Source organism: Lytechinus variegatus, chromosome 16, assembly GCF_018143015.1.
Source record: "Lytechinus variegatus isolate NC3 chromosome 16, Lvar_3.0, whole genome shotgun sequence".
NCBI classification, from domain to species: domain Eukaryota; kingdom Metazoa; phylum Echinodermata; class Echinoidea; order Temnopleuroida; family Toxopneustidae; genus Lytechinus; species Lytechinus variegatus.
The window spans coordinates 26,655,863-26,727,951 of NC_054755.1; the positions used below are offsets into that span (position 1 = coordinate 26,655,863).

The following is a 72,089-nucleotide window of genomic DNA, read 5'->3' on the forward strand; positions in this document are numbered from 1 at the left end:
GAACACAATATACCTCCACACTGCTAAATTTTGAGCATTTTAACAGTGTGAATAACTATTCACATCGTCGTCCATGTGAACACGCTGTTAACATGCAGTCACACTGTCGAGGTCTCCACAGCGTGAAAATATCCGCACACTCTTGAATTTGAGAATTTTAACAGTGTGAATAATATTTTCGCAAAGTCCACTATATGAGCACACTATGATCACATTGTGGTCTTTTCAGTAGAAATATTGTGGTGTAAATATTTGGTTTGTTATATCCTAAATGGAGAAGACAAAATTTAAAGGTAAATGAGTTAAATGGCCATTATTTTGAACAAGTTATTAGTACACGAATTGATTGAAGACGAAATGGGAAAGACCAAATGAGGCGGGGGGGGGGACCAAATATGGGCGTGGGAAGCATGGGTGCTGAAGCACCCAAAAAAAAATTTGGGGTGCTGTGTGAGTTATTCTCGATTGGCGACTGAAAAATGTGTAAAAATTGAAAACTGTAACCAAAATGACCTTCATTTTGGGGGTTGCAAGAAAATTTTTTGTAAATATTTTTTTGAAATTTTACAGGTGAAAGATCAATTTTAACGGTACCAAATCAGATTACACTGTTTCGATTATCAGATTAGCAATCAACAGCAAACTCGCTATTGATTTCGAATAGACTTGCAATAATCGAAAGTTTCTTACAATGCCCCCTAAAACAAACAAGCAAACTGAGAGAAACACAAAATAATGAATGCAAAGGTTTTGCTTGCTCATATTTTATTGGTATTTCAAAAAGACAAATTGTACAGTGCAGTAGTGGCTCTAAAGTTTGATAACTTGGCAGTTTCGATTCTCTTACTTAGAGTAGAAAAAATTGAAATGAATTCCTTTGTTAAAAATAATTCTGTTATGTTTTTCACAATAATCCTCTGAAAACCTGAAGCGTATAGTTGGTGACTTTCTATCCAATCTCAATGTTCCTTCAGCGAATGAAGTAAGTCTGTCTTTATTTACATTTTATGGTATAAAGCCAACAAATCCTGACATTTTAATATCCTATATCTTGATTTTATTCTGTATTCTGTGGTTTGATTCGAAGCGTTCTTTGGCCATTTCAAATGTCATTATTTTTGTTGGCTGAATATTAAAGTTTGGTTTACCAGTAACCCTTGGCCATAATAAAAATTGAATTAAATCAAATAAAGATTAATCGATGACCCAACGAATGTACAAGAATCTGAAATATTCATTTACACGATTATAGTAAACTTAGGTTTGTTCAATATTACGCTTAAGAATCTTTGTGCAAGGTGTAATATATAGGCTATCCTTAATCTAAAGTGATTTTCATTTACATCCCGAGGCATATTTACTGTGAAAATAAACCACATCATACTATTTGACTACCATGAATATATCTTTTTGAATGATTTATCTCTACATGTAGTGCGGAAAAAAATACAAAATGGGAATTTCACAATTGGATCTGTTCACTAAAATGCCAAATTGTTAGCATTACCAATCATTTAACATCTAGACCAATAACTGTTCGTCGCTCTTTCATATCCTAAGGTGTTTTGGCTTACACGATGATGACACTTTCAAGAACATAGAAAATGTATTGTACAATGCCCTTTATGACAATAAACAACCAAGAAGTCTTTGTCGAAAATTGGTGAATCAAAATAGCAGTTTATTCGTTGACTTTGGACTAATGACATATTTGTAATTCTCGTCATCTACGGAACATATAGGACGAAAATGCTGTCCTGGTTCACTAATTTTCGACTAAGACATTCCAACTGTTCACTGTAAAACTGTGGTGTTAAAGCTGACACCAGTTGGTGTTAATAGACGACCACACCCCGAGGTGTTAAAATTACACCCTAGAGATTGAACATAACACCAAACAGTGTAAATGTAACAACCAAAGGTGTTATAATAACACCTATAGGTGTAAAACGAACACAACCAATTTAACACCGGTGTAAAATTGCTGGTGTGGTCCTTTGTGTACTCCGGTTAACACCACAGTTTTTGCTGTGTTCCTTTTTTTTGGTGGTCATTAAAGATGGGCATTTTGAATATATTCACTGTGTTCTTGGATCCATCCCCTTGCAGTTGCGAAAGCACCTTGATTTACATGGTAAGAGACTGTCAGAGCTAACAACGGGGAGCTCTCAAAATACTCATTCAAAACCCATTCTTTTCTTAAGTAAATACTTCTTTTGTTAAATATTCTTTCGGGTTTTTATGAAAAAACCTTGATCATAATAGGTATATGCTTAGTGGATCATACTGATCCATAAACTATCGTTCCAGCATGACCCTTTTCAATTTAATGTTTCAATACACTGTATTAAGGTGAACATGATGCCTTATCGATTCCATAGAAATAGTACAGTGCAAAATAGATGATTAGATTGAAAGAAATAAATCATGCCTTTCTGAATATCTGTTTAAATTGGTTTTTAACACAATGGCATAAATTCGCAGCATATCTAGTTAGAAATGTGTTGTTTCTTATTTTCATTTTTTAATTGATTACATATTCACTTAGTTACAAGTACCTATTTTTCATTTCTACATTTATTGTTTGAGGCAAAGTGAAATAAAATTTTACACTGTTAGGATACTGCAACAAATAACAAGCAAGATTTAATTTAGATTTCCCTTTTTTATTATAGGAAATAAATCATGTACTTAAACAAAATAAAACCAAATAATCTTACATTAATCTCTTGAAGTGTCTGATGTACAATCCAGGGTTATAGTTCACTGTTATAGTCCAATATATATTCCAGGTAGGCTGGGAAGATTCCTTATTGATGATGGCGATGATGAAACTGATGTTGAAGTCCGATGAATAATAAAAGTCACTGTAACGAGTTGAAATGTCCGTGAAGACGATGTTGATGATGATTAACAGTCAATTTCAGCAATCCATGGGTTGAAGCGTGTTCATTGAACAGGTTGATGATGTTGATGATCTCGATGAGAACTGATAATTTCTCTCTCAAAATAACTGCAAACAGTTCATTGATGGTGGGCAAATAATTCCACACAATATAGATATTCCAGGGAGAAATAAACTGCTCTGATCTGATCTGGTGAAGTGATCTCATATGATGTGATCTCCTGCTCTCATATGATGTGATGATCCTTGGAAAATCTGCCAGCCTTAAATACTAATTACAAGTATTCTAGATCATTCTCAAATTTCAACTAATCTACAAGCTTCTAGAATTCACTCTTCTGGAAGCTTCTTTATTTCTAAAACATTCTTGAATGACCTCATTGAAATCAACATGTGTAAACAAAATACCTAAGCCTATTCATTTCCACTACCAATACAATTCTATTGTTTGGCTTTTCCCTATTCAACAATAAGAAGACATTCTGGAAAGTTCTTTACAATTCTTGGCTATCCTTAAAGGGAAATAACTAAGAGATGAATGTAATTGCTTTTAAAATTCTTTTACAATTATTCTTATATGTAACAACACACATATTACAAAAAAAATGAATCTTCACCAAGTTGCAGCGACTGAATATAAGAAAGAATCTCTTCAAAAATACCACACTTTTTTAAAATACATAATCGTATTCAATTTCACTTTGGTGTATTTACCCGCGCAATCATATTGAGGACGATGTCGGTATTTTCGTCGTTGCTCAGGTTGGTCATCTGATCATCATCACGTGATTCAAGAAAGGTCAAAGGTGAGTCGAGCACAATGAAGGCGTGTATGATTTTTCCACCACTATCCTGCAGGGAAAAAAACCGATTCTTTAAATTATCAATATCAATTTACTACTTGGTTAACAAGAATGGAATATACATATATACTCTTTTCTTTGTAATATAATACGAGTGAATAACTTTCATTATTACTACTATTATACTTTTTAAGGGTCTTGATACCGGGACCAAGAGGTGAAGCTTTTGTAATTCTGATGTACAAGAAACAAAACAAAACATGGATGTGTTCTGCGGCTTATCTTCAGACATAAACATAAATCACTTACTTGATCTTTATCATTGATTAAAAAGAGGAAAGGGGTGAATAAATCTACCAGGTTTATAAAGATGTATCAATATAAAGATGTAAGTTTGCATAAGTCTGTGCATTTTGTTTCCCCGATTGTGCAGATACTTTTGCACATGATTGGAATCAGCCAAAGACGCATAAAATGGGTATGCTACTACTAGTAATTTATCTTGAAATTACGTATGGGGACTTTCAGTCTTTTCGAATGTTCGAACATCCCCACAGGCCCTATTGATTTGATTTTAAAATGATTAAAACAAAGAGCAATCCGAAAGCTGAATGGAATTTACATTACACAATGAAAAAAATGTCTAGTAATCGATTGATAATACTTGACTGTTACATGTACAGAAAAAAACATTTTGGGGAAAAGAAATGATTAAAATATAACTGACTGTTTGGACGGCAATTCGGTTCATGTTGAGCGTGACATCATTCCACAGCCCGGATTCCTTCATTCTATCCACTGCCTTTGTGACATCACGTTGAATCACACTGGCTTCTAAGCGTCCTAAAGGGCGTCTGTTAAGTTTCATCCATTCCCCAAGCCGTTCTGGTGAAGGGTCGGGCAAGGACGTGAATGCAGATATGATTGAGGTGTCGTCAAAGATACTACCTTCTGTAAAAGAGCGATGAACCATTGAACATAGTATTAAGAGTAAGTAAGTTTGAGAGCAAATCCTGCATAAGAACTGGCTGAACAGTCGCACCAACGAAACCGAATCCAAACTGACAGATTATTATGCCAATCGAAATAACGTAACAGCTTTGGTCGGTTTGGAGTCCAGTTCGTCCGTGTGACCTACTGTAGCATAAGCTAGGTCGTGACCCGAAAGAATGGTGAGTTTTCGCAATTGCAACGGAGAATGATTCTACAACATAGTATATCTATTGAAAATGCCTGTCAAAACACAATGAACAGCTGAGAGGTCTTTGTCGAAAACAGGTGACAACCGGGAAAGCCCAGATCATTGTAAGTTTCGTCGCTGACGAGAAATTGCAACTTTGTCATTTTATCCAGTGTCACGGACGAAACTGCTGTTTTAATGCACCGATTCTCGACAAAGCCTGCTTTGTCATGAGAGGCTTATTGACAATAGATTCTCTACGTTCCAGAAAGCATCTGCGTCGTGTTGCGAAATCTCCCCAATGGTAAGAAGTGAACTTCTGTAGAGAGAAAGAGAAAAAGGAGAGGCGGGGAGAGAGAGAGAGAAAGAGAAAAAGAAAGAGAGGGGGAGAGAGACCGTACTTACCCATGGTCTTGTCTTCATATTTCATACTTCGACTGGCCGCGGACTTACGTCTCCTTTGGCGTATTGATGCGAGGGTGTAGAGGTATGGATTGAGGGATGAATTGACTGGGAGCACGAACACTGCTGTCCATGCATACACCTGTAAAGTAGATACACCAATCAGTTTTAAAGAGTGTCATATTTAATAACACTTTCGCATGTACTTTAAATATATAGACAAAAGACTGCCATATTGGATAACGCTGGCATTTTTACATCTATCAGTAAAAATACTGTCGTATTGAATATATCTCCCGAATATACCAGAAAAGTATACATACCCAAATCATTTAAAGACTGACATACTTAATAACAATAAAGCATATGCCTGTCAAGTATAATACACCAATCAGTTGTCATACTGAGTAACACTCCAGCATACACCCCTTGGCCCGTATTCTGAAGTATAACCGTATAACCTCAGGTTTAAAGTTGTGGTGTAAGTATGGATAGCCAATTGTTACATAAATCACTAACAGTAGATATACCATATTTTAGCTCATTTGGCTCTCACATCATTCATAATTGTCTAGGAAGTATAAATACTGTAGATGATTGTCTTCACCATCGATGAATCAGGAAAGAGCACAGTAAACATAAGAAACATACGACTTAATAAAAAAATTTGACACTTTTGGCTTCCCATAATTTTAGCACAGAGTTAGACCATGGTCTAAGTTAAACCTGACTTCAGAATACGGGCCCTTGTCAATAAATGGGTCTACCTAGTTTTGATGTATTGAAGATAACGTTCATTTTCATCATGTTATGTGTAGTATTGGGTTAGTCCCTAATCTTTTCTTCCCTCTGATGATCTGATCAGGGTTCCGTTTCATAAATACTTACTATAATAACAAATGCACAATCTCTATAACTGATTTATAATCAGCCAATCAGTTTGAATGATTTCAGTAGCTTTTAACTGCTATTTCAAATTTGTTATAACCAGTTTTGTGAAACAGGGCCCGGATCTACGGTCTACTTACCTGAGCAGAAATGGTCAAAGTTCCACTTGCGGACATTAAGCCCATGATGATGATCGGTAACCAACAGACCAGATCTGTACCAACAACCAGCGCCATCTTAGATGCCAACTTCAGGTTTTCAGCCAATCGCATATCCTCCTTTGACGTGTTCTTCTTCCCGGCTATACGCTGCTTTGACAGCTGGAATGTGCAATAGATGGCTATGTAACTTATGAGAGTCACCAGGAACGCGGCGAAGTTGAGACCGATGAACAAGGAGATGGAGTAATGCCATCCTGCAGGACGATCAACAGTCAACGGCAAAGCCAGACAGACTCCGGATTGACCATAGAACTGACCCTCGACGAACGACGGGATCAGAGTTGGGAGAATACCAAGAAAGGCAGCAGTTACCCAGATAACCAGTCCGACCACCCGGGCACCGCGGACTGAAAGGTGGAATTCGGGTTTGAAAGGCAGCACTACATGAAAACACCTATCCACGCTGATGACCATGATCAGAAACACCGAAGCCTCGCTGGAAACAACGGAAGTGATTCCAGCAAGCTTGCAGAGGACACTACTCTGCCAGTCATCAGCATGGGCAGCATATTCGCCTTGGTAGTAGACATCGGCTGACGCTATGGTAATCATGTAGAGACCCATCAAGAAGTCGGAGACGGCTAGGTTTGTGATCAGACTGGACTGAACTGTCGTATATCGCCCCCATCCGGAATTGACCAGTCTGTAGCCGATGACGAGGATGTTGCCAATGAAAGCACTGGTTCCCAGAATCCAGATGAAGATTCGAAGGATGCTGTTGGCCATGAGATCTTCGCAAGATGAAAACTGGTCACGCGGTGCATGGCAGTTGGGGGAGTCCCCTAATCCTGCCAGGCAGCACAGAAGGTATTTGTCAGCATACCTGCGTAAGTTACAAAAATATCAACTTCATCTTTCAACTTCATATGAACAATATTCATCTGTTTTCAGGATTTTTGATTGAAAGTCGAAGGTAAACATGGTAGAGGAACACCACAATGCATGGATAAATTTTTAAAAGAAATAATGCGATAAAATTGACAAAAATTCATTTGCACATCTTAACCCCTCATATTTCTAGTAGCTCAATTTCAGCCACTAAGCATATACTGTCAAAATAATAGTACGTAAACATTGTCTTCCCGACTTTTTTCTGCATTAAGCTAGAAAATATTTGGTGTGATCACAAATGAGACTACCAATAGAACTTTGGGTAGAATCTCCATCCAAACTAGGACAGAAAGAACATTTAGCAACAATTTAACTCCAAGTCGCATATTTTTTTTCTTAGACTACATAGATCATCTGGGACTACTTGTCGCGAGTTCGACAGTCCCATGTAAATTCTTAATATCACTTTTAATACTGTGTCATATATGCATTCATCTCCATATGATTTCAAACTAAGTCATGTTAAAGTGTTTAGACTTACAACGTCTCAATATTGTGCAAGCCAGAGAACGCACTCAAACTGGCGTCATCTGCTTCAAATATTAATGTGCTTCGAATGTCCCTGAAAAGAAGAAAATACATGGTTATAAGCTAATACAGTCATAAATATTTTATTTTTATTTATAAAGCGCATTTTGCCAGATGACGGATAGCCAATTTTGTATGACTTTACAGTTTTCATATATTGCACAGAATTACATTTTTGTAATGTGCATTCGTCTTTAACGCGTTCGCATATGTTTAAGCGTAGAGACATTTCCTGCTTTGTGGTAATTTACATGTACGCGCATTCCAAAGCTTTCACGCCTTGTCGATTTCTGAACAAGCAATCAAGGTTTTGTTTACAAACTACTGACGAACCAATCATTTTATTACAAGGTGTGGCTTGATCTAGAACTTTAACACTAGAAACATTTTCAGCCTTATGTCTTCCCGTGATCTTCAGGAGTCGACTTCGTGTTCGCACATAGGAGAAAGTCGCCCAACCTCGCGGTTTATTATACTTGAACCACATTCTTTGTATTATTTACTCGGATTCATTTTTTATCTTTGGATTTACACTTTTACGTTCCAAACTTTGGATTTTACGTCTGTGGACTTCCCTGTGGGACACTATATTTGTTTATTGTATACCAAAGATAATCTTCTTTTTTTTGCGGACGAAACAACGATACGAGTTTTATCTTATTGATGTGATCTGTGCTATAGCTTTGGACTTCACTTTTGCAGTGATAACCGGCAACATCCGCGGTTCAACTAGAGCTCTTGTTGCGATCCATCGCACCCTCACTGAACTCTTCCTTCGCTCGTTTAATAATCTGGTGGACATTTGCTCCAAACTTTCAACGAGCCTTTTATGAATTTTTGAACACAAGTTCTTATTTTGCATCATATCCGAAAATGGTGTTGGTGTTGATTCGCAAACTGAAACATAACTTACTTTTTAAACAACTTTCATGCCGATAGAAAAAAAATCAATTATATTTATCTTGAAAGTTAAAGACACACAGTCTCCGAGGGAAGAGAAGGCCTAATAATAATTTTGAAAATTGAGGACATATATCCGAATTTTCTTTGCAGTTGAAGACATTAGCACTTCACTAACACAAGCAATAAGAAAATTTACTTTACCTAACATTTTTGTACACGAATCATTTTTTCTACATGCAAAAATTAAGAACAAATCAATTTATGAATAACATTTTAAAGAAGGCATCTGCTATGGTTCCCACGCACACACACGTACACAAATTCAAAATCAATACAGTGACACAAACTTCATCTCTTAAATACACTGAAATATCGCGACCACCCACCCCCTCCGCACACACACGCATACAACGCACACACACATTCTCACTCCCTAACACAAAAACGCACAAATGGTCAACATTATAATCCAAAGCACATAACCAAGATCCTTTCCTTATAAAGCTTCAAGAACCAGCCTCATGTCCCACTACTATACACACACTCACATAATAACCCTCGCACACACTCTCTCACGTACATTCAAGTAACTATAACAAATTTTACACAACCCCTTCTACATTAATTTTGTGATAATAATGCTTAAAACTTTACAACTCTAGAAATCACATAATTTCTATATACCCCCTCCCCCGCAAACAACGCACACACACCCACACGTTCTCACTCCCGGACACATTCGCACATAGGCCTACTCACATTAATGACCAACATTTGAATGACAATCCAAAGCATATGACCAAGATCCTTTCCTTATAAAGCTTAAAGAACCAGTCTTAGTCAACGTGGAGCGTTGTGGCCCAGTAGATTATTAGTCTTCGGACTGTGAAACAGAGGGTCGTGGGTTCGAATCCCAGCCATAATTTCCTTCGGCAAGAAATTTGTCCATATTGTGCTGCAGGTGAGGTAAATGGGTACCTGGCAGGAATTTATTCCTTGAAATGCCACCGCGCTGTAAAAGGCTGCGGGCCGGGGCTAAAGCCAGGGTAATAATATCCGATGAAGCGCATAGGGACGCATTTGGCAGTGATATGCGCTATATAAGCATGTTGGTATTACTATCATTATTATGCCTCACCACCATACACACACACATAACACATACTCTCTCTCATGTACATTCAAGTAACTATAACAAATTTCAGGCAACCCTTCCTTACTTCTACAATGTCTGATATAAATGCTTACAACTCTAGAAGGCTTGAAAGATTATCAAAGGTTCCCATTTCAATCATCTGCAAAGGGTTGTTAGAGAGATTTCTGTAAAAAAAAGAGAGAATGGAGAATTTATTTAAAATTTGTTATTAACAAGAAAATTGGACGTATAATTTTTTAAATATTTTATTTAGGGTGTCTATGATTTATGGAAACTATTACAGAGCCAACAGTCATATTCGTTCTTATAAAATGACTACTTGTCTATATGTTAAAGCGCTAACCTTTGGTTTCACCAAAAGAGGAATTACGACCTTTTTGGAAATAAACGTTACATATCAAATTTGCCCGGATAAAGATGGCATATACATGTATTTCCATTACGAAAATCTGTTGCAATGTTTTCCTTGCTGTTTGTGTCATGGGATATCATTATAGATCAGAGTGACATCATTTGAATTTTACGCAGTGTTAAGTATATAGGTGAAAATCTCAAGTTTTTAAATTCGCATGATAAAGTAAAGTTAAATTAAAAAATACAAACACAATCACTAGCATGATTTAGCAGACAATCAAGTATGATTTAGAGTAAGATCGATGGAAACTTACAGAGTAACTAATCGTAACCCTCCAAATACTCCTTGGTGTAACGTATGAATGTTATTAAAAGCAAGATCCCTGACAATAAATAAAAACAGAATCAAAGTAAATGAAATTGAATGTTTTATTCCGGGGATATCGATGATATATAATTTTGACTAATATTTGATGTTGGTATCGTTCAATGAAGTATCATGATTGAAATTTGATTTGGTTAAGGCATGGTCACACCGACCGAGCGTTGTTGGAGCGGTCTTGGAACGGTAGGGAAAGAGGGCAGAATTTCGCTCACAAAATTGGGGAAAAAATCGAAAAAAAACAAAAAAAATAATCGAAATCGAAAATGGTGAACGGTAGCGAGCGGTGACGATTTTTTTCTCTCCTCTCCACGACCGCTCCAACAACGCTCGGGCGGTGTGACCATGCCTTTACCGCAATAGCAAATATAGAAATTTTACTTGCATTGAATCAAAAACATCAAATTTTTAATGGGAAATTGATATCAGTAACTTCGAATAAAATCCAGTTGGATAGATATTTGGTTTGGTTGATTTCAAACGAAAAGGTTGATTGTTGTAATGTTTTTGAGTTGTTGGAAATATTTTTAGTCAGTAGCTCGACATTAGGTAGGCCTAGTTTTTAGCTTCTACAATGAACGGCGAATACGTGAACATAGAAAATGTATTGTCAAATGGCCTACATGACAATGAGCAACCAAGACGATTTTGTCGAAAATTGGTGGATCAAAACAGCAGTCTCATCTTGTACTCTGGATTAACGACATATTTGAGATTTTTTGTCGGCTTCGAAACTTAGGACGAAACCAATGGTCCGATTTACCAATTTTCGACAAAGCCCTCGAGTTGTTCATTGTCATTTTACGGGGATTTTCAATATATTTACTGTGTTCTAAACTTCGTCATGCGTCGTAAAAGAGGGAAGTCCCTATTCTGCAATCCCGCCCCAAAAGTTTAAACAAAAGAGTGAACACTGCATAGCAAGTCAGTATTTGATTTGAATAGCAACTCCTTTAAACACTGTTGAGAGACCGAATAAGTGAAATACACTAGATTTTATTTGATTTACAAAATTAATATTCTCAGTCATTCAGATAGTCAGGGGGTTATAAGCACCAATATCAAGTAGCCAGATCAGGGGCCCGTTTCATAAAGGACTTGCAACTGTTGTAACTTTGCCATTATGGCAACTACCATGGTAACCTTGGTTTTGATTGGCTGCTGAGACCTGTTGCCATGGTAGTTGCCATTATGGCAAAGTTACAACAGTTGCAAGTCCTTTATGAAACGGGCCCCTGAATTGTTACAGGATTGCCCGTATAGTAGCTGGCATACTTACAGATACAAGACGTTTGAACTGTATGAAAATGATCCTTTTGCAATATCTGAAATTCTTGAATTTTTAAGAGATCTGTAAAAGGACAATAGGAAGGCATATGTGAAAAAATAGATGTTGGAAAACTGCATTGTTATGAATGATTTTTGTTCTTTATATGCACAAATTGACTAAGTATTTTATCTAATAAGCAAATACACTGGTCGCTTTCTGAATAATTTGACCGATAGATGTATTTTACATATTAAATAAAGTAGGAATTTCCTCGGGAAATGTAAACATTTTTGGATGGCGAAGAGAGTGAAATATTCTGGCTTAAACAAAAAATTATGATAGAATCTGACATAATGTTTAGATATTAATATTATTCATTCCTTTCTCCTTTTCCTCATGTGTTCCTGGTCGTGGAACTTTTGTGGGTCCAGTACCCTCGGTCCTCATTTAAACGGAAGTATAGTTATAAAATTGGTAGTGATATTTTCCATATTGATATTAATTAGTACTTTTGATATACTTACAGTTCAATAAGGAATGGTAACGAGGATGGTACGATCGTAGTACGTTCATCGGTCTTATTCACTTCCAAGGCAACCCGTGTATCACCACTTACACATGCGATCTCATTTTCACAACCAAGCGACCTAAATGAGTTCGAAAATTATGTCAATAAAAGAAAGGTGAATCAACAAGAACTTTTGTATTAAGGGTTGCAATATATGTCTCAAATGGCAAGTGGAAGAAAAAAGGTTTAGATAAAATGATCGTTTATCGATAAAAATATAATCATTTTAATGGTCACATTTTGAATCGTAAGAACTCATTTCAAGAAGATGAAATACAGGAATTTTCTTCTAAAACTGATATCCACCTTAGCCTAAATATAAAGTTGTTATAACTGTTTTTTTTATTTACTGGTAGTGACTTGCAAGTGCTAATCAACAGATTGTGAATATAACAACATGTGTGTAGACATTTCAAAAGAGAATTTACCGTCATAAGTAATGTCGATAGACTCAAAACAATAAAATAAAATCATTTTTGCCCCATTTACATGTACAATCAAACCTCTGCAGCCACCTGTCTAGCGTGGAAACCGGTCTTTATTGGCCACCAACTATTATAAAGGGGTCACTTTTTCTTTTATTTTCCTTAACTGGGTGGCCTTAATAGAAAAGTTTTATTGTATCTACATTATTAGAACAAATCAGTCAAATTGACTAGACCAGTAGTCAGCTGCGTGCAACTGATACGTCTTGTCACATTACTGACATATATTCTAGTCAGAAATAACTATCTTAGTAAAATACAACTAGAAAATAAAAATATGACTAGAATAACACTTGCACCCAGCCGACCCTATTAACTAGTCCTTTTTTAATGATTTGTTTTTAGAGTGTACTTTCTATACCCAAGTAAAACAGTCACACACGGCGAGATAAGCTTTAATATTATTTTCAATGTTATAACATTAGTCGGTTTGAGATTGGTCTCGTTGGTATGAATGTAGCATTGTCAAAAATAAGGGCACATGAGAGTAATTCAACCGCGCGCAAAGCATGCCGGACAGGCGTAAGTAAAGATCACATGACTTTATTGATTAAAATAATTCATTAAAAATAGATCAAATGTTTGTATATCAAAAGAAAAACGATAGACATAATGCTATGTTCATACTCTTTCATAATCAAGGCGTTTGGGAAGGCTAGACTGCATTTTTGTATTTCATTTTAATCATTATTACCCACAATGCAGTTCTGTTTTTTCTGGCGATGAACTGGCCGAAATTATGGTTAGTCTTATTTCAGGCCATTTAACTTTTGATTGAGCTGGTCAAGTACCTGATTAATATATCAAGTCTTAATGTACTGTTAATTGTGACTAATGTCAGTGAATTAAAGCAAAATCTATCGAGGGATTGATTTTTAATGATTTTTTGATGAGCTATGATATAACACGTGAGTGAATGGGGGTCTGTAATACTCATGTGTGCCCATAAGAATAATAGCCAACGAACGTAGAGGGCAGCAACACCGCGTTGACGCCCTCTACGTCCGTTGATAATAGCTCTTTACAGTTTTCGGAGGTTCCTCGGAAGGGATGTAAATTGTAATGTTCCGACATGGCAGGTAAATGAAAGACCAGTACATGAGCATCCTTTAGGGCATCCAGCTATGTGGTATAGAAAAAAGGTAAAGAATTTTTGTTCAAAATCAATAACTTAAATACAAGAAATGTGATATAAATATCAATGGTGGACGGATGATAATGATGATAGTAATCACGATTATTACGCCTATTATAGTATATGAAGCGAATTTTAAGCGGGTTATTTTCTTCTGTAGTAGCACTGCAATGATCCCATTTTGTCATTAAGGTAAAACTTAAACCTAAACAGCACATATTCTATAGAAATTTCGGTATGGACTTATGTCAGGTAAATTCATATGTAGGAATGAAAAATGAAATATTTTATCTATACTTACCACAGAATATTTCATCATCATGACCAGGACAGTGTATTACGTCATCACAGACATGATCAGGATTGATACATACTGTGCTACCATGGCAACGGTAAGAACCAGGTGGACATTCATATGAACCTAAATGCGAAATATGACAATATTCATTAAAATTATAGTTCATGCAGTTCTTAAGAGGATGAGGAAAAGAGATAAATATGTAATTTTCTACCTCCTCCCTTTCGTCAAGATATGGAATGATGGAATGTTTATGCAGTGATTATCTACACCCCCCCCCCCGAAAAAAAAACGACGGGAAAATCACAAATGTGAGGGGGTTATTATAGAAAAAGTTAGATATTTCACTCTTTCGAGGCCTCTGCACTAATAAATCTTGGTTCGATTAGTAATAACCCAATGAAGGTTATGGTAGGCTTAACCAGAAGGCAATGAAACTATATTGTTCTTTCCTTCCTTGGCGATCTGGATGGCAGTCTCTACATCGCCGAAAAAAAATCTTAGATGACATGAATAGTAATGATAATTATAAAGATGATGGTGAATACAAATGACAATAGTAGTTATAGTAATAGCAATAATGATAACAATGATGGTATTAATAAAAATAAAAATGATAATTATAGTAAAAACGGTAATAATAGATCATCATTATTATTGTTATTATTATAACAAAATAAATTCTACGAAATCAAGCATAATAACAATAATAATAACAGTGATAAAAGTAATGATGTTAATAATTTACAACGGCAACAATAATTTAGGCCATACCACAGTCTTGTTCATCAGACCCTGTTGGGCAATCCAGCTTCCCATCACACCGGTATCTTAGAGGAATACAATAAGAGTCTGGACACTTCATTGTCCAAGATGGACAAGTGTGATTCTCTAGGATATAAAAAACATACATAAACAAACATTTCTTTCCCTACGATCATGACGATAGGACTGAATCCACTAATATGAATAGGTTTACCCGTTACGACATTTTGTTAGGGGGAAAGGATTATTTGCTAAGGGGAATTCGAACAATAGGCTGAGATGTGAGAAAGCATTCTCCCTTACGTTTAACGTTAGGGAGAATGCTTTCTTGCATTATCTTTAAAGGTCAAGTCCACCTCAGAAAAATGTTGATTTGAATCAACATAGAAAAATCAGACGAGCATTATGCTGAAAATTTCATCTAAATCGGATGTAAAATAAAAAGGCATGACATTTCAATGGTTCGCTTATTTTCAACAAAATAGTTACATGAATGAGCCAGTTACATCCAAATGAGAGAGTCGATGATGTCATTCACTCACTATTTCTTTTGTTTTTTATTGTTTGAATTATACAATATTTCAATTTTTACGAATTTGATGATTAGGACCTCCTTGACTGAAGCACAAAATGTTAATATAATGGTATTCCACGTGTTCGGGGAGGAATGAAACTTCATTTCACATGACAATGACGAGAAAATCAAAATATTTCATATTTCCTATAATAAAATACAAAATAAACAGTGAGTGATGTCATCAGTCTCCTCATTTGCATACCGACCGAGATGTGCATATAACTGTTTTGTGAAATGAAGCGAAACTTTAAAATGTCATAACTTTCTTATTTTACATCCGATTTTGATGAAATTTTAAGTGTTATGCTTGATGAATTTTTTTTTATCAAGTTTTTGTTGGGGTGGACTTGTCCTTTAATGGAACAAGTGCTCTCAAACACATGTTGCCTTATTTAGTTATTTATTACTTTGGAGCTACAGATTCGTAGCTTTGTTTTATTGCTAGAGTAGCGATAAAACGAGAATAGAAAAGGAGTAAAAATAAATGATAATTGAGACAATCTTATAATTAAAGAATCCCCGCAAAAACGTGCGAGATCACGGGGATGAACATGTATGTATTCTTCATTCATTTATTATCAAACCAATGTTAAAACCCAGTTAGATACGGAAAACGGAGTCTCCGGAAAAGCTGCAAGAAATTCACAAAATACGGACTAGATAATCTCCAATTTCGCATTTAGGCTCTCCCCACCCCGCCACCCCCTAAACAAAATCAAATTTCTTACCACATTCTTTCAAATTTGTGACATCACGGCAATTATTGAGGAAACCAACTTCATCGAGTTCATACATACAGATGGAGGCCAATGGTGCGCATGCGCCATTATCACAAGTAAGTTCAGTCTCAGAGTCACAAGAAAAATCATTATTGAGGTAAGCTGAATAAAAGAATAAAGGGAAAATATACAAAATATTCATTGACAGAATTCACCTAAAATGCGTATACCAAAGCGTCGAAAACCCGTTTATGAATATATATCGAAGTGGATCACACATTCTCATGATCTTCTTTACATTATTGTAGAGTATTTTGAAAAGGCGTATGAACTATCATTCCTAGCATTTGATAATTCTCACTATTGCTGATTGGTCAAAAATCTCTATCTCTCTCTCTTTCTGTGACTCAGTTAATGTAATCCTAGAGATTTTAAACAAAATTCTGCGGCTTATAATACTTATGGAATATTACTATCATCACGATAAAAATACAAGTTTCTTAAAACAATTTGCTCATTGAACACATTGGACAAGAACACAATACAAAACTAAATATTTAAAAATCCTAACTCACCTTTCAGAAAGATAGAATGTACAAGTTTGTTTTATTTCGGGAAATCTGTTGGAAAGTAATTTTGCAGGAAATTTATTCAAGGTCGCCTTCATATACAAATTCTGATTATCATGCAAAATCCGTTTTGCCCCATCTTACCGCATCGATCTTCATCCTCTATTGTTTTTCCGATGCAATCGACCATTCCATCACATCTAACTTTGCTTGGAAACAAAGACCCATCAAAACATTGGAACGCTGATGATGAAAGCTCCAGAACTATGGCAAAAAGTAATGATAATCACAAATTGGTCAGGTTTTCTTAAAGGAACAATGAACAAAATTGTTTAAAAAACGACAAGAAAAAAATGACTTATAAGTTAGCTATTTGGTAAGTACAAGGAAATACAAATAGCTACGAAGATCATTAAAATACACAGAAACAGCGACAACACACGCACACACACACACACATAGAGAAAGAAAATGAGATCTCCCTGTTTTTAAACATTGTGGGGGACAGGCAAGATAAAGATTTTAAAAGTGGTAGGCCTATTGTATACAAGACTGGAAATGAGTAGTACAATTATTTGGGGTTTTTTCCAGTTTTTAGAAGAAAATCCATGGAATAAACACTTAAATAAAATACTGTTTTTCGATCGCCTTAGATGCTTAATTTTGTTTGAAAAACACAAGTATTCCCCGTCTTAATAACAGATAATGGCGTTCCTTGATTTTCATAGTTAAAGTCAAGTTTACTTTCTGGATAGGACAAGGAAATCGAACCTGTCAGGCTACTTAATAAAAGTTTTTCAAAGTTACTTACCACAGTCAACCTCGTCAGAAGAGTCGTAGCAATGAGGAACAAAATCACATCTCCGGAGAGAGTCTATGCATTGACCACTGTCACATTTAAACTCCGACTCCGAACACCTCGGATACACTGGATAAGGTACAAATCAACATTTACCTATCGCATTTGCAATGAAAGAATACTTTTTATCTATATTTATTCAGCTTTTATTTCAGGGCCCCGTTACATAAAAATTGACAATGTACAAACTTAGAAAAAAGGTGTGAATTTGAACGTTTTTGTTGCGTATTTGGAACCCTCGAGCAAACGAGTTGCCGAAAAGGTTCTTAACGTGGTCAAGAAACTCAAAACGTTTAAAGAACATGAAAACGTTCAAAAGTGGCTGTTTAAAGTAATTGAGATCCTCCTAGGGCAGCCAGCGCTTCTCAACCTTTTTTTACTCGAGAACAACTTTTACTCTCAGATTTTTGTCGAGCTCCACCTACCAATATTTAAGAAAACGTACATTTTGATGAAAACATCTTTCGTGAAATTTGAACACAAATGAGAAGCCCATTCGAAACAAACAGATTGGGAACTAATCTGCATTCGCAAATTAATGTCCGGTAAATGGGCGACAACTAACTACATGCACAAAATCCATGCACATGAGATTCACATCAAAGTTAGATCGGAACCATCATAGCGTGCATGTGCATGCTTTGCAACATGCATGATTCCTAATCGTGCTTTAATTGTTGGACCCACGTAGACTGATCGGACATAACATGTTCGGACAGTTCTGTGAAATATAATATAGTTCTTCCCATTATTTTTTCTCCTTCTGGAGCTTTTTGTGGCCCACCTGATAGAGCTTCGCGGCCCATCGGTTGAGATGCGCTGTTTCAGGGATCATTTGAAGCTTTCCAATACTGGACAAGTATAGAACCCTCTTTTATAAGATTGGACGGTAAAGTTACCATCTACAACGGGGACGGATTAAAGAACACATTGATGACGTCCGTCAAATGACAAAGACTTCTGGGAGGCCTTCATCGAACCGGCACAGCAGTTTTGTCCGAAGTTTCGTAGCTGACGAAAAATTGCAGATATTATCATTAGTGCAGAGTCTAGGACGAAACTGCTGTATTGATTTACCAATGTTCGACACAGACTTCTTGGTTGTGCTTTGTAATGAAGGCAATTTGACAATACATTTTCTATGTTCTTGAATCCGTCGTTCGTCGTGTAAGCAACAGTTCCCTAGCAACGTCTACACAACTGAATGAATCATAAAAGATCCGGTAAAAGTACAGTTTGCCTTTCCTTTAACAAACAGAAAGAAGTAACTTCAAAATAGAGAAGTGATAAGTTTTTAATGTCTCTATATTAATGGTAGAATGGTTTATGATATCACCAAATGTTCACAATCATTTCGAACAACAATTATGATGACAATAAAAGTGACAATCTAAATTTCATCTCCTTACCGCAATCAATTTCATCCGAATTATCCTCACAATCAGAAATGGTGTCACAGACAAACGAAATCGATATACATGAGTCATCGTTGCATTCATATTGGTTGTCATCGCAACCTGGTTAAAGACGAATAGAAAATGTTATGCGAAATAAAGAAAACATCAATATTCTATGTCTTTTTTGCTCGCTTGCAAATTTCATACCTCTATCTTCGCTACTTTGTTTGAGCGGCATCAGCAAATACATCGGACCACGTAAAATTTCAAACTATTAGAGGTTTTATTGTCCATCATTTTACCTGCAACCGTTTATAAGATCTTGATAGTTTAATCTAATTTAATGAAATAATCTAAATGACCAAGGCCACCCATACCTGAAAAGCAGTCATTTTCGTCGCTGAAGTCTTTGCAATCTTTGGCACCATCACATACAAAGACGTCACGTATGCACTCCCCTGAGCTACAATGGAATAGTCCGGGATCGCATTGTCCAATAGAATCTGAGTATCAGAAAGATGTAACATTTCAAACATTTCTTGAGTATTTTAGATACTAGGATGGTAGAAAAATGTAGATATTTGGATCTAGAAAAGTACCATGTAACAACTTCTGAAAATGAATAATGAGTATTACAGGGCAGGGAAAACAGACAAATAAACAGAAACCTCAAGAAGTCAATCAACAGAGAAGTAATAGAAGATGTATGTCACAAAGGATATCACATACTCAAGAAAATAAGGGACTTCCCTTTTTCGTTCATGGATGAATTAAAGGGTTGATCTGGTGTCCCATAAAAAAGTGAAATTGAAATTTACACAAAAATGGCCGAAAAGTCATTGAATGTTGTGCTTTTATTAAAAAAATATATATCCAGTTGTTTACAAAATGTACTACTTTTTACGATTAATTCTGTCCAAATGGTGTTTCATATCTTTATCCGAAAGATGCTGTAACCAATAATGCAAAAATCTAACATTTCTAGTAAAATTTCATACAACCCCACAATTCTTTTTCCGATATGATAATGTACTAAACTCATGTCTATTATACACGATAATACAACGTAATTTAGATATTATCGTGCTCGAAACATCGGTTTACCTGGTTTGTAGATATGAGCTGTTGAATTCCACTGCGAACCTTTAGAAATGAATACAAACAGAAAACGATGGATTGAATTGAGAAGCAAGTGTTGAGTATTAAATTTTAAGTGGTTAATTAATCTTAGTTTTTCCTTTTCAATGGAAAATCATATCGGAGCGATCATCCCTACCCCCATGCAGCGCCCCATGCGTTTTATGCATTCAATCTTTTATTTCAATGACTAAGTTTCTCAAGAAAAAATCTGATTGTCAATAGTTATAAACGTACATGGAAATTCCATAAAACAAATAGAAATATGCCTACATTTCCGAAACAGTTACGTTGGATCGTCCTGAAAAAAATGACTGTTTTTCTAATTCATATGACAAGTATTATTATGGTAAGAAATCATTATGTCTTGAGCAATACTTGAATTAGTAAAAACTGAAAAGAATAATCAATATGGCGACATGGAATTTTATGGTATTGCTTAACTAACAAAAAAGCAAAACTTACCAGTAGCTTGGGTTTTGCAAACAAACTGCCTCGTTTCAGGAGAAGCGCAGGCAACATCATGCCAAAGATCTGTCGAAAGATCCGTCGATGTGGCTGGATCAAAGACTAGCATTGTGCATGCTTCTAACATTCCACCGTCAGGTTGTTTTTCTCCTTCTTCATTGCTTTTGAAAGTAAAAAGATAATAGATTGGGCAATTTAGACTTGTCTAGAAAGTATGTATTTTTTCTTGTCCCCTCAATTCACAGACAGGTGACGAAACCTTTGTCTTGACTGATTACTATAGAGCAAACTTTGTCTAACCACGTGATTAACTTTTGGATCGCATGTTCAGTTAAAGTTCAGTTCAATTCAATTTGTTTCAATCATGAAATAGAAATGTAGATAAATATAAATTAACAAGAAACAAAATAAGATCTGATGATGAAATTGAAGACTAAAATGGAAGTTGCTAAACAGTCCCCTAAAATATGAAGAACATGACAAAGATGACGTGGTAGAACATGTTACATTACGATAGACCAGTTCGTAGTTACTTAAGGAACACTTGGTCAAATGACCTTTCATTTCTTTCATTATGATAGGCAGATTTCAAAGCAAGATATTACGTAAGCTTGCCTTACATAGCAGGATGAAGAAATTGAATAGACCAGGTGACTAGAATAGCACACCAATGAACACTTGATGAAGGTATTTGTTGCATTCCTACTTTGAATGCATATCATACCACGTCGCACATTGCGTATCTGTAAAATACCAGTCGTTCGTGGACGCATTGTTGTTTTTTGTGGATGTAAATGAAAACCACAATTCAAAAGAATATATGAATAATCAAGACATCAAAGTTGGTGCTTATCTTATTAGATTTTAAACCACCATGTCACTTTAGTACAAATGACCTTCCACTGATCATGCGTAGAATCTTTTGATCATGCACAGAAAGGAACTACGAACTGGCTTATACAAATATGCTCACAACCACATCCACACCCTCGGACATGATACATAAGTAGTTAAGTCTCATTAAATCTGTCTTCACTTATCAGAGGCATATCAAACGTATTTCCCATGGTGTTTTGAGCACATTGATATGCTGTATTTTATGTGTGTGTGTGTATTGTGTGTGTGTGTATTGCGTGGGAGGCAATGTGTGTGTGCATGGATACATGTATATATTTGCGTTTAATGAAGTATTATTCATAAAAGGTATAAATATGTTTCATTGTTTTTTTATATTATCGTGTATCTTTTGTTTTAAGGACTTGCTGAAAAACAGCCTTGTCGGCTGATAGCAAGTTCTTTTAACCGTATTGAAACAGAATGTCAGCATTATTACTATGTGAAATTAAAACAAAAGGACATTTAATGCCGAATAAAAAAAATCAATTTCTTTGGTATAATATATATTTATCCACGGGTTTAATTCATTTATTGCGTGTATGTATAGGTGTGTGGGTGTGTTTGCACTATACAGAGTAGGTGCGTGTGTGTGTGTAATATAGGCCCAAATAATGAAATGTAAGTGCTTATATCTGGTAACTATTTTCCTTAATGAGATTTTGATTTACGACAAGAACTTACTTTTGGGGAATATACCAATCAGTATAAGACATGGGTGTTCCATCAGTCCATTTGAATACCCCTCTTTGGTCCCTATATCCGAGGCCTTTAGTCAAAGATTAATAATGAAGAAAAATGTGATTATAAGTAAGATTGTAGGGCAAAATGTGTGTTTATGATAAGTCTATCGTATGGCACAATATAACACTTTTCGTACAAATTCGAACCAGTAAGATATACAATATAATACCCACTTTGAGGGCTATTGTTTAGTAAAAGAAGAAATGGTTTAGAGAACTGAAAATAACTGGCGAAATCCCTAGGTATTGTAAGAGAAAAGTGAGACATACAAACCTTATTCTTGAATTTACTACTGGCACAAGTTACTGTAATGGTAAATTTTTACGAAACAGAAAACTTAATATAATTCAAGGTCACAAAAAATGACTCACATGTTCTGTAGAAACATTGACTGCTTGCCCAGATTTGTATTTTTCAGATAATACTCAAACTTGCCTATGTACGTCTTTCTACCAGCCGTCTGCCACTGAGTTGAGATCATATAATGTAGCATCGTCATTTCATCCTTATCGTGAATACTGATCAAGTGTGCGCCCTCTACGGTTTCACATTCTGCCTCTGCCTCGTTCCATGTTATGACGTCAGAGCTGACAAAGAGCTTATAGCAGGATCGCCGGAAGTAGTCCCAACCCGCGTGACAAGTCTCATCTGAGATTATAATCGTAACAATGAGAACTGAATATCAACCACGTCATATTAACATTACCCTTTTATATCACTGGTCCCTACGATGTTACGCCGAAATGTAGGCTAGTCTTAATCAAGCATGCTCCAATATGGCTGGGATATAATTGGAACGTTTGGTTGAAATGTTTTCTGAAGTCCTTACAACATGCACAATGTTGTCAGCCATAAATAAACATACACCTGTAACTTTTATTGGACTCTCTCGTTTTTGTTCGAACACTATTTGATGTTTTATGGATACACAACTTTTCTTACCACAGAAAGATTGAAGAACTTGTTAAAAGACTTCTGCTGAAAACACATTTATTTTCCTTTTTAGGATGACACATCTATTCATAAAGTCTGTAAAGCTTAAACTGTGGTTACATTTTTACATCAAGACACATTAACACATAACATATACTTATATTTCATACCATGAATGCATTGGGTACTTACTGGTAAAATCAGATGCCGAGAACACATCAGGTATCAGATGCCCTGTATCATATTCTGCCAAGAATCCCGCGCCACCTTCAATCCCATCAGAGTGGAAAGAAAGACGCATCCTGTTTAAAGAAGACATGTAGTCGCCCGATGGTGGTGCCTGACTGCAGAAGCGCCCGATGATTGCCGAATTCGATGCGTCAGTGACAACCACAAAGTCCTCTTGGCACCGCTCATCGAGGGAAGCGACGTCGAATTCGATGAAACGGAGGATGATTTGAGACCAAGGCCGAGTACTGATCTCCCAGGAACGGTCGAGGTTCGGAGGGTACAGGTCGAAGTAGTTTGGTGAGAAGAAAAGACCAGTGCTCTGTGTGCATGAGTGGACAGTGTCGGCTTCTTTTCCCTTGCAGCCTGGTTTATCTGCAAGATAAAGAGCATAGTAGCAAGAGAGTGAGTTCTGACGACCCTGATCGTCTAAAAATGAGACCAAACCTTTCATTGATTTCCATATTCAAATTGTTGTATGACATCATTATTATGTCCAAATCATTTTGCCCCAAAAGTAATCATGAAATGGTCAAATGGTTTCTGCTTATAACTATATTTCAAGGGGTATACTGCATCTCGTCTAGACCATTGAACAATCGCCCATGATCTCTTCGCAAAACCTTAACAACCTGGGGCACTTCCGAACTTCACGACTCTCAATTTGACAGTTTCACCCAGACATCATTTGCTTTGATGATTCCGCGCCCTTTGGAATATTTTTTAACATATATATGACACCAATGGCTTACAGTGAAAGAAATATCGTTATCATTACAAACTTACCCACATATCCAAAAGAAGCAATGACATCTGATGTAGCGGTCAAGAGACCTGATAGAATCTTCAGGTTGAGATGAGACGAGGTGGAAATGTCAACTGGAGGAACCTGGGCGAGGTCAAAGTTTGTCGTTGATTGTGTTTCCGGGTCATGTAATATCAGAACCCCGTCTGAGATATTCTTGATATCCTTTACGTCCTATAGATATCATAAAAAATCACAATTAACTGTTATTTAAAAGAATGAATGCAATGCAAATTTATTTGGTTTGTTGATATACTGTCCATAAATAAATTATAGATTTTCTATACTTTTCAGCAGTGGCGCACCTAGAAAATCTCGTCTGACAACTATAACAAGGTTAGTGATCAAAGCCATCATCAACGTTTCAAAAACCAACAGTCCGAACATTCTTGATAGGCTGGGGGGAGATCGTCAAACTCTGTTAGGAAGCAGGAGGCACTCTACACGTGTCCCAGTGGAGTAAACTATCACTTTCATTTGCATCCTTAACAGCGCAACAAGTCCATGATGTGAACTTGTGAATTTTCCCGCCTTCTACCAAAATGCATTAATTTATTCGGTTGGTACTTACACCAAAGCCATCAAAGATGAAAGAAACATAAGCATCCTCTGGTGCAGTGATATTTGCCAGGCACTGTGCGCGGGGAGGAAGTGATATGGAGAGATTTCGAGTGAATTCCTGAGCACTCTTCGAGAGGGAACTCGACGAACAGCTCCCTTTGCCATGATTACCAAGATTACAATACGAAGTGGAACAGTCTGTGAATATGAATCAATTGATACATGTTGTTTCGTGTCCGATTGAAATACGAAAATCAGAATAAGAATAAAACTACGTTAGTGAATACACACTCCTCGTAAAAAAAAGGTGCGAATTGGAACAGTTTGTCCTGTATTTTGAAATCTCGAGAAAAGGGGCTCACAAAAAGGCTCTTTACGTGCTCAAGAACAGTACTGTCAAAAACCTTAATGGTTTAATGAATAACCTAAAAAATAAACTTAAAAATGGCTATTCAAGGTAATTTAGAAACTTTTAGAAGTTTAAAGGTTCCGAATATGAGACAAGCATAGAACCCTCTAAGAACCATCAATTAAGAAGAAAATTTGCAAAGATTGAGTGAAAATGGTTGAAATATCACGGTGAAACAGGAAACTTCTGGGGTCGGTAGCACAAAGCTTAGCAATCAACGATTGATTGCATTGCCTGCTGTATACAATCAATCGTGAAAGTCAAGAGTACGATTGATCGCCAACCTTTGTGTTACGGGACCTATGATGGTTTTATTGCCAAGAATGTATTGATGATAACCAGGATAATTATGTAAATATTAAAGATGATAAAATCAATAAAACACCCGATAAAGAGCCGATGTCAACCTAAATCTTTCATTCATGTAATCTCCTGAAAAAGAAAAAAAAACACATCCTTCTGACTTTATGATGAAAAGATCACTTCCTCCAGGGGACCGTTTCATACAGAGTCAAAACTACTGTCACTTTGCGATCATGGTTTCTACTGTAGAAACATTGTTTTTTTTTTAATAGCTGCTGGGCTCTTTTTCGTGGTAGTTTCGCCAACCTTAAAACAGTAACCATAATTGTAGCTCTTTATGAAACAGGCACCAGGTGGAAAGCTTACCTATGCTGGTACATCCGAGAAATTCGAATCGAAAGCATAAATCTCCTTCCCATTTCGTTGGAATGATCTTGTATTTTTTAGCACTTTCAGTCCATCTTGTCGAGACTTTACAGGCTGAAGAAAAACAGTCCGAAATATCCTATAGTAACCGAAAATAGTGAGATATTGAAAGGACGTTTTGTTTCAAATGTTCAAAAGTCAAATAAATTGGGAGAAAAAGGACATTTCATTTTCTTTCAGGCTTAAGGAACATTCGGGTTTACAAAGTACAAATTGTGAATGACATATATTTGAATGTTCGGGGTTTATATAATTATGATGGTATTCTGCTGGTATATGTTTCTTCTGGTTTTGTTTGTTTTATTTTTATTTTGCTTTTTTGTTTTTTGCTTTTGAATGTTCAATTGACAAAGCGTTCGTTTAAAACGGGAAATAGCAAAAGATCAGAAGGGAGATTACGATTACGCAATCTTTTTTTTCGATTCTTTCCTTTTGAACAACAGGGGAGCGTTTCCATGAAAGGACTTGTTGGACGTTTTATCCGACAAGTCCTGTTTTATCCGACAGTTACTACAGTAACAGTGCGTCTCAACCAATCAGAATCCAGGAGAGTTGTCAGATCTGACAACTTGTCGGACGAAAATATTGATGAAACGCCCCCCCAGGTCTTCACTACTACTGCATTCTTCATGTTTAAAGCTTATTTCACGTATACAGAACGCTATAGATGTCCAAGCTAGATGGTGTCACTTCACTAATTAGATTCGACCAATCTTACACTTTTAAGAGAAATCATTGTAAGAATGAATAGACCTGAAAGTCGTCTGCCTGCTGTATTGTATCATATACCTCTTTCCCACTGTCGTGCGATCCGTTACGAGTGCCACGATTCGCCTTCCGTAGCTGATTCTATGAATTTTTGAACCATTCAATTTTTTTTTCTGCGATCAGTACGCTTGCCACGACGGATCTGATACGATCACGACGATTATTACACGATTAAGATCCCGTTTCAATCGTGGGGGGAATCGTGAAAGTGAGACGAGGAATGACAATAAAACTGATTTGAATGAACCACCAAGATCATTGCAAAGCAGATTTTTGGCTACACAATAATAATGAGGCGCGATAGCTCAGTCGGTAGAGCGGGGGATTCGTATTCCGGTGACCCGGGTTCGATTCCTACTTGGTGCGCTAGTGCCCTTTGGTAAGGCATTAATCCTCAGTACCAGGTCCTTCGGAGGGGACCTTAAGCCGTCGGTCCTCTGGTTGCTTACTTACAAGCATTCATGCTTTCTTAGCAATCAGGTAAAAAAAAAAAAAATCACCAAATAATAGCCATCTATCTAGGAACAATTTATTCCTAGGCACATTGTTTTTATTATTACCCCGGCTTTAGCTCGAGCTGTCTTTCAGCGCTCGTGCATTTAAGGAATTAATCCTGTCGGGTATCCATTCACCTCACCTGGGTTGAGTGCAGCACAGTGTGGATTGCTGAAGGGAAGCATAGCTAGGATTTGAAAGCTGTTTGAAAGCTGTTTGAAAGCGAGAGTCAGAATCACCAGACCACGACGCGCCCACAAATAATATAATCTTAAACTTACAAAATCTGCCAAAATTGTGATATCGCCTTGGAAAGCCTCAACACTGAATGATATGATTCTAGATCCATTGCACTGTTGGATGATAGCATTACGGACCAAAACTTCTTCTTGGAAAATCACTACGATAAAGTTCTCATCGTCCTCGGATAATTGGCCTAGCCATTCATTTGGCGGGTAGTGATTTGATGGTTTCATTCTGACGTCGTCGCTCTGAACTCCTGATTGGTTGAAATGGTATGAGACCCAGATGTTGGAGGATGGTAGGTGTCCAGATGACACGCCCAAATCAAAATGGCAGTCTGTAAAAATTTCACAATATTGTTCGCAATTCGATTTTCAATAATAGTATATGTCAAATTGCATTTTATCATTCATGTATGTTAAATGGAATCCCATATTTAAAAACATAAATATCGCTATGAGTGTTGAGAGATATATTAGAAATGGTTTGATTTGTTTGGCCATTTTTCACTTTAAAACATATATTTGAAATTCAAACATGCTTTGTTGAAATACTTCAATATTTAGCGATTTTTTTCCTTTGATGAACGTAATTAAAGAAATGAGTGAAATATGATAGTCAGAATTACAGCGAAATGATTACGTAATTGACTTATATATAGCACCCTGTAGTTTCTTTACTTGAATCATTGGAATTTTGAAAATAATTATTTTGCCCCAAATATTCATTTTAGAAAAATAAAGCAATGTCAGAAATTTTTCGTTTCTTTATCAGTCTCTTTTTTTTTTATTTGAATTCCGAAGTATTGTTTAGATCAGATGCTGTATAATTTGTTTTAAAAAGAATAACGGTGACTCTACTCACTATATAAAGGTTTTAAAGTCTATTAGATTTTATTAGTTCAGACATTACTCTTCTGCATTAAGTAGATTTTCTTTTTAGTGTCAGAGTTCATTTCTAATTCACACCAAAGTTCTCCCTTCATGATGGCATATTTAACTAATTTTAAGAACTTATGATGAAATGCGTTTGAACTATACAATCTAATAAATTGCTTGATGACTCAGTAAAACGTCGTATGTCCTTCATAAATATTTGGTTTCTAAACAGATAACCAAAAAATCAGAACACATCAATAAATTAAAAATCATTCGTCAAGTCATTGTAAAGAAACTGGGTTGGTGTCGTTAATCGCAACCATCATTTACCATTCTTGCAACCAAGTACTTCCAAGCGAAGGGAGATCAGTTCTGCGCTCTTTGAGACAGGTTGAATTCTCAAGTATTCACTTAGACGAGGGCGATTAAATAGAACCATTGAAATGTCTCTCGGATTCCACTCCTTTTGACGTCTCTGAGGGTAAATTCAAGATTTTATCATTAATGTGCCATTAAACTATTATTAAGCATAATTGGCCGACACAATGGTTATTAGAAGAATAGGTCTATAAACGGAGGGATATTGCACGCACTTTTGCACAATCATTAAAGCCAAAGAATCGTGGTGAAAATTCGAGGACAAATCTGACAGTGAGATCATGGAAGATTTCACGGAAAAGACAGGGATGATCATATTTCTTTTGAAATATCAAGTAGGGCAGAGTTTTACTCCCACTAAGAATACAAAAACAGTTTGACTCTTTATAATTTCCAATACTCAATAACTTACGAAATATTTGTCGGTGTTTTCCCTTACGACATAATTATGATTGCAAAAGAAGAGAGAGAGGTAACTAAAATAGTGAAAAAGAGAAGTTCTATATAATTTCCAATACTCCATACTTTTACAAATATTTGTCGGTGTTTTCCCTTACGTCATTATGATTGCAACTGATGAGAGAGAGGTAACTAAAATATTGAAAAGGAGAAGCTTGCCACCCCCCCCCCTACCTCCCCGCGTGAATTTCTTCCTTATTCTCACCAGCAAACGCACAACATGAAATCGAGTGCATAGTCATAGAAAATTATGGAATAAAAAGATTAATAACATTAAATAACCATTGCACATCATTTTAAACAGTCAAATATAGAAATGAACAATAATCATGATAAAATCTGTATCGGAAACATTGTTAGCTTTTCTGACATGGATTGAAGAGAACTCCGTTTTAGCGAAGGGCTGAATGTATAAATAAAAATCCTAGAGAATAATGACGTACGTGGGACGCGTACATTCCATAATCATATTAACTGACAACGAAGGTCGTATGTAGTTAGCATGAACGCCACATAATGTGTATAATCATTGAAAAGAGGTGTGTACCCATAACCACTGTAGGATTTTAATCAATCAACTCATTTGTTTCTATTTATCAAATTAGCAACTGAATATAGGACAAAGTTATCAATTCGTTTCGGTTGCATCGTTTCCTGAGTTTCAACAAACTTTTGTTCTTTGAGATATCGAAATGTTTGTACTGTTGATTTACGGTGGCTGAATATTTCTTTTTCACTTCTTTCAAATCCATCCCCACTCTCTCACAGAGAGCACACCAGGCAGCTCGCGAAGCGCAATTACAAAAAAGATAACCAATATGTATGCATTACGCAGAAATAAAGGAAAATTGATTGAAAAGATTTATTTTTATTTTTTTACGATTTCGGTTAGGTCATCGAATCCGACAATGAGAGATGAGATCCACGTTCCCTGGCTTTCCGGCCCTCCCTGGATAAGAAGCCCAGTGACATAGGATGCTTGGCCAAATGTTACCTGTAAGTACGAAACGCAAAAGATAAACGATAGAATAATACACCTATGTTTTTGAAATGATGGTGGATTTTAAAGATGAAGAATACAGATATCGATTCAATGGAAATATTAGCCTTATTTTTTTGTCTTGATTATGTATTTTAAAATTTGCTTGTTATGCTTTGGCATCTATTATCTATTTCAAAAAAGAAATTTCAGAAAATTGTTTACACCCGTGTATCCCCACCCCCACAAAAAAGGACGTAAGAGTGTGTAACTTCATGTAATACGAAATAATGATCATTTCCATGAATTACGATTTCTATTGATAATGAAAGTATTTTGACTAATCGATGTTATGGTTTAAATCAAATGATTTTTGGAAATTTAGTTTCGTCTTTCCTGGGGATAGCTATTGATACAGGGAGAATTATTTTTGCAGAATTACAGTGCATACTATTATGATAACCCCGATTTACTCTGACCTCTTTATCCTGTGAGAACTATACAAGCGATGATTAGAAACGAACTCTTAAACCTCGAAATATAGAGTAATATACAATCTCATCTACTTGATTAATCTTCATTCTTAACTTAAATGTTTCATGAATCATTTACACTGCAAAAGCTCTGGTGTTGATTTAACACCAACCCGGAATCTATATATGTCCACACCAGAGAAGTGTTAAACAACACCAGTTTCGTTTTGGTCTAACACCAGATAGGTGTTTGTACAACACCAATTAGTATTAAAACAGTATCGGTTTGATTCCAAACTGGTGTTGCTTTAATACTTCTCAGGCGTGGAAATATATAGATTCCGGGCTGGTGTTAAATCAACACCGGAGTTTTTGCAGAGTAGGTTTTAGAGAAAGGAGATACCTGGAGGATCGAATCGCTTTTATCAGGGTCAGGTATCCAAGATGAGAGTCCAAGTAACCTAGATTGGCTAGGACCATGTTGGTTGTCTTTCTGAGATGACGCAGTGAGACTAGAATCATCAATCCAACCACCTTCAAGACCCATGGGTATCAGACAATGTCCTGTTTAACATCATGATGATGAAGGCAAATTTATATATGTTTACGAGATTTGGTTACATCAAAGTGATTTTCAAAAGAAATAAGATTTTAAGAACCGATAAAGGCGTGCCATAATGTACAGTATGTACGAGGACCAGACGGTGCAACACCCCTTAGTCTGCCCCCTCCCCCAGAGCCATGCACTGCCAAAGATTTGGAATCCTTCAACCCCAAAGCTAGATTTTACACCCTCCACTGCATGGGAAGGGCATGTGTAGTGACCCGGAAAAAGAAGGAGAAGAAGAAGAAGAAGAAGAAGATGATGATGATGATGATGAAGAAGAAGAGAGAAGAAGAAAAAAATGTGAAAAAGAAAAAGAAGAAAAAAAATGATCGATATACGGTAAGTTTTCCATAACACAAGAAACATACTCGGGCTCATGCAGGACAACAAAGTGGAAAACACTTTCACCTCTTAACTTCATCGAATGTCCTACTAAAACCTGATTTGAGTATTCTGAATTCTTATGTTCTTTTGCGTTTAATTCCGCCACATCTCATGCAACATGCGCCTGACAGAAAATAAGAAGTGTCTTTACGGTATATTAAAAATTGATTTTTTTTTTAATTCTTCATTGTTTTGCTGATGACGCCGCACTCACCATCTCCAAGAGCGGTTCGCAGTTCAAGCTTAAATCCATATGCGATTCCATTCCCATCAGTGGTAAACCGAATCCATGCTCTCTCCGACCAGACCGTGAAATCGGACGGTACGGCACGACCGTTGATCGCCTGAACGACACTGTCTGTGTCGTTGGGAAATGCCCCATTACCTACGACGAGGAGGTCGCCCTCGTCGACGAGGTCGAACTCGATGAAATGGAGAAGAACGCCAAAACCCGAAGGAACCGTTATATGCCAGAGGATGAAGGCGTTGTTCTCATACGGCATGGGGTAGTTTGGCGAGGTCAATGTGTAGACGTCGGGCTCTTCCAAGATAATTGGTCCTTGATTTTTGTTTAAAGAAAAAGGGGAAAAGAGAAAAGTGCATATTCTAATATTAATGACAATTTTTTCACAGTTGAATTGAAAATAGTTCAAATTAACCAGTCTTTGTTTTCGGAAGTCAATTAAGTTAAGGTGTGTTTATACTGATTTGTATATTTTGTTTATGGTTATACTGCCATTTCTATGCGTTGTGCTTATGCTTTAAGTTTTTATTAATGCTTATAGGATTATCTCTAAAAGTTGCATGATGGAACATATAATGTAGAAGAGGCTTGCATTAAGAATATTGGGAACAACGTGGTGAACCGTGAGCCTCATATTTGTTAATAATATACTTACGCTCAAATACTTTAATTTGTGCCTACGCCAACGCTGTAAAAATTATTGGGTAAAATGCTCCGTGAGGGTAATTATGTGTTCCACCCAATTGGGGCAGTATTTAACCCAATGCAAGAAGCATATTGTCTAGTAAGGTTAAAGAAATAAGCAGTAATTACATAAGAATGGGCAAAATTTTCATTACAATAGATAAATAGAATGCCTAAAAGAAATGCCCAATGTTGGCTGGACACATAATTACCTTCATGGAGCATTTTACCCAATGTTTTTAGAGTGTTTTTATCAATAAACTCTACACTGTTAAAAATACCCTGATTTTACAGAAAAAATAAAGACTATTTTGCAAAGAGCAATCACAGAATCATTCTGTAAATTCATAAAACAGGAATTTTTCTGCAATTTAACAGATCAGGTCTGTTTAAAAAAGGGAAAAGGGTGTTTTATTAAAGGAAATTTGTAAGGTTCCATACACCCAATACCAATTTCCTGTAAGATTACGCAATTTGGTAAGATTACAGGTGTTCTCGAGACTCTGCTGCAGGAACTTCTTTTATTTTAAGGACAAATTTTCTAACAGTGTATAGTTATGTTTTTTTCTTATTCTTATACGTGTTCATACATGTGTTTTAATTTTTATCTATACATGTACTTCTTCTAAAACGCATTATGCTTAATATTCTATAGCTGAAATCATACTTGTACATATACTTACATATATGTATATTCGTATTTATACTTATATTTACTTTTACAGGTCATCATAACCTTATACTTGTACCGTGACTGAGACTTGTACTCAAACTTTGGGTTCAGGTCAATAGCACTTACTTGTTATAGCTGTCAGTTCCATCTTAAACCCTCGTCCCGAATCACTTGGATCGGTTCCGAAGAACACATACATGGCATTGGTGATACTCGTAAAGACTGGAAGAGTATCTGATGAAATTCGACCACTCCATCCTCCTAAAACGGTACCACCTTCAAAAAAAAACAAAGAGGTATCTTACATCTGGCGAGACAAGTATTTTCTTAACGTGAATGAAAACGTGACCTTGAAAAGAGGGGATACTATTACTTTTGCTTATTATTAGTTAGCACCAACGAGCACAAGTACCCCACGTACATACACACACACAAACACTAATTGCATATAGCAGGGATCTATGGTAAATGTATTGAAGGTTGTATAATATATGCATGTTTACGTGTGTGCATTTGAATGAGTTGAAATTGGAAATGTATATGTACTAAGGAATGTATAAATACCCTATAACACAGCAGCACACACACATACCCATCCCACAATTACTGACACAAATACTTTTTTGAAAATGAGAGGATTTGTGTTAAGGCGACCGCACAATTTACGATTGGTCTGCGACTCAATTTTGGAATAAAACGTAGAATTTGATGCTAATATTGAGACTTGCAATATCTTACTGTGTAATGTTCGAAATCATCGTACGAATACTTACTTTCAAATCTGTGTCTATGCTATCATCCTTCTTAGAATAAAAGCAAATTTAATATCTAGTCGTAATGATGTCATAGCAGTCGTACGACTCGCTATGATTTGAAACTAATTTGGCCTTTACTCCAAAATAAAGGCTTGCAATCTTTCAAAATGCTTATATTAGTATTATTTGAGTTAATTTCAACCTCAAATGAAATGATAATGTTCCGTTCACATTTTCAGAAAATGAGCAAAATGCAATTTGTTCCAAAATTGGATCACGAACAGTCGTAAGGTGTGCGGTGGCCTTTAGATGTAGAAGTAGTATGGTGTACAAGGGCTCACATGATAATAGGTACCAGGGGATTTATGAATGCTTAGTTATTAACATCAAAGATATTGAAGGTACAAACGCACACACACACATCCCACCCGCACTCACAAACGTTATTATAAAGTTACATGGATCTTTAATAGAAGAAGTATGGTATATAAATACACGTTTTCAATTTGTGCGAGATATGTGGGTTGAGAATAGATGTGCACTAATAGATGTATAAAAACATATACATTGAAATCAAAAGGTTTTATTGCACATACACAAACATCCTCTATCATTCTCTTTCACACACATACACACACACCCACTCACACAAGCATCCCATCCACACACATGAAAAGTTTCTTAAAACACATGCACACTCCAAATCTTTACACGCACACACACACATCCGCACACACCCTCCATGATAAATTGGTATGGATCTTCAGTAGATGTAGAAGTATTATGGTATACAAAGGAGTGCATATACAATCATGTAGCAAAGGATATAATATACATCCCATATATTTCACTGGCATCCAAAGGTATTTAAATCACACACACGCGCGCTCGCAGACACGCACAACCTATGAATACACCCCTATGTACACCCAACGCACACACAACACACACACCCACACATCCATGCAAGTGCCATCGGACATAGCGTTAACTATATAGGGTGCCAGACCACTCCTTGCTAACTAATGCGAGCATTCGAAATTTGGCGGGAAAGGGAGAAAAGTCAAAGTAACTTAACGTGATTGACCTGACATAGGGTTTGTACGTCAATTCTTTTCAATTAGATCTACAGTATCTCAGATCTATTCTTTAAAGCTATGTTAAACATGCGATCAATTACGATAAATCTATTCATTTATCAATCTTTTTTTATCCCTAATAAATAAAAAGGGTGAAACGCTCCGCGCTCCCCAATCAATATATTAGGTTATAATCTGTTAATTTTTTTATATATATTCTTTTTTTGTTGTGGGTGATAAATGAAAAAATAATGCTATCATATCAATATGGCCTTGCACTTTGGTATGTCAGTAATGAATTGATTCTGTACCAATGTTCAAAATAAGCTAATTACGCTCCCAGGCAACGTGTTATCAATTAGTGATTAAAAAACAACTTTTGCTAATAAATTTGATTACATCCATGTATGATCAAGTCAAAGCATTTTAGATTATTGGTATCAGATTCGGTATCAAAGGGCATCTCCATCCCGCGGCGCCTAGATAATTAGGCTTTCTCTGATGGTTTCATACCTATCAAAAGCGTTATAATGTGGAGTAGTAAAGTGAATGTTTATTACAAAATGATGGTAGTATATCTAATTTAAAAAAGACACAAGATATGTCATGTTTTAAAGTATTATATGAAAAGGAAGGTGACATATCATATATTATTTTTTTTTAATGGAACATATAAATACATTATGTAGATCGATAATTATAAATAGATACCTTCATTAAAGTAATATCAATCTGCCATACCACACACTCTCATGAATCACTTAAGACTTTTAAATCTGTATTTCTATCTGAATTTAACGTTTATTATTTAGCTTTTTTTATCATTTATCACAAAAGACCCCCTTCCCGCCATACAAACATCAATGGATTAATTTCGGTGGTTGTTTTATTGATTTCATTCTCCGGGTATGACAGGACAAGGAATAATGTAAGATGAAAAAGTTATTATTGTCATTATTATTATCATCATCACCATCAACATCATTGCTATTGCTATTATTATTATTACTATTATTATTTTCATTATTTTCATTATTATTATTATTATTATCATCATTATGATTACTTTGCTCTTTCCTCGTGTATAAAGGGCGAAGAAACTACATATCATTTCAGTTCATATTCCCGACAGGCCTGACAAGTATCAAATATTAAAGTATCTGGTGAGCTAACAATTCAACATGTGCACCAACTGCTGTATAGAGATGTATGAAAGAATTGGTTATCCGTGGTTAAACCATAGAATACACCCGGGTTCAGAATACGGGTCTATGTTATTATCATTACCTTGATAGTAAAAGAGACCATTTCCCACTGACAGGCCATCGTTGTCATAAGGCATATCGAAATCCAGAAAGCGGTTGCGGATGACGTATCCCTTCGGAGCTGCAACGTGCCAGACTTGTTGATAGTTGTTAGGGTAGGAATGGGGGTAATGCGAGGAGGTGAGGATCACTGATTCTTCGGCCGGTACGAAGACGGGAGCAATGTCCTCTGAAATACCAATAATAGGAATCCTGCATTAATATCTACGTTAAAACAACATTTTTATCAAACACACACTGTTAAAAAAACCCAGAAAAAACAAGATTTTGCAGAAAGAAATAACAGAATCATTCTGTAGATTCATAACAACAGGAATTTTTCTACAATTTAACAGAACAGGTCTGTTTAAAAGGGGGAAATGGTGTTTTATTCAAGGAAATTTGTAAGGTTCCATAAACCAAATACCAATTTCCTGTAATTTTACATGATATAGTGTAAGATTACACAATCTGGTAAGATTACAGGTGTTGTCGAGACTCTGCTGCAGGAACTTCTTTTATTTTAAGGATAAATTTTCTAACAGTGTACGAGAATAGAAACAATTGCGATATATTAATAACCATACACTCTTCAAAACCCACTTAAGGCAAAGGTTTTTAACCAAGATTTTAATTTTTTGTAAATTGGTCATCCATAATTAATGAATGTTGTTGACTTTTAAGGGAAGAATTAACCTTTTTCCACAGTTTCAGATTTATGACGTACGATTTCATTTTTTTTAATATAATGTATATTGTGTGAGGCGTATCAAAAGCCTTTACGGGTCTCTATTATATAGAATATCACTACTACTAGTACTAGTACTACTACTACTAGTAACAGTTGTAGTTATAGTAGTAGTAGTAGGAGTATATTAAATATACTTCTACTACTACTTCTACTTCTTTCTACTTCAGTAACAACAATACACATGCGGCAGCCAATTGCTGAAAAACAAGTGTTTACCAGTGCTTATATATCATAATATATATAAGTCACATATATCATTTATATATATAATGATATTTTATATATATGTGTCTGTGTGTGTGTATATATATATATTTACATATTCATACAAAATTCATAATAGTTCACAAAAATACATGTATTAGAGCTGGTAAGATTTAAGAAAAATCGTTAATATGAGTCATAATTTGAAACTGAATTATGGAAGGTAATTACAATAATTAACTTTGAATTGAATAATTTATTATAAATATAACCTAGTAGTATAGATGTCTAGTAGTTCTAGAAGTACTAGTAGTAGTAGTAGTAGTAGTAGTAGTAGTAGTAGTAGTAGTAGTTGTAGTAGTAGTAGTAGTAGTAGTAGAAGTAGTAATGTATTGTCCATTTCCATTTTAATTGAAAAATATATATAAATTTTACCAGGTTTAGGAATAGCCGTGACTTCAGCCAAAATACTACCGTTCACCGCATCGGTATAACTAGCGACTAACATAGTCATTCGGTGGGAATCTGATATCATGTCCAGGGGCTCTTCGTGGCCGCTTATTCCGAACCTCCAGGCCTCCAGATCGAAGAAATCCAGGCCGATTCCGACCACGAGGTACTGCAGCCCCACGTGGAGGTTCATGTCTATGAAGCGAATTCTGAAGACGGAGTCCTTGGGTCCCTCGAAGGTCCAGTTGGCTGATAAGAAAAATCTCCAGGTGGATGTGTAAACAATGGGAGGACGAAAGAGCATCGGTTCGTTCAGTGATAATCGATAATTAGCTATTAAAAGAGAACACAGTTTGTCATGATTGGAAAGGTTCGAAGTGCTATCATGGTACCGTCTGACTAGACAGAAAGTCCGTGAGCAAGGCATTTAATCGACAGTGCTCTTATATCCTGCATTGAAATAAATGTAAATGCTGTATGCATTTTGATGACACTTGTTTTTTTTATGTGTGCACTTGTTTTTTATTCCATCGCTCTTTGTGATTACGCACAATTACTAAAAAGAACAAAATGGATACATGTACCAGGTATAGTTAAAACATGTGCGAGCACTGCATCCATATATTGTATACGCGCATATATTTGCGCGCTGTCAAACGGGCGATAATTTCACCATATCACCCAGCATGCAGGCACGCGCACGCCTTCGCTTTATCCAATCAGAAGCCTAGAACATCAACATATCATTATACATATGAAATTATACGCAAGATTAGCAGACAACTAATTACGTGTGACGAATGATATCTGCATGGTGTATCCCGACAGAACATTGGTGTAGTCACTGACAAACAGTATCCACAGCCATCTTGTTTCAGACTCATGGTAAGCTGTTATATGTCGTTTATCTCCGGTCAACGTCTCCCGGATCGTATCCCGTTGACCTACCTCTTTCCCCTCGCCGATGTATAGGATGTCAAACCTTTATAATTTTAAACGAAAAGCAATGTAATTCAAAGAGGTTTGTGGCATGACTGATGAAGATACCATTACCAAGAATCAGAATTACGAAAAGCATTCATACGGGGCGAAATGAACTTGCTTTGGGATTATGAATTAAGAGTATAAAACATAAATAGGCGCATTTCTTATTCATTTACATTAATTAACATTAATATCACCTCAAGTTATTGATGTGTGGTGATTTGAGGTCATGTTTCAGGTGTGTACCATTACTGCATATATTAACATCCCGAAGTCACCAAATAACACCTCACAGTACATTAAAATCAAATATTGTGTGTATCAAATTGTAGTTAGAAGGTCAAATAGGCCTGTCATTGACTATCATATTGATATAGGCCTACATGTATACGCTAACTATGAACCGAATGGATAAACGGTATGGTTTAGACACAACTAAAGAAATCAGATACAAGTCTAGTCACATAAGAGCCTTGATCAAAAATCAAGTTGCTATCGAATTTCGGAGTTGCAATAAATTGCAACTCTTTCGTCAACTCGTCATGATTAGTTCTTGAAGATCAATGTACACTCGCTCTTCCATTTGTGACTCCGTAATTTTGAGTATTTTAAGAATCATAAATCTCTGCGAGAAGGGAAATGGGAAATATAAGAAATCAACTTTGAATTGGTTGATATTTGTGTACGATGTGGGTTTCGACACAATCGCTGATTTCAGCAACGCCGAAATAACATTTAAAGAACTCCACATTACGTCCAGTAGCATGGCTATTTAAAGTAACAAATACTGAATGTTGGGACGTCGTGGTCTAGTGGTTACGACTCTTGTCTTTCAATCTGAAGGACGTGGGTTCGATTCCCAGCCATGGCGTGATTTCCTTCAGCAAGAAATTTGCCCACATTATGCTGCTCTCAGCCTAGGTGATGCGAATGAGCGCATACATTCGTAATTCCGAAGTTTCGTTATTCCGAAGGTTCGTATTCCCGAAGGTTCGTAAGTCCGAAAACGAAATGAGGTTCGTGATTCCGATGGTTCGTTAGTCCGAAAACAAAGTGAGGTTCGTAATTCCGAAAACGGAATAAGGTTCGTTAATCATTATTTCGTTTTCGGAATAACGAACCTTCGGAACAACGAACCTTATTTCGTTTTCGGATGATGGAACCTTCGGAATAACGAGCCTTCGGAATAACGCCACAACTGTTCGGATTAACGAACCCTTTTACGTTTTCGGATTAACGAACATCGAGGTATAGGAAATTTACGTGTTTCGGAATTACGAACCTTCGGAATTACAAAGTGTAACCGTGAATGAGTACCCTCGCAGCTAAAGCCCGAGTATTAGTAGCAGCGCTTTGTCTCACCTGACAAAAGATTCCGGCTTATATTATTATGATCAAATAGAGTTTATCTCTTGTATTTCTATTCCTATAATGTTAAAAATACTTACCCCCTTTGAGTATCAAGTGTCAAGACACGGACGAGAATGTAATAATCTTCTGGTGCTTCGATGATATAGGAAATAAGAGTATTGGGTAAGTAGTGGTCTGGGTAGTTGGGTGATTGTAAAAACAAACGTCCATCTGTTTGATTCCGTATGTCTTCGGGGAAAAAATCTACCATCTCCACTAGAAGAGATGAAATTGGAAAAAAAGTCAAGTTTCAGTTCCAATTGGTGAACACCTTGTCGAGTGAAGGAAATGAGAAAGTCCTTGCATGGGAAATTGATAAAAGGTCAGGTTTAATTATCCCAACAACGAGTTAAGTTGAATAAAGTTTGGAAACAGCAAGTAAGCAAACAAGCAAGCAAGCTATTACTCAAGCATCTTTTTTTTGCTTATATAGTTTGCCACTGTATTTTTTTCATTACTTTGTCTTATCCTTAAATTGTTTTCATGTCTAAATTTTGTTATGACACTACTATAAATCTGTCACATTACAACGTACTTTCATGTCATACTACGATTATGTTTTATGTATTGTAAATTTATTTTTACTCTACAATAAATGCAGAATCTCCTGCAAAAAAAACAGTTTTGATCATCAAAATCGGATCCAAATTACAAAAGGTAAGACATTTCTAACTTTAACGTATTTTCAACAAGTGACGTATTGCATCAAGAGCAGTATGGAATTGACGGAACGCAAAGTGGCAAAATGCACCATATATGTTATCCCCCTGCTTTTTAAAAATAAATATCAATTATTTCATTTTCCTCGATAATGTAAAAATTGGTTCAGTTTCATATGGAAGAAATAGAGTCATCACTTACTCTAGTTAAAATACCATGAAATTAATAATTAATGAGTCTGTGATATCATTGCTTCTGTCATTTGATAAAGCTCAAGGATGAGCATTCTACTATTTTATGAAAATAAACAAAACTTAACGAGGCCATATAGCTTTCATTTTTTTAGCCGATTTCGATCAAATTTTCAAGGTTACGCTTCGTCGATATTCTTCCATTTATTAAAGTGAACTTATTGTTGGGATGTACTATAAAAGCAAAATATTACTTTCGAACCAGGTGATACATATCATTTTCATATTATTCCTGAATATTAATGTTACTCTTTGGAAGGATAGTGTGCATAAACTTCATTATCGAAGTGAATGGGGTAAGAAATTGATCATAATTGCTGTGACTAATTTTCATATCATCGTCTGGATGTGATTTACTAGATTAATGTTACGCATCAGAAACTTTAACTTCCAAGGCAAAAGGGTAACATTTCTCTTTCTAGATTAAAAGAAAATAAGGCATACATAAAAAAAAATGAATCGTGGACCTGTTAGTATAAATGCACATTAAATCAACATATACGATGGTGAACTGGCGGATCAAAGGGGGATGTGCCCCCCCCCCCTCCTTGAGAGGCATAATCACAATTTGTAATGTAAAAATGCCGTTAGAATACAAGTGTGCGCCCCCTCCCCTTAAAGGGAAAGATCTTTTCTTTTTTGATTTGCTTGTCAATTTTTTTTCGCGGACGAAATGTCTTTAATTTTTTATTGAAAACCTTTTATTTTGGGTTGTTTTTCTTGTCAAATTTTTCCTCAGGAAAACATGCCCCCATCCTGGATCCGCCCCCTGCGATGGTGACATGCTCACAATTGTTGGTGCATGGTTCAACGCACTTTTTTGTCCTTCGAGATTGTACAAAGAGACCCAGAGTACTTCTCAGATTGATGGGTGACACTATGTTACATCACGTGATTTACCTACTCTTCACCAATCAAAGGAAGATTCCTAATAATATGCGGAATCAATTCTAAATGATAGGTTCTAGCTATGTAACCTGTTCCTTACAGCTCATAACCGTTGATTTAATCTTCCCAACTTCCGTGCCATCCTACCCACCACATATTCCTATCAATAAAAATCTTTGTTAGGATTCATAAAGGTGATAGTATTCAAACAAATTATGAAAAGCTACGAATCAAGGTGGAATGCGATATTCACCAAACGCAGTTGCTCGGGACGGCAAACAAAATAGGATATTCATTCGAATTAAGTGTAACTTAATACCATGGTCACATTTGTTCCACGGCGACCGTACAGCGAGTCGAAAACAGCCATTTATTTTTTTGTACCAGCTACATATAGGTGGTTTGAATAAAATGAATAAAACGACTGTTTTCGACTCGCCTTACGGCCGCCGTAGAGAAAATGTGACCAAGATAATAGAATGGTCAGAATATACTGAGGGAAAAGATAAGATGAAGAAAGCCCCCGCACATTATCCAAATGAAAAAAAAGAGTCAGTGTGTTTCATGAAATCTGGGAAGCCATTGAAAACTTTAAAGAATGATATCCAAAAAATAATATTGAATGTGTACTTTCTAGCTGATTCGCAGGCATAGGTGTAATGAATTTCTATGGTAACGTAGTAAAAAATTCGGACAGGTTGGAATGATTCTCCTTGACGTCCTGCCCGCTGACCAAACAACCGTTCTATTTCTGTCATCGTACATACTTTTCATGATCATTCTGCTTGGTAGTGAAAGTCAATCGAAAACCCAATAATTTCACACGATTTTGAAGGTTATTCAGCCGATCCAGGTTTGTAAACCCTAATTATAATATCTCAGTTGTTTCAGTCATAATTTTCTGGAACATGCATATCACAGGTGCTGAAACAGCAAATTATAATTTCATATAGCAATTTTTTATGGTTAGAATATATTAGAAGGTTAATATTTAGACTAAAAACTTCAGTCTATAACATTGTTAGTTCCGCTGAACTAAAATGGTTAAGGCCTACACTGCATGGCATGGGGAAGTAAGAAATTGTTAAATAAATTTGCAAAAAAGACGGTTATTCCTGTTAATTTATTTTTATATTTTTATTTCATAATACCTTTGCCAGCGACTTCAATTGAGAATCCGGAAAAACCGAAAGCGGAATCGGATACGAATTCCATCCATGCTGTCCGATGCCGGGTATTGATATCCGACGGAAGTGAATCCCCCGAGACCGTGATCAACCGAGTCTCTTCGAGTCCCGAAACATTTCCGAAACCGATCTTGATGTAGTCGTAGGCTGGTTCCAGGTCAAAATGGCTGAAAAACAAGACTACACTTTGGCCCTCTGCAACGCTGATCAGCCACGTTTGACGGATGTTTGTGGTATAGTTGTCTGGGTAGTCTGGGGATGTGATGTTCACAGACCCGTTGACTGGTACATTGATGTCTATGATTCTGTCACCTGAGACAAACGTAAAAAAGTAACATGGCTTGAGATGTGCATTATTTGCTTTATCTGTAATGAAATAATTGTAACAGATTTTCCCTTTGCCGCAGTCATAGCCAATTAAAAAATCAAGAAATTTACAAAATGAGTGTCCTGGTTTGTAATATCAAGTACAGGTACGTACGTACTTCAGCCAATGGCCCCTATTTAGAACTCCCGTGCATATATAGAAATCAATTACCATGTACATACGATTTCAGGATCTCAAAATAAAACAAATCAATGTACAAGTAAAACAAACACAAAAATGAAAATCATTATACATTTATAGCTTTATTAAATTGTCCCCCAAGAACAACAATTATAGAAAGGAACATATCGGTATCAAAACTGTCCAATCGCATATCGTAAAGACGATTTAAATACTTATACCATGTATACTGTGAAGTTAAGTGATATTATTTTTTAAGTTAATGTTTTCTGACATTTGTTAGATGAGATTCCTTTTTAGTTTCGTCTTTCAACCCATAATTGGCTAGGGAATGTACTGGTTGAATTGTGTCTATTTACTGACATTTTCTATTATGCATTTCGCAGAACTTTGAAAATATTATGAAATTGATCGTTGAAAGACGAAATATGAAATTGAATCTCATTCACTTTATTCCTAAGGTACTTTTTTGTATGAACTACGCCCAGAAATCAATATCAAACGTATTCGGCTAGGGTTCAAGGCGGCACCAATACTGTAATTTCCCTCCTATCTGTAATAAGATTTGTCGTATATCAACCTTTACGGCAGTTCACGCTTTCCTTTTTGTTAAGTAACCCATTGATTGCTCCCATTGTTACCAGATAGACAACTGTTTTCTTTCAAAAAATTATTCCCGGAGTTGAAAAAAAAATACCGGCATTGAGGTCTAAGTCTCGATGTCTGCAAAAATGATGACCCGATTCAATTAAGTATTATTGTATGCGGTACAACCCTTGGCGTCTTTTAAATCTATAAGAAATACGACGTGTTTGAACCAGATTTAAAATGCAGAATAAAGGTTGAGTAAGGAATTTTGTATGTGTTTCTTATTTTTTCTTTCAGGCAAAATACGCTGGATGGTTGTATTACAATATCGATTCGGGCTGATGCATAATGATGTGAAATCTAGCCAAATTGAAAAGGTTTGAATATGCATACTGAATTCTTGAATTGAATTGAAGGTTTTATTATCATTTCATCGCAGCCAGTGGATGAATTGCGAAAGATTTGCAGAATAAAAACACAAGATATAAACATAAATATTGAAATATATAATGAAAACATAAGTCTAAATCAATAATGTAAGTATACAGATATTTTAGATAGAAACGTCCAATAACAAAATAATATTCTATATGTTAAAATATGAAATCATAAAATAATTGATTAAACCAGAAAAATTATAGAATATAAAAAATGCTTATTTTTGCTTCTTCCTTCCTGGCATGCATGAAAAAAGAGTTTGCATGAAAAGGATTTCTTACGATTGACTCACGTATTGACTTGACATAAGATATATTTTGATTTTGATTTTTTTTTTGCCTTACAACACCATCCTCATTAGGCCTTCGTCTGTGAGAAGAAAATGAAGGCTGTCATTTAGAGTCACTTTTGGTAACTAGCTTTTTGGATCACGTCAGGATAATAATGGCTGCAGAAATATCATTAAATTTGTGTTCCTAAGATTTTTACATTTACGCGAGGTTTCTTTTTCAAAATAAAAACAAGTCATTTATCTGATGAGAAAAAAAAGATGAAAGCGTCCATTTTCATTTTTCCTTGTAACATTTTGTGCGTCACTCCTTTCATTTATTGGGCATCAGTTCTTTTTCAAACAGTTTGATAATGTCATTGTTAAAGTTTCTTTGAAGAATTTTTTGCAATATTTGATGACAGGATATAACAAGACGGGGAATCGCCGACGAAAATTAAATGAATTTAATGGATTTGCCATTTCACAAAATCATTAACTTATTTTTCATAACCATTATTTTATGACTATATTTATAATATTATTTCAAGATGTATTGTATGCCTTACGTATTCACTTTCTTCAAGTTCTTTTGTGAATCATTGGTTAATGGAGAAGAAGCGGTATAGTACTTTACATTTTTTTATCAAGCAATATTTTAAAGGCAACAAAAAATATTTATAGACATCAATCAGTATTCATTTTGTTTCTATTGAAACTATATTGCTTTAGACGTTTCAAATCAAGTTATTTTCTTCATTTTATCTTCTACCTTGACCTGAACAGGTTGGAGAAGCTGCCGACATATTTTAGTCGTTTCTTTCTCCCGAAGTAAATAGCTTTTGCGGACCAGAAACAGACCGGGGAATTTCGCCAATTTTACCTGCTTACTACACTGTTAGAAAATCTATCCTTAAAATAAAAGAAGTTCCTGCAGCAGAGTTTCATAAACACCTGTAATCTTACCAGATTGCGTAATCTTATAGGAAATTGGTATTTGGTGGATGTAACCTTACAAATTTCCTTTAAGAAAACACCCATTTCCTCTTTTTAAACAGACCTGTTCTGTTCAATTGCAGAAAAATTCCTGTTTTATGAATTTCCAGAATGATTCTGTTATTGCTTTCTGCAAACTCTTCTTTTTCTGTAAAATCAGGGTTTTGTTTAACAGTGTAGTTCTTCATTTTTAATGAATATTTGATAAGTTTTCAAATTCTTACTCAGGAGGCTTGTTTTCTCTAGAGCAAAGAGTGGAAAGGCCCGAACCAAGACAATGACTCTATCATCCCGTACTGGTCTTCAGTTGCCAGCGGGACGTGTTCACCGATTTCTTCGCAGTGGAAATTGTGTTTGTCCTCCGCCCTACTTCTACAGAAAAAAAAAACAGATTTTCTTTTCGTCGATTTTCTACCACATATCAGCAAACTGGATTAATCTGTAGACCTAGTTTCCCCGCATCACTGCTATTTGCTTTTCATTGATTTAAACATTCTCATTTCATTCTTGCGCTTTATATAACCATTTCCCTGACTTTAAAGCTTGCTTGAAAAAAAAAGCTGGATTGGAAACGAAAGGGCAAAATGTTTAAAAAGCAAATAGGATGCGCAACCTTCTAAAGTGATCTGTGTGTTTGTCCGAGACAATACCCAGGATTTCAAATTTCTAAGAATGGTGTTACAAGAGAAGCAGGAAGTTGACCGTTCGCTTTACATTTCTATATCTTAAAAACACATATCGAAACAAACTTTTTCAGAGTAATTTATTTCTAACTCTACACGACATTATTAAGGAGCAATTGGGCCAGTAGAAATATAGTTCTATTGTCATATTACCAGAGTGAAAGTTGCAACTAAGCTCGAAAAGTTGCTCTGTTTTGTTTTTTTTTTCTGCAAAGTTGTACCTTTCTTGCACCCCTATTTCTTAGTGTGTATCGGAAAAGTTAAAGGCTGCTAGATACAAGATAATTTCGTTTTTTTTCTGCAACAAAAAGGGAACCTCAAATCATCTAAGTTTTCTGAAACTTTACTATAAGTGCAGTGGCGTACCATGGGTCATGGCATTTGGGGGCACCAGCAAAAAAAATTCGAGTCACTTATATAGGGAGCACGTGAAGCGCGCTCAGTTATCAGGTATACTGACCTAATAGAGATATTCAAAGGAAATTGCAGTGCCAATAAACGGATATGTGCCTCACTGATTAAATAATGCGAGCGCGAAGCGCGAGCTGAAATTTTTTTTATATTCAGAGCTAAAAAGGGACATTATAAGGAAATTTAGAAAATCATGATACGTAACTGTCTCGCTAAGCAAACATTGTGACCGCGAAGCGCGAGCTAAAATTTTTGTATATATTGACCAGGGAAATTTAAGGACTACATTTTAGAATCCATTAAGAGTATAAAGATCTCATCATAGTCATCTAATGCTAGTGCCATCCTTTGCTGATTTTGTTAAAATTACACAGTCTAAATAAAGTCACAGTCTAAACACAGTCATGAAGCACCTTTTGAAGTCATTGTAATCATGACTAAAATACGCATCTTACTAATCAAATGCCGCAAACGCGAAGCGCGAGCTGAGGATTTAGAAAATTCAGATCTACAGTGCGTATCAATAAAATGTTTACACTTTGAAAAAGCCCCGGGAATTTAAAAATATACAACATGTGGGTAATTTTTGCACATATAATCTTGGGTTTTGGTCTCATCTATCCAATGAAAGTAAAAGTTTTGTCAGAATGCTACTCGTTTGTGAGCACTGTCCATTTCTGTAAAGCTCGCAGAAATCTGTTTGCGCAGAAATGCTCGTTTTCATGCTGTGTCAAGGGGAAAGGGCGAAATCAAACTTACCCTACGAAAGATTTATCATACATTTCCCTTGCACTTTTAGTCAACTGAAATAAAACGGATACATTCCAGCATTTTGTAACAATTTTGCCACCCATAGTGAAATTTCAACTCTTATTAAGCACAACCTTTACCCTATTTGTGCCAGCTGGATCTGAGGACATAACTGAATCTGAAGAAAAGTTTATATCAGACATCTCCAGCATTTTTTCACTAAGTTTTTATCATTGAAAGTGGGTTTACATTTCATTTTTCATTTAATACTTGTTTCTCCAAATTTTTCTCAAGTTTAGCAATGATAAACAATGAAAATCAAGGGTCATCCCGATAGACCGCGGGTCCGATAGACCGCGGGTCCGATAGACCGCGGGTCCGATAGACCGCGGGTCCGATAGACCGCGGGTCCGTTAGACCGCGGGTCCGATAGTCCGCAGTGCGTGTAAAATTATGATCAGATACATGTATATCAAATGTCATCGAGAGGTCCAAAGGTCAAATGATACAAGACCATGGGGTTCTATCAGGTGCGGATCCATGGGGGCGAGGGGGAACTGCCTCTCCCACCCCCCCCCCCCCCCCGCTCAAAAAAAGAGGGGGAGAGGGGAAAAGGAGAGAATAAAAAGAGAGGAAGATGGGAAAAGAAGATAATAGAAAAGAGAGTAAGAGGGGGAAAGGAAAGACCAGGAAAAAGGGAGAAGAACAGGGGGAAAGAAGAGAAAAAAGAGAGGAGGGAAAAGGAAGTTAAGAAATGAAAGGAGAAAGGAAAAGTAGGAAAAAGAAGAAGAAAAAAAAGAGGAAGGAAGAGAAGAATATTTAAATAGAGAGGAAGATGGGAGGAAAGATAAAAAAAGAGAGATAGAGGAAGAGGGGAAAAGAAGAGAATAAAGAGAGAGAGAGAGTGGAAGGGGGAGGGAGAGAAGAAAAAAAGATTAAAAGAGAAAAAAAGGGAAAAGGAAAGAAAAAGAAAGAGGGATAAGTATTGGGGGAAAGAGAAAAAAGAGGAAGAGGGAAAAGAAAGAAAAGAAAAGAAAGGAAAAGGGGGAAAAGAAGAAGAAAAAAAATAGGAAGAGAATAATATTAAAAAGAGAGAAAGATGGGAAGAAAGATAAGAAAGAGAGAGATGGAAATGAATGTCGAATGTCCCATTGGGGGATTTGAAATCTCATCTTTTTTAGGTTGGAATATCAAAAATGTTCAGTTTATCGTTGAAATATGTATCTTCTTAACGGCTAACTTTTCGACCAGGCCATAATTATGTAACATTTCTGCTCGCGCTTCGCGCTCGTGGTAATTATCTAGTTACATACGCGTCGTGTTCAGGTTCACAAACATTGCCCAGAATGTTAAATTTTCAGGACAATAAACATGAAATTTGATTTTTAGCTTGCATATGGCTTATGAGATTTAACACATTTATGTTGCTTATAAAAGTAAATCTAGGAAATTACTGTTAGGACATGGGCGTTTGCCCCTTCCCCCCAACAAAAAAGAGAGAATCAACGCTTAGAAAAAATAGAGAGAAATGAAAGGGATATTAGGATGAAATATACTATTATTTTCCAAATATTATGTCAAAATCTATAATACTATCACAACCCTGTATTTTTGTAATAAAAGTGTCAACATATTTGCTTGCTCGCTTCGCTCACTGCCAACTTCTTATCAATTTTATGCGATACGCCATATCGAGCCCCCTCGAAATTGTTGACTCATTACGGCACTTGGACAAATCAACTTTGAGCGGCCGATCGGGGAAAATATGGGTGAAAAAATGGCCCCTCCCCCATTGGCGGAAGCTGGGACCGCCCCTGACTTAGGCTTTCAAGATAAAATACAGGAAAAAAAATCAGATCGCGCTTCGGGTTCTCATTATTTATTTAGGCCTTGTGAGATACCTCAATGTGTTTTTCAATAATAAAATCTCAGATTTTCTTTAACGTCTACCCCCCATTTCATCTATTTTTATATCTTGGTGCCCTCGATCGGCCCCCCCCCTGCACCCATGCTGAATAAATACGCCACTGATGAGGATAATTAGTCGAGATTGCATATTCCCTACAGGTTATCATTAATAATATTGAAGGGTATACTAAAACAACAGTACAGAAACTACAGCTCCGGTTCACAATATTCTGGTAGGGCTTATTAATCTGGTGAGAAGTTAAACCAAATTGAAACCCCCCAAAATCACTCGTGCTTCGCGCTCCCATTGATATTACATCATGGGCGGAAATCCCAGGGGGGAAGGGGGGAACGTGTCCCACCTACTCAAAATAGTCGGGGGGACACAATATAAAACGTCCCCCTACTATTTTGGTCTTTTATAATCATAGAAATACATTATTCTAAATCGAAATAAAACATGTATTTTGGGACGAGATGACCTTAATTTGGCGATGATAACCCTTTTTTTTGCTTGTTATATTTTCCCGCCCCTTGTCCCCATAGGCGGATCCAGGGGGCCGAGCTCCCCCCCCCCCCCTTGGCGAAGCAAAAAAAGAAAAAAAAGGAAAGAAAGAAGAAAAAGGAGGAAAAAGAGAGGAGAAAGGAAGAGAAGGACGACGAAGGCATGAAATAAGATGAGGGGAAGACTTGGAAAATAAAAAGAATCTTTCGTGCAACTATATAAAACTTTCGCTTGCGCTTCGCGCTCGCATTGCCTATTAGGTGATTTACATATCTTGCTCAATATGTAGTTCGAATATCAAGTTTGAAAGTTAATATACAACACATATATATTTCACCTCGGAAATCGAACTTTCATTATTTTGTGTAATTTACAAATTGGTTTTTGAAAAGTGCTCTGTAAAAATGTCAATTTTATGGTTTGAATGTTAACATTTGCTGCTTGCGCTACGCGCTCGCAAATTTTGATTTATCATGTACCTATATTTTCGTGTATTCCATAAAGTTTTCAAAATATCCCTTTTCTTGTCTGATTGTTAAGACGCATCAGCTAGCGTGCTGCACGCTCGCATTTTGATTGGCGAGTTATATAAATGTTTCAATATAGTTTATACAACAAACTACTTAAAATCCCCTTTTCATGACAGTTTATGAAAACTTATAGGTCGCTACTTGCGCTCGCATTAAGTGTTACAAATATATTAACTGATGCATCCTATTCATAATCACAAAAGTGAAATGTCCAGTTCTTATGCCATGATATCATCAGATTTCGTGCCCTCAATAGGCATTAATAAATATGATATCAATTTAATAATTAAATTGCCCCTTTGTTTCATCTCACGCTTAGCAAGATTAATAGGAAGATAGTCATCATTTTCATATGATGGCATGTCGTAAGGATGTCCCGGTCCTATGTCAAAACTCAAAGTAATAATAATATCAGCTCTTTTTTAAGTGCGATCCATATCCACCTTACAATTTTTTTACAAAGTGCTAGAAATATAAAGCTGAAATTGACTTTCTTTTTTCAGATCGGACTATCAAAGTTTCATCATTTTCATGATTAAAGTTGTATTTAGAATGCCTAGATTCTAGGTCTAAATATGAAACACGCTCGAGCATGTTTATTCAGATACCCAACTTGTTCTCTAATTTAAATCATTATCCAGTTTCAGATCACAATATCAAAAATTTTCTGCTCGCGCTTTGTGCTCACATTATCAATGTAGGAAGACCCATATTACTCATCCTTTTGATGATTTACAAAACATGAACAGAGTGGCCCCCTTTTAGGTCTAAATCTCTTTTTTTCTGATTGCGCTTCGCGCTCGCATCAATCGTTAAATTACATAGCTATCCTGTTCACGATTACAAAAACTGATTGAAATTTTCCATTCTTTCTTTAAAAAAGTTCAAAAATGTTAAGCTCGCGCTTCGCGCTCGCATTTTTTGATTGTTGAAATATGTGACGCCTTCATGGCTAAGTGCAAGCAGTCCTTAACAGGTACCTTTTCAACAGGTACCAGTTCAAAACGTATAATTTTTTTTCTCGCGCTTTGCGCTCGTATTATTAATACTCATATTTTTAGGATTTACAAATCATGAATAGAGTGTCTTGTTCAGTAAATATTATGGAACTAAATCTAGAAATTTTCCGCTCGCGCTTCGCGCTTGATTTATTTGTTTTCTCATATACCTATTCTGCTTGAGTTAATAAAAAGTGCTTAGAATTTCCTTTCTTTGGGTGAAAATTTCGAAGAGATTCAGCTCGCGCTTCGCGCTCGCATTATTTGATTGTCAAATCAAATTTAACAGGTATCTTTTTCATCAGTTCATTTCCCCTCGCGCTTTGCGTTCGTAGTAATTATTAAGTTGCATACATGTCTTTTTCAGGATAACAAACATTGCCCAGAATCAGTTCAACTTTTAGGAAAAAATACATAAAATTTCCCAAAAAATTAGCTCGCGCTTCGCGCTCGCATCATATAAATGAGGATTATGATATTATGTATCAATTTATGAGAATAAAGCCAAGAAGAGACTAATAAGGACTACCCCTTCAAAGAAACAAACAAAAATTATCTTCGAGCTGCCGATCGGGGAAAATATGGCTGAAAACAAATTTCCGCCCCACCCCCCCCCCCCTATTGGCGAAGGCTGGAACCGCCCCTGTGTCCCCCTACCTTTTGGTATTTATGTATTCATGGATTTTTTTTTCAAGAACACATTAAAAAGTGGTCTTTATTTCTTTTTTAATGTGATTATAAGATAATTTAAGTTAGTCTGACCGGGAGGGAGTAGGCGCCATTTTTCGAAAAGTACACATGGGCGCCAAACATCAGGTAAATTTGCTCCCCCTCCCTCCCCACGAAATCCTGGATCCGCGCCTGCATGGGTTCTATAACAATAACCCATTAGGGCAATCACCCCCTGACAACTACTTCAAGGAAAATATTATCCCCATATTTTTTACCGCCGGGGACTGTTACCCCCCCCCCCCCACCCCAGAAATTTACTCTCCAGACAATTGTCCCAGATTATAATTATGAAAATAATAATTGTGAAAATGCCTTAACGTGACGACATGGCGTGGTACTTTATCTTACCATGTCTTAATTAATCATTGGCGGCCGAAGGCAAAACATTTAGGGGGATCCACCTGAAACTTTGTGATGGACACAGGTAAAAAATTGACAAGCAAATCAACCAAAATTTTAGGAGGGACCACCAAAATATTTTGACAAGGAAAAAAAAAGAAGGTTATCAACCAAAATTAGGGGGGGGCAAAAATATTTTAGGGTGGTCTACCTCAATTTAGGGAGGGGGGACGTAGAAAAGATATTGACGACCAAAAAAAGGTTCTCAACTAAAAATTTAGGGGGGAAAGCCCCCCCCCCCCCGCTTCGCCGCCTAAGTAATTAATAAGCTTATTATTTCGACATAGCGATATATTCTATCTTGTCAAGTCCACATGGCGAGATATGAAGTGTACAAGTCCCGGCAAGAATCCCGATGAATCGCCATGTTCTCGTCATGTTGACTGTTGACACATAACTTTTTATAAGTGGACTGACTTGGCAGGATAACGTATCTCGCCATGCGGACATAATAAGCTTATTTAGTCGATGGCAAGATAAAGTATCTCGCCATGTCGTCAAGTCGATGGCATTTTAGAGGCTCCGTATGGCGTCTAGAGGGTATATTTCCGGGGGAGGGGGGGGGGCTAACAGTCCCCGACGATAAAAATATGGGGATAATATTTTCCTTGAAGTAGATGTCAGGGGGCGATTGTCCTGTGGGTCATCGTTATACAGTGCGTATCAAAAAAAAGTTTACACTTAGAAAAAATCCTGTAAAATTATATATTTGTAATATCCTAATGATTTTTCCACATTTTAGCATTAGTACAGATCCAGTTAAGCAAATGACGATATAACTGTCGAAAAATATTTCCGCTTGAGTGAGCACCACTTACTTTTGAAAAGTTGGTGAAAAATGATTTGCGCAGAACTTTGAAATAGTTATGCGAATAAAAGTAGACCTTAATCATGAAGAACACGTGGAATTTAGCTATTAAAATTGATTTGAAGATATCTTTTAACTTTTTAAACTTGTTTCCTTGCCCAAAAACACTTCGAAGAGTGCATTGCGCCCCACCCCACTCCCCGACACACCGAGTCCATCATGACGATATTTGCTTTACACTGAGCTGTGATTTACATGAAATGGCTTAGGCTTGATTTTCATATTGTTAATCATTGCCAAGCTTGGGAAAAGTGTGGAGAAACAAGTATTAAATGACAAATGAAATGTAAAGCCACTTTAAATGATAAAAACTTAGTGAAAAGTGCTGGAGATGGCTGATATAAACTTTTGTTCAGATTCAGGTATGTCCTCAGATCCAGCTGTCACAAAAAGGGTAGAGGTTGTGCCGCCTAAATTTCAAATTTGGGCGGCAAAATTGTTACAAAATGCTTGAATGTATCTGTTTTATTTCAATTGGCTAAAAGTGCTAGGGAAATTTATGAGAAATGCTTCGCAGGGTAAGTTTGATTTCGCCCTTTCCCCTTGACACAGCGTGAAAACAAGCATTTCTGCGCAAACAGATTTCTGCGAACTTTACAAAAATGGACAGTGCTCACTCAAGTGTAACATTCTGTCAAAACTTTTACTTTCATTTGATAGATGAGACCCAAACCCATAATTACATGTGAAAAAATTACCCACATGTTGCATATTTCTAAATTCCCAGGGCGTTTTCAAAGTGTAAACTTTTTTTTGATACGCACTGTAGAACCCCATGGACTCCTATCATTGACCTTTTGACCTCTTTATGACATGAATTTCATTATATTGTCATGATGATAATTTTACACACACCGCGGACTATCGGACCCGCGGTCTATCGGGCCCGCGGTCTATCGGACCCGCGGTCTATCGGGCCCGCGGTCTATCGGACCCGCGGTCTATCGGACCCGCGGTCTAACGGACCCGCGGTCTATCGGGCTGTAACCGAAAATCAAGCTTAAGCCACTCCATGTAAATCACACCTCAGTGTAAAGCAAATATCGTCACGCAGCCATAAATGGGCTCGGTGTGTGGGGAGTGGGATGGGGTGAAATGCACTATTCGAAGTGTTTTGGGCAAGGAAACAAGTCTAACAAGGTAGAAGATATCTTCAAATTATTTTCACTAGCTAAATTCCATGTGTTCTTCATGATTACGATCTACTTTTATTCGCATAACTATTTCAATGTTCTGCGCAAATCTTTTTTCACTAACTTTTCAAAATTAAGTGGTACTCACTCAAGCGTAAAATATTTTTCGACAGTTATATCGTTATTTGCTTTAATGGACCTGTACATGTCAAAATGTGGCAAAATCTTCAAGATATTACAAATGCATACTTTTACAGGATTTTTTCAAAGTGTAAACCTTTTTTGATACCACTGTAAAGAGGGGTATTGTAAGGCATGTTTGTTAGAATTCCCTAAGACCGTACGTATTTCACTAATCAAATGATTCGAGCGCGAAGCGCGAGCTGAAATTTTTGTACATATTGACCCCAAACAAGGATATTTTAAGGACTATGTTTTTTAGGAATCCATTAAGAGTGTACATATCTCGCCGTAGTCATCTAATTCGAGTGCCAAGCCTTGCTGATTTTGTTGGAATTACATCTTAATACATGAAGCACTTTTTGAAGTCATTGTACTCATGATTATCATACGCATCTCACTAATCAACTTCTGCAAGCGCGAAGCGCGAGCTGAAAATTTAGGAAATTCAGACCTGAAGAGGGGCATTCTAAGACTTGTTTGTAGGAATTCACTAAGACCCTATGTATTTCACTAACCAAATGATGCGAGCGCGAAGCGTGAGCTGAAATTTTTAAATATTCAGATCAGAAAAATTGACATTTTAAGGACTGATTTTAGGAGTTCATGAAGAGCAGAAATCTCACTTATCCACTAATGCTAACGTTAGCACGGATAGGAAATATTTTATATTAAGACCTTAAAATATGGCAATCACTTTAATTGATGAAAAAGAAGAATATGTCACTACATAAAAACAATAATAGCTCGAATTGCGAGGGAATATATTTGATGTATATTGATTTGAAAACGGGGTGTTTTAGTACAACAGGATTATATATCTTGTTAAACAGTCTATGCCCGAGTCTATGCGAGAACCAGGAATAATGAAGACACAATAAAGCAAATAATTTTTCAAAAAGTTATTAAAAAATGTTTCTTATGAAATATAACATAAGATAACATTATTATGAGCAATAATTTCTTCTTTCCCCATTACGTTTCTCTTCCTTTTCCCTTCTTTTTCTCCTTTTCCTCGTTTTTTTTTGCCAGCCGATGGGGGGGCACGTGCCCCCCATGCCCCCCCCCGTAGTTACGCCACTGTTGACATACTTGCATAGCCGTTTAATTCTGTGGTTAGTATTTTTGTCATCATGACCACCATAAATTTTCTATAGAAAAAAATCATTGGCTTGCTAGAATCGGCTTCAAGATAACAAATATCGCCGCTGTTTTATTTCTCATTGTCATCCTCTTCCATATCTAAAACAGGATCTAAAATCATTTGTTTCCGTCTAATGTTCGATGACAACTGAACTGAACTGAACAATTTCTGATGAAAAATAAGGACCTAGATTCTATTCTGCTGAACATGCAGCGTCCTTAATCCATTGCCCCAAGTGGATATTGTCATACCGATTTACTATATCAACGTTGTTTTATGTATACCACTGACAATTATGTGTATCTCCATGTTACAGATTTTAGATGATTTAGGCATATGTACATAATTTTTATTCTTTTATATTTAACCACTATAAGCGTCGTTTGAAATCATACCCTACACTCATGACTTACATGTATTTGAGTATTTAAATGTTATGATTGATTTTATATATTTTTTTCTTCTGATATATGGCGTTATTTAATTAGCCTCAATATTTTACTTATGAACATGAATCTGCCATGACAGAATAATGCGCATTCACTCGATCAATTTTTTTTCCGATATGAGCGTGGATATTTCAACTTATACAATATAATTAGACATTGTAAAAATGTTTGGGTGTACATTTGTTTTATTACCTTTTAGCTGATATTGGTATGGATATAATGTTTCTCCTTAGGTGAGCAATGATAGACGTAATGTATACACATGGTTTGACAGGTTTCATTAACATGACAACGCTTCTCGATAATTGACACCTCTTTGAGTGCAGAACAGGTTTGTTTATTTTCCTGAATTGAGAAGAAATTGCTCCAGATCTTTAATTTTTCATTTGCTTCAAAATATTTTCTCATTTCACTAAAAAATTGAATAGATAACTGTGTTTGATAACATATTTTTAGATAATCACGATAATATAAGTAGATATGTATGTAATCCATGGGCTTATTTTCAGATGACCAATAATGCTAGCGCTTCATGTAGGTTTATTACGATCTCCGTTGAATACATTATAGGCCTGCTTGTACAGTATATTATATCCTCTAATCTGATGCCTTTAAAGGAGTATTGCTGATCACCCTGGGATGTCCCAACTTCATTTTATCGATCTACGTTTACATTATAATTTATTAATTCGCAATGTTTCGTTATATGTCTGATATTGTACCAAATGCTCCATAATAATGCCTTGTATTCATAATTTTGGAAAGAGGAGTTCTTCCTTTTTCATGTATATTTTCAAATTTCGATCTCTCTTTTTTTTACATACACCTTCAGACCTTTTTTAGAACTCTGTTCCGCATTCATCTCATGGTTGTGTTTGATGGTTGTTGCTAGGTCGGGTGCCACTTTGCAAATTTGCATAAACTTGAATCCATTGCAAGGGTGGTCCATTTCATCCAGGCCTATATAGTAAGACTTGTCGAAGTTTATTCAAATCAGTTGAAGTCACAAACAGTTCAACATAATCATGGAGGCTTTTGTTTTGTCTATGTGTTTTTTTTTAATTAAATCCCCCGTCGACATGTATTCTTAACAAATGCAAATTCGATTTTCTATTATTATTTTTTGTGTGTGCATAAAGATGCTTTGCTGTCGTTGTACATGCTTGCTTTTGGAAGAGTCTAGAATTTTACTCGGCAATTTACCATTCGATCGTAGTACTCGCATTTGCTAATACATTCGTTATAACCTTGACTCTGAATTCGATTTCTTCATGAATGTTGACCGAATTTCCCTCAATACCCATGTTATTCTGGCATACATTCGTAATTGCGAAGGTTCGGATGTTCCGAAGGTTTGTTATTCCGAAGGTTCGTTTTTCCGAAGGTTCGTAATTCCGAAGATTCGTAATTCCAAAGGTTCGTTAGCCCGGAAACGAAATGAGGTTTGTAATTCCGAAGGTTCGATAGTCCGAAAACTAAATCATTAACGAACCTTATTTCGTTTTCGGACTAACGATCTTTCGGAACATCGAACCTTATTTCGTTTTCGGATTATCGAGCCTTCAGAATAACGAATCTTCAGAATAACGTCACAAATGTTCGGATTAACGAACCCTTTTACGTTTTCGGATTAACTAACATCGAGGTATAGGCAATTTACGTGTATCGGAATTACGAAGTTTAACCGTTATTCTTAGCCAAGTGCTGATTTACGCTCAATGACATACCTGCATCTATTGCTTTAAGTTATTAACGCCAATAGAGATGCTCTGTTCTCATCTTTTTTCTTTCATCATGTGTCTGTTTTCTCCATATTTTTTTTTTATTCTCAGTTATTTTCATTCTTGTTTGGTTTCCATAAATTGATCTTCTCTCTCACTCTCTGAATACTACATATCTTCCTTCTTCTATCTTCTTGGTCGCCCAAGTTCTACCCCTTTTCGGTGTTTCTCTTCATCGCCAAATTTCAACGATGAGGAAAAAATGGTTTTCTTTAACTCATGCACTAGGCAGTCATTGCCATTCCAAGGGCTTGGTGACGACAACGTTTTTTTTTTAAATATTTTTTACTTACATGTTCACCTATTCATAGTGATCATGCATCTCATACCTCTGCAAATTATGATAATCTACTGATCACGAATACCGATAAAAATTTCATCCTCAAATTTGGAACTTGATTTTGATTATGATGACCCTGGCCTGTCCAACGTAGCATTACCAACTATAGACACTAACTAAAGATTTTCAAAACAATACATTTTCCATTCTTAATTTGAATATCAGAAATTTAAACAGGCATTTTGACGACTTTCTTCCACTCATAGATACCCCCATGTCTAACCCTTTCTCTTTGATCTGCCTCACGGAAACTTGGTTTAATTATTATGATTCTAACCGCCCGTTCCATACATGTATTAATGTATTAATGATTATGAGTTCATCAACAAATACAGGCTAGATAGATTGGGTGATGGTAGTGGAGTGGCTTTCTATATCATCAAATATTTAAACTATTATATTATCATTATAATGATTATAGCATAGTTTTAATTGTTTACACATATCTCTCAATTCTTTAAACTTTGACATTTTAGACGAAATTTACTTTGTAATAATGTTGTCGAATACCTCTCTATTGCTTGTTGGTAATGAGAATATCGTTGGTATTGTTTACAGACCTTCCAGCACAAACGTGCAAGAATCCTTACAGTATTTGTCAAATCCATTACGAGATGTCAAGTTTGACAATAAGTTTTCTTTTTCTGATGGGAGACTTTGATATAGACTTCCTGAGTTTTTCTCATAATTTCTTTGAATCAATTTTATCTGCCTCTTGTTTGCCACTTGTTTCTAAACCAACGCGTGTTACTAATCAATCTGCTTTATACCTTAATTGACAATATTTTTGTAGATGTTATTCCACATCCTGATTATATCACACTTTCTGACATTACTGAGCATAATCCTATTGCAATTAATTACCCGCTTGCGCTGGGTCAATCTACATACTGATAACAAAGTTTCTTCCTTAGATTATAAACAGAAGGTCAATGCTGAGAGTTTGGCACGAATTGGAATTAACATTGAGAATACTGATTGGTCATCAAGATAATAATGAATACGCCGATAGCGCATTATGACATCTTTTTAAACATTTTAAACAATAAGTTTAACATGAATACCAATACCTCGGTCACATTCGCTTTACGGCGGTCGTACGGTGAGTCGAGAACAGTCGTTTTAACATTTTTTTGGTACCAGTTACATATAGGTGGTTTGAATACAAATGAATAAAATTACTGTTTTCGATTCGCCGTGCTGCCGCTGTAGAGGAACTGTGACTGAGTTACAAGAGGTACTGAAGATTAAATATACATCTTGTATAAATTCGTTGACTAGAATTATTCGCTTAGAAAAAGAAAAACATTTTGTTAACCGTTTTAGAGTGCATGCAAAATACTTGGAAAGTATTAAATCAAACACGCGATGAATATGAGTAGTAAAATATCTGAGGTACAGAAAGTTAGATTTAATAATTAAATTGTCAAAGACTCCAACGATATAGCAAACATTTTCTATAATTATTTTTGCTCGATTGGCGAAAATCTTGCTCAAAATACCCCTTCATCTACGAAAAGCTATACCGATTTTTTTCAGGCTCTTTCAATCCTAACTCCATCTCTCTCCTTCCTACGAACAAGCAAGAGGTCACTGATTTTGTAACTGATTTAGAAAACAAAAAAAGTTTTGGCTATGATGGAATTAATAATGTTATAGCGAAATCTATCATTCCATTTATTACAGAGCCACTGGTCCACATATTTAATATGTCATTGACGCATGGTATATTTCCCAACACCATGAAATCAGCACAATTTTACCTTTAATACAAAGAGGTGATAAACTCGAACTTGGTAATCATCGGCCGATATCCTCTTTATCAAAATTTTCTAAAATGCTGGAGAAATTCATTTTTACCAGAATGATTTCTTTCCTGAAAAATACGATATCGTTTTTAACTTCCAGTTTGGTTTTAGAGATAAGCATTGTACTGTTCAAGTTTAAATGTCTTTTATTGAGATAGTTGCCAATTTCATTGAATCGTCCTCCCACACCCTAGGCATATTCCTAGAGTTCTGCAAGGCCTTTGACACGATTAATCACAACATTTTACTTAATAAGCTCTCCCATATTGGCGTTCGTGGAAAGACTTTGGAGTGGTTCAGGAGTTATTTTTCAAACAGAATACAATACGTACTTGTATAAGTAAATGAACAAGCATCTGATTTTAAAGATATATCACGTGGTATCCCAGAAGGAAGCCTGTTAGGTCCATTATTGTTCAATCCTTATGTAAACGATTTTCATAGGTCTGCTAAATCTCTGTCATTTGTTGCATTTGCAGATGATGCTATAATTTATTACTTTTTCACACAATAATCCCGATGTTCTTGTTTATTTTATTAATGCAGAGTTACTGAACATACAGTGGATATGGGTTAATGAATTATCACTGAATCTTCTGAAGACGAATTATATATTGCTTAGTAACTCCCTCGTCTCATTACCCAGTAATATTTTCTTTGACAACACCCCTTTAAAACAAGTCTCTCCTATTAATTTCTCGGTGTTAAATTTTCCTGGAAATTACACATTGAAATTTGAAAATAATCTCTCGCAATATCGGTATAATCAACAATCTTAAATCACATCTACCACAATCTTCTTTCTTTATGCTTTATTCATCCCTTATTTTACAATTTGAACTACGGCCTTCTTGGGCAGCTCACATCAAACATTCATAGAAATAGAGTTATTCGTATCCTTTGCAACGCACGTATACGTGCCCATGCTGGGCCCCTATTCTTTGGAACACAACATCTTAAAAATTAAGATCTATTTTTAGTTCAACTGGGTGAATTCATTATTAGATATAATTCTGGTATTTTATCTTCCGTGTTTCACGATACAAAAATGAAACGTACAGTTCATAAATATCTAACCAGACAATCAGATGAACTTCATCTACCTCTTTTGAGAATATTTCCCGCACAAAACACTTTCATATTTGAAGGCCCTAAATTATGGAATACTTTGCCCAATCATTAAAAAAAAACCTTCACTATGAACTTTTAAAAGAAATTTCAAAAAATAGTCATTTTGCTTCCGTACAAGACTTAACTCCTTTTGCTTGTTTGTGTAAACACTGCATTTCATTTTATTCTAATCTGTAGCGCATTATTAGAGGGAAAATCGTCACCGATTCTCAGCTACAATTGTTCTATTATTTTGTAATCAAAATGCTTTGCGCTACCTTTATTCTTTCTGTGTAGACTACAAAAAATCATTTCCTCCACATGCAGACCATCCCTATCTTTCTCTTACTTACCCTTTCCTGCTCATTTTATTTGTAAATTGTGCTGTCCCTGTCCTAAATAATTAAAACAACGCCGATTTCTATGTTAAACGCTCAGTAGTTGTTTAAACATTTTAAACAAGTGTTTGAAATCTTAATCACCGTTAATTAAATTATTGATAATTGAATATTTGAATTTAAACGTTGTTTCAGATTTCAAACAATTGTTTAAAATGTTTAATCAACTACTGTGCGATTCACATAGCAAACAGCGTTGTTTATACTATTTTTAACAGTCTATGATGTGGTTGTTTTCTCTCTGTTGGTCTTTTTTTTTTTTAAAAGGTTTAATGAAGTGATATTTGTGTCTCCTCTTTACCCTATACCATTCTAAAGCACCGGTACTGGTTTTGACTCCGGTGCGATTTTCAAAAAAAACATTTGCTATAATTATTCTATTCTCAAAATGGAGAAGAAGAAAAAGGGGAGGTGTATTTATGTCCAATGGAAATTCTGTTAAATATAGATAACAAGGATGAAGTGGTTAAAAAAATCATATAATAATCATGATAAATACACATTATGCGCGGCAACACCGAGCGCTATCCCACCAGAACTATAGTTATAGTTTTGCTGCCCAAGTTTGGCAAAAGGAAGCAAGTGACACATCAGTCAATTGACATATCAGTCAAATTAGAGTTATTGTTGTTTTTGAAACACCCTTTGTATGTTGCATTTAGGCAAAGTTTGGGGAAGAAATGATCTTTCAATTGAAAGATATTGAAAAAAATATGCAGTTGCATTGACGCCTATGGCAATCATAGTACATTTACAACAAATGATACTTTTGTTAATTGCTCCCTTCATCTGCCAAAGAACGGTAGTATAATCTGATAATGTAGCCCCATTCTTTATACAAAGGAGCCGCCTTGAAAATAATCATGTTCCTCTTCCGTCAGATATGTGTGCTTTATTATTGTCCATCACAAAGGCACTGGAACATAATTTATTGACCTTTTCGATAACTGGTATTTAATTTCATTGGTGCAAATCGCATCTCACGGGCAATGTAATTTGTTCAAATCATTTCGATTCCTTGATGTATTGAAAACCAGACCAGGCGTTTGTCATTGGCACCTAGTATCATGCTTCAGTCCCGGGCTTCAGTCATATTAACGCAACCGACCCCAGACCGATCAGAATTATTACGTTATTTCCAATGGGATATCATTGGGGCTTTTTTAAGTTCTTTTCGTTGGTGTGGCTGCGGCATGAGTGTGTGGGTTGGGAAAAGTGTGTAAGTGCGTATGCGGTGTGCTTTAGAGAGTGATAGTTTAACTGTGTGAAAGGCCAATTTATGTAGTATAGATATTGGAATGCTTCTCAACACACAGACAAAATGTGACATTGTCGTGTTCTAGTTACCTTATTTATGTTCACCATGGGCGGGAATCCCACGGGGGACAAGAAGACGCGTCCCCCTTCCCCAAATACCAGTGGTAGGCGCACAATATGAAATATCCCCCTACTATTTTGGTCTTTATGATGGAAAGAAATACATCATTCAAAATAAAAAAATAAAACGGTTTTTTGTACGAGATGACCTGGGGAGATAACTGATAATCTTTTTGGGGGGAGGGGTTGTCAAATTTATTTTAGTCGAAATGACTTTACATTTGGGGTGATAACCTTTTTTTTCGTTTTTACTTTCCAAATTTTCCACCCCCTGGTCCCCCCTACTTTTCGGGTGAGATTTCCGCCCTTGATTTTCACCCAGTGCATAGTCATGTAATGATTTATTAGTTTACATTCCTGTGTTGGTATGATTTCATGGCCTACGATATTGACGCCATCTATCAATTGCGGTATTCAGAAATTTATTCCCCGTAATATTCAGTTTTTCAAGCAAGCATTTTTTTTTTCAAGTATACTCGGATGGAACTCGGTCTCACTTTTTATTAATTTTACACACATATTCGTCATTATTTGAGTATATTGAATGCATTATTTTGCTTCGGTGGCAAAGTATTTTTTGCCAAACCTGATGAAGGAAGTCTTCATTTGAAATTACACGTTTTGAAAGTAATTTTATTCATATTATTATTTTATGTTAGTTTCTTCTTCTTAGTTTATTTCTATTTCTTCTTCTTCTTCTCCTTTTTGTTTTTTCTTCTTCTTCTTCCTCTTTTTCTTCTTCTTCCTCCTCTTATTCTTCTTCTTTTTCTTCCTCTCCTCCACCTACTTCTTCTCCTCCATTCTCTTCGTCTTCTTCTTTTTCTTCAGAAATTCCCCCGTCCCTTATAGGAATTTTGACACATGTCATCTTAAAACCATTCAAGTTTCAAGTTTGATTTATTTCCATCTCGACCCAACTCCATTCATCAACGTAGGAAATTATTACACAGATATAAGGATAACCATGCAATCAATACAAATGAATATGAAATGTATATAATATGACAATACCAAAGAAATAAGTATAACATATACAACTATTTCTATGCACCATTTAACTATCTCTCAAATGATTTTTAGCACCAATTTTTTTTCTGCTTTTTATCATTTGGAGGAATCCAAAGTCACAGACCCGTATTCTGAAATCTGGTTTAACTTAGACCACGGTCTAACTTTGTGCTAAAATTATGGAAAGCCAAACATTTCAAAATATTTTTTACAGTGAATGCTTATCATGTTTACTGTGCTCTTTATTAATTCTTTAATGGTGAATACAACTGTCATACTTATCCTTCCCAGACAGTTTTTAGATTTATGTAACAACTGGCTTTCCATAGTTAAATTGCAACTTAAAACCAGAAATTGAATTAACCCGATTTCAGAATACGGGCCAGTTTATCCAAATTTGAGCTATTGGTGTTTTCATATCTTCCTTAGATAACAACTCATACTGCTACGTAAGACAGGACACCGGGTGTAGTGTTGTAATGACTTAATTGTGAATTTCATAAACATGTTTATCTGCTAGAAGCAATTTTTATTTACATGTAGTATGATTATTGCTATAATTATACCTGGTAGCCTTTATCACTGTGTAATTAACATGTCTATGGTATTGAAGGGGATGTGAGAAAAAAAACCGCTTAACAAAGCAGTATGATCTTTGAATATTCCAATTGTAAAAAAAAACCATCAAAAGTAGTGGCTTGTTGTATACAGTTTTGATGAGTCAAACGGATATCGATGACGATGTGATACGGCGGCTTACAATCGCTCTGCTCCCCTCAACAGAATATTAATCAGACTAACACTCTCTTTTCAATTTAACGATGGACGGGCTGTATGGAACAACATAAATGGCGCATTGTAATTTATCAAATGGGATATGAAAATCAATTTGCCCTCTTTTCCCATTATCATCGAGCTGGTGGGCGAACATAAAGCGTGATTAGACAGAATTTCCAAGATTTGATTATCAACCAGGATCTGAAGCAGTTTATTTATTCTAATACGAATTCAAAGCGACTGCCATCGACATGTGTCCCGATAGTTCTACCTGTTCAACATTATTCATTTTTGGTCCATTTTGAATTCAAATAAACATTTATTTTCTTCAATTTTCAACAAAAATATCGTTATGTTTAGGGGCGGTACAATAGAGGCGGGCAAAGCGGGCGATCGACTGCCCCTGTATGAAACCGAGGGGAAGACTGTCTAGTCAAGATGTGTTTCTAAATGGCAAATGTTGTTCATCTGTATGTCATTTTGTTTCCTTCCTCATACGAACTCACTTAGGAGCTACCTTGTCCACATTAAAAAGATACTACCCGCCTCTGATTTTTCTTTTCCATGTGAGCTTTTCCTTACAAATCCTGAAAAAATTATTGAAAATAAGTGTAACTATTATAGAAAATCATGAGGCATATTGAACATGAAGCATTTTTAACATGGTATAAGAAATTGCTGTTCATTTTTTTTCATTTTAATTTCAAAAGATCGGTGTCAACACGGCAGGGGTAACATTATATCTATAGTTTAAATGATAACTATCAACCCCTCCAAGCACTCAGAAATAACAGATTCCTTCATATTATTTGTTTTCAAACAAAAAAATATAGGTATCCTATTTTCTAAGGATTTACTTGTTTTAGCGGGGGTTTGCCATAAAAATTTGTTTTCCTGTGAGTGTATATAAGGTCTGCTATTTTCACTTCTGTCAGTATTAATTCTGCCAATTTTGCCTTTTTCTCTTAAAGTATATATAGCCATATTGCCTCTGCCACTTTTGCTTCTGCAATTTTTACTAGGCCTCCTTCCAAATGCCGAGGTGTTTTATTTATTTTGTTATCCATCCCTATTTGGAACATCCTGCAGCTACTGACAAACATTAAAGTAAGGCAATTTTTAAGTATGATTTTCACCAATCATTGGGGGAAAAAAGCTTACATAACGGAAGAGGTTTTCAAATTTATCACTATTCAAGTATATGCTTAATTTATCTAATCTCACACTAAATGTAATGCAATCAAAATTATCAAGGTTCTTAATCTAAAATATATACCCCCAAAATAAATCATGCCTTCAAATACGCTGATAGATTATTGTGACATTAAATACTTTTTAAATAGGGAAAATTATTCCCTGTACGCTTTGGACAGAAGAGACGAAAATCCATTTCTACATGGCATCTCTATACATAAGTGACGATTCTCAAATGTTTAATTCTTACATTCACATCATGGATAGGTTAAATAAACTGATTCTGATATGTTTGTCACAAAAAGGGATATACTCACTAATACTGCAAAGACCATTAAACGGAGATAATGCAGATATGAAGATGAAAGCGGATATTCGATAAAGAAGAGACATCGCGTATCCGAGCTGACGATTGATGTCAAACAGAAGAGGATCTTCTTACATTCTAAACAATGATCATGCAGAAATATTGCCAAAAAATAATAAATTAACGAAATGATACTCGTTGCAATTCCGAGGCCAGTGGTAGGTACTTTTCACCGTCGAATCCAGAGATGAATTTATGAATCCGAAAAAGTTGAAAAAAAAAATATTATCTTCCTCTTATATACCTTTAGAGCCGTTTGACGCATGCGCAGACTGTCCTGTTACTAATAATGACACTCGCACATATCAAAATGATAAATTTTGTTAATTGTATAAAACGGCCATGGAAATGCAGACCGTATGCACTCGCTCCAGATGATTTTTTTTTTGCAGTTCTTTGCCGGTCAATATTTATCTGAGTATATACTGATTAACGCTACAAGTCAGGTTGATATTGTTATGACTGTCTGAATGAGATATTGGTCTCGACTGGTGCAGTTTCCACGCGGCACTTGTCATGGTAGTAGTATAGTAGTAGTAGTAGTAGTAGTAGTAGTAGTAGTAGTAGTAGTAGTAGTAGTAGTAGTAGTAGTAGTATAGTAGTAGTAGTAGTAGTAGTAGTAGTAGTATAGTAGTAGTAGTAGTAGTAATAGTAGTAGTATAGTAGTAGTAGTAGTAGTAGTAGTAGTAGTAGTAGTAGGAGTATTAGTAGTAGTAGTAGAAGTAGTAGTAGTAGTAGTAGTAGTAGTAGTAGTAGTAGTAATAGTAGTAGTAATAGTAGTAGTAGAAGAAGTAGTAGTAGTAGTAATAGTAGTAGTAGTATAGTAGTAGTAGTAGTAGTAGTAGTAGTAGTAGTAGTAGTAGTATAGTAGTAGTAGTAGTAGTAGTAGTAGTAGTAGTAGTAGTAGTAGTAGTATTAGAAGTAGTAGTAGTAGTTGTAATAGGAGGAGGAGTAGTGGGAGTAGTAGTAGTAGGATTATTATTATTAGTAGTAGTAGTAGTAGTAGTAGTAGTCTAGTAGTATAGGCCAAATAGTAGTAGTAGTAGTAGTAGTAGTAGTAGTAGTAGTAGTAGTAGTAGTAGCAGTAGCAGTAGTAGTAGTAGTAGTAGTAGCAGCAGCAGTAGTAGCAGCAGCAGTAGTAGTAGTATCTTTTTCATCATCACCATCACTATCAACATCATCATTAACATTAACATCATCATCATCAGTTATTTTACTCCAGTGTTAAATTTATACATTGTTTGTAAACACCAGAGATATTTTAGCAACACCTTTGGTTGTTTTGTTCAATCTGTAGGGTGTAATTTTTAACACATCTTGGTGTGGCGACTCTAGAAACACCAACTGGGGACTGTTTCATGAAAGTTTTCAGCACTAATAAGTTATCTTTCTCCGACAGTTACCATGGTAACAGTCAGAGGCCAGTGCTTCTCAGCCAATCAAAAGCAAGGATTTCACTAAAATAGTCAGCACTCACAACTTTCATGAAACACCCAGGGCACTGGCGTACCGTGGGTCACGGCATTGGGGGGGGGGCACCAGCAAAAAAATTTAATCCCTGAAGCGCGCTCAGTTGCCAGGTATACTGACCTAATAGGGACATTTTAAGGACAATGTTATTAAACGGATATGTATCTCACTGATCAAATAATGCGAGCGCAAAGCGCGAGCTGAAATTTTTGATATTCAGACCTAAAAAGGGACATTATAATCAAATATTATTTTGTAATCGTGATAGGTACCTGTCTCATTAAACAATGCGAGCGCGAAGCTCGAGATAAAATTTTTAGATATATTAACCCCAAACAGGGAGATTCTAGGGACTATATTTTAGGAATCCATTAGGCCCCCATCTCACTAGGATGGCGATCATGGCGACCAAGGCGACCATGGCGATCTGTTTAAAATCCCGCAAAGCGTAGCAGAATCGTCCTCGAATTCTATTTTTAGCCTGCGAGGCGATTGCACTACAACTTCACTGCGACGGACCTGCGCTGAAGGCGATGGTAATACGCAGGTAGTACGACGCTGCCACTCTCTTGCCGCGATTTGAGGCAGATGTGATGCGCTGCTTCTGCGATCAAAGCGACCGTACAACGAGGCCCATACGCTAATTAGGACCTCGGTACGGTGGTGCTACGAATGGAACGATTGTGTTACGTTCATGATGGGCTCTTGAAACGATTTCAAGCAATCGGCATATTGATCGCGGCACATGAGACATTTTTCAGTCGATTGCCAACCTCCGACCAAGATGGATGTCCAGAATTTGGTTGGACTTATACATCTTAGCATTATACAACAACTTCAATTAGAAGTTGAATACGAGGACCTGATACGAGGACAGTAGGAGGAGGCCCAAAAGATACTGGGTCCGATCCTGGCTGTCACTTAAGTCATAATATACAATATATATTACAATTTCACTCAAAAGATGTCGATGAGCCTAATAGTTAATATGAGGGATGCATCCAGAATTTCATAAAAGAGCATAAAATGTTTTATATTTTGTTTATTTTTTTCCACAAAAGTTTGTCACTCAAAATTGTTAGGTAAATTCCTTTCAAATTTGCTTTCAAGAAGTAGTCTACTGATGTGAGAGCACTCATAAGGGGGGGGGGCACAATGCCAGAATCCCCATAAAGTGTGCTTTCCCAATCAATACATCAGTGATCGAATCATTAAAATTTTAATATTGTTTACTGTCACTGTAGTTAGAATTCATTCTATTTTTAAAACATATTCAATTTATATATTTTTGCGGAGGTAACCCATTTCGTCATCAAGACATGCGAGCGTCTTTTTTTCTCTCTTTCAAGCTGGCTCAGCAGTTAGATTTTTATCTTCCTACTATACCTCCTCCTTTTCCTCCTCCTCCTCTACCACCACCATAACCTCTTGTTCGCTTCCTCTTGGACCGCCGGCATAACAGATAGGGCAGCTTCCCTTTTTTATGGAAGCTTAAAAGTGCCACCGAGATGTTGAGATAATTATCTCGGGAAGTCGACATCTTGATAGCAAAAGATAAGATGACGAGATCCCAGATCTCATCATGTCGACATCTTTTAGAAGAGATGATGAGATGACAAGATCCCGGATCTCATCATGTTGACATCTTGTAGAAGAGATGATGAGATGACAAGATCCCGGATCTCATCATGTTGACATCTTGTAGAAGAGATGATGAGATGACAAGATCCCAGATCTCATCATGTTGACATCTTGTAGAAGAGATGATGAGATGACAAGATCCCGGATCTCATCATGTCAACATCTTTAAGAAGAGATGATGAGATGACAAGATCCTGGATCTCATCATGTTGACATCTTTTAGAAGAGATGATGAGATGACAAGATCCTGGATCTCATCATGTTGACATCTTGTAGAAGAGATGATGAGATGACAAGATCTTGGATCTCGTCATGTCTACATCTTTAAGAAGAGATGATTAGATGACATGATCATGGATCGAAGATCTTGTCATCTCATCATCTCTTCTAAAAGATGTCGACATGACGAGATCCGGGATCTTGTCATCTCATCATCTCTTCTAAAAGATGTTGACATGATGAGATCCGGGATCTTGTCATCTCAACATCTCTTTTAAAAGATGTTGACATGATGAGATCCGGGATCGTGTCATCTCAACATCTCTTCTAAAAGATGTCAACATGATGAAATCCGGGATCTTGTCATCTCATCATCTCTTCCAGAAGATGTTGACATGATGAGATCTGGGATCTTGTCATCTCATCATCTCTTCTAAAAGATGACGACATGACGAGATCCGGGATCTTGTCATCTCATCATCTCTTCTAAAAGATGTTGACATGATGAGATCCGGGATCTTGTCATCTCAACATCTCTTCTAAAAGATGTTGACATGATGAGATCCGGGATCGTGTCATCTCAACATCTCTTCTAAAAGATGTCAACATGATGAAATCCGGGATCTTGTCATCTCAGAAGATGTTGACATGATGAGATCTGGGATCTTGTCATCTCATCATCTCTTCTACAAGATGTCAACATGATGAGATCCAGGATCTTGTCATCTCATCATCTCTTCTAAAAGATGTCAACATGATGAGATCCAGGATCTTGTCATCTCATCATCTCTTCTTAAAGATGTTGACATGATGAGATCCGGGATCTTGTCATCTCATCATCTCTTCTACAAGATGTCAACATGATGAGATCTGGGATCTTGTCATCTCATCATCTCTTCTACAAGATGTCAACATGATGAGATCCGGGATCTTGTCATCTCATCATCTCTTCTACAAGATGTCAACATGATGAGATCCGGGATCTTGTCATCTCATCATCTCTTCTAAAAGATGTCGACATGATGAGATCTGGGATCTCGTCATCTTATCTTTTGCTATCAAGATGTCGACTTCCCGAGATAATTATTTCAACATCTCGGTGGCACTTTTAAGCTTCCATACTTTTTGGTCCTTTTTCTGGGAAGTATATTTGAAAACGTCGTGGTGTCGCCTCGTAATCTGTTGAAAATGTGATAATCCGCTACCATCGGCACGTTGTTTCATAGCAGCGCAGACGGTCGCTGCTCAATCGCTGGCCAGTCATCAGCGGCGCAGCAAAAGCGCAACGCGAATGCCTGCAGCGGGCTGAGAACGTGTGCCACATGCCACCCAAAGGGAAAGCGTCGTGGTGGAAACGGTGTGAAGCGTGTCGAGCGCAAGGCAGTCGCCTCGTAAACGGAAGCAGCGTAGCAGAATTGTCTTGGGAACGGGCCTGAAAAACACGGGCGATCGGTGCCGCTTTTAATGCGCTTCTACCACGCTTTGTGCGTTGGAGCTTCGTTACAGCTACGAATATGTCGTTTGTAATACGCTCTTGACTCGATTATGATGCGCTTTAGCACCTCCGCGATCTCGCTACGTAAGTTTTGAACATGTTCAAAATTTTGTGGCGACCAGGAAGATGGTGGCGATCCTTGCCGTTTCAGAAAAGATCAAGGTACGACGGAGAAGATTGAAAAGATCAAGCCACGTTCAAGCTACGATATACCACGCTTTGTCGATTTTTGACGATCGCAGCGGAATCGCCATCTAGTGAGATG

The 72,089-nt window shown here is 36.3% G+C and overlaps 2 protein-coding genes and 1 long non-coding RNA gene across 3 annotated transcripts; all 3 read right to left on the minus strand.

The window, feature by feature from the left end:
• Window positions 1-3,579: 3,579 nt before the first annotated feature.
• On the minus strand, window positions 3,580-7,216 carry LOC121430267 (G-protein coupled receptor GRL101-like). Its single transcript, XM_041627545.1, has 4 exons — window positions 6,319-7,216; window positions 5,294-5,432; window positions 4,436-4,659; window positions 3,580-3,757 (listed from the first exon to the last, which is right to left on the minus strand). The coding sequence occupies exons 1-4, from the start codon at window positions 7,123-7,125 to the stop codon at window positions 3,602-3,604; spliced, it is 1,326 nt and encodes a 441-aa protein (XP_041483479.1). The 5' UTR covers window positions 7,126-7,216; the 3' UTR covers window positions 3,580-3,601.
• A 4,672-nt stretch (window positions 7,217-11,888) lies between these two features.
• Window positions 11,889-45,959, minus strand: LOC121429526. Its single transcript, XM_041626584.1, has 30 exons — window positions 45,926-45,959; window positions 43,316-43,663; window positions 40,404-40,581; window positions 38,763-38,953; window positions 37,957-38,304; window positions 36,550-36,756; window positions 33,555-33,704; window positions 32,042-32,386; window positions 31,240-31,400; window positions 30,265-30,378; window positions 28,878-29,022; window positions 27,708-28,006; window positions 26,104-26,242; window positions 25,036-25,223; window positions 24,446-24,638; window positions 23,624-24,034; window positions 22,934-23,146; window positions 22,439-22,523; window positions 20,858-21,021; window positions 20,360-20,398; window positions 19,633-19,758; window positions 19,268-19,375; window positions 17,811-17,927; window positions 17,144-17,263; window positions 16,440-16,592; window positions 15,144-15,260; window positions 14,373-14,492; window positions 13,962-14,058; window positions 12,408-12,530; window positions 11,889-11,964 (listed from the first exon to the last, which is right to left on the minus strand). Exons 1-30 carry the CDS (start codon window positions 45,957-45,959, stop codon window positions 11,889-11,891), a joined length of 5,109 nt encoding a protein of 1,702 aa, XP_041482518.1.
• Window positions 45,960-69,816: 23,857 nt separating this feature from the next.
• LOC121429401 lies at window positions 69,817-71,495 on the minus strand. Its single transcript, XR_005971927.1, has 2 exons — window positions 71,452-71,495; window positions 69,817-69,945 (listed from the first exon to the last, which is right to left on the minus strand). It is a non-coding gene; the product is annotated as an uncharacterized LOC121429401 (long non-coding RNA).
• Window positions 71,496-72,089: the final 594 nt, after the last annotated feature.

Bases quoted from the DNA above. Each gene is read 5' to 3' on its own strand.
- LOC121430267 (XM_041627545.1), bottom strand. From the start codon at position 7,125: ATGGCCAACAGCATCCTTCGAATCTTCATCTGGATTCTGGGAACCAGT. The intron at 4,660-5,293 runs GTAAGTACGGTC...GCTCTTTTACAG, and splicing joins ATATGAAGACAAGACCATGG to AAGGTAGTATCTTTGACGAC. The intron at 3,758-4,435 runs GTCAGTTATATT...TTTTCCCTGCAG, and splicing joins ACCGAATTGCCGTCCAAACA to GATAGTGGTGGAAAAATCAT.
- LOC121429526 (XM_041626584.1), bottom strand. From the start codon at position 45,959: ATGTCGGCAGCTTCTCCAACCTGTTCAGGTCAAG. The intron at 32,387-33,554 runs GTAAGTGCTATT...ACAAAAATCAAG, and splicing joins GGAACTGACAGCTATAACAA to GACCAATTATCTTGGAAGAG. The intron at 17,264-17,810 runs GTAAGTAACTTT...TTTTTGCCATAG, and splicing joins TTCTGACGAGGTTGACTGTG to TTCTGGAGCTTTCATCATCA.